At 40.5% G+C, this 72089-nt stretch overlaps 1 protein-coding gene across 1 annotated transcript; it reads left to right on the forward strand.

Moving 5' to 3' along the window:
• The first annotated feature begins 13484 nt into the window (after window positions 1–13484).
• LOC141588414 (uncharacterized) lies at window positions 13485–55981 on the forward strand. Its single transcript, XM_074409858.1, has 8 exons — window positions 13485–13521; window positions 13768–13901; window positions 53463–53635; window positions 53772–53922; window positions 53983–54303; window positions 54411–54784; window positions 54989–55388; window positions 55691–55981. The coding sequence occupies exons 1-8, from the start codon at window positions 13485–13487 to the stop codon at window positions 55979–55981; spliced, it is 1881 nt and encodes a 626-aa protein (XP_074265959.1).
• The last annotated feature ends 16108 nt before the right edge of the window (window positions 55982–72089 follow it).

Here is a 72089-nt window from a genome sequence, read left to right on the forward strand (position 1 = left end):
TTTAGTCCAATCTTCCGATCCAGGATTAAATTTAACCAGATTAAAAGGGTGACTCAGAAGCGTGCACTCAAGTAAGTCGGTAAATACAGTTATATTGCTATGGGGACAGAGTCTCACAATTAATTCATCTAACCTATTTACTATATCGTCACATTTCTAGCGTAGATCCCCTAATCCTAACATCAAACAGATTAGCTACTCATGCTATTAATATTATCAAAACTAATAACAAAGAATAAACTAACATTAAGCATGATGAAATAATAATTTAATTGCATAAAAGAAATTAGGGCAGAAAATTAAAGGAACAAAACAAGTAATTAAGATGAATAAATGAAAGATTAAGAATAAAAGAGAGTAAGGGATTACAATCGCAAGAATCCGGCGTAAAGAACAACTAAATCCCAGCGATAAAATCCGAAAGCAAAAGTTACAGTGAAAGAGAGAAAGCAACGTAATGTTTACAGTAAAAGATGAATGATAGGATAAAAACCTGAATGCCAATGACCTAGTTATTATGCGTTTAAATAGAAAAATTACTAAGTCCATAAGCTAAAACCCGTTCACGGACTAATTAAAGCCCATGAAAGACAAAACCACTCGATCGAGCAGTCTGAAACAGCTGGATCGAGTACTTCTCCAAGTAATCTACTCGATTGAGAAGAATTGTTGCACGATCGAGTAACTCCTAATTCCAGCCTTGTCGATCGAGTAAGACAAAGCACTCGATCGACCAACTTAGCCATAGAAACCACTCGATCGAGTAACAAAAGGGCTCGATCGAGTATTCTTCCTCCAAAATAGCTCAAACTCGTAAACGAATGCTCCGTAGACCGTTCCTTCACGCATCCCAATGCAAGATCTCACTCTGAACAATCCCGTCTCCTCAAAATGCATGCAAAAAGGGACGAAAATGGTACGATTCTACTACTTCCACAATCATTTCTACAAAATGGACAAAACGAACCAAAGTAGCCAATTCGGGGCATAATACTATATAAACAGTACAAAAGTACATGGAAATACGTGCTGAAATAGGCTAAAAAGACTATACAAAATGCACGTATCAAAGGCAATTATGATCATACTCCTTGTGTAGTCAGCAAAGATAATAGAGGGCAATACAGGACCAGACCTTTAAATATTTCAACATCTGGAGCTCTGCCCCCAATTTCAGTGATTGTGTTCAGCATATTTGGTCTCAAGATATTGCAGGTACTAAAATGTTTCAGGTGGTGAGAAATTTAATATTTTTGAAACCTGAACTCAAGCAACTAAACAGAAACCTTTTCTCTGATGTTGAGAACCGTGCCAATCTAGTCTATACACAGCTCATCCAGATACAACAACAATTGATTACTGATTCAGGTAATGAGATGCTGGTGAAGCAGGAATATGACCTTGCTCAAACCTCAAAGGTGCTGCAACAAGCACAAATCGATTACCTAAAATAGAAGGCTAAAGCTCATTGGGTTATCCATCGGGACTGCAATTCAACCTATTTTCATAGCCTACTCAAAGCAAGGAGGAGCAAGAATTTCATTTATCAGATCAAGGACCAATACAATCAGGTGCACTCTGATGAGGAAGGGATTCAAAATGCTTTTTTAAGCTATTATCAGATGCTACTAGGGTCCAGAAGCAAAACTGTGCAGGTTAATAAGGGGATAGTGGAAAAGGGCATTATATGCACTACTTTCCATGCTAATATTCTTCTGCAGCCAGTCACCAAAGAGAAGATCAAAGACATTATTTTTCACATTCCTAATGACAAAGCACCAGGCCCTGATGGTTACTCAAGTAAGTTCTTTAAGGATACTTGGGAGATAGTGGGAGATGATATTTTTGAAGCCATCTTGGACTTCTTTAATACTGGCCCACTCTTGAAGCAACTCAATGCCACTACAATTACTCTCATTCCTAAAGTGGAGAGGCCAACCAATGTGATGCAATACAAGCCCATAGGTTGCTTTTAAAAGTGTATCTCTAAGGTCCTTTGCAATAGACTTGCCAGAGTCCTACCTGATCTTATTTCTCCTAATCAAGGAGGTTTCATTCATGGCCGAAGCATAATGGAGAACATTCTCATTTGTCAATATATCATTAGGTTATATGGGAGAGAGGCAGTATCACCCAGATGCCTGTTCAAAATTGATCTACAAAAAACCTATGATACTATAGAATGGGATTTTTTGGACCAGATGTTGAAGGCTATGTATTTTCCTGAAAAATTCAGATCCATGCTCATGCAATGTGTGACCAGTGCTAGCTACTCTCTAAACCTAAATGGTAATATGTTTGGTTTTTTTAAGGGTCAGAGAGGACTGAGGCAACGGGATCCCCTCACCCCTCTTTTATTTACTACATGCATAGAGTACCTAACTAGATTGTTGATCCATACCACTCAACAAACTGGTTTCAAGTATCATCCCCTTTGCAAGGCCATGAAGCTCACCCATTTGATGTTTGCAGATGACCTCCTTCTCTTTTGTAAGGGTGACTTAGCCTCCATTATGGTCCTCCTTAGAACTTTCTCAACTTTCTCCATTGCCTCAGGTCTTAAGATGAGTAAAGGGAAATCCAATGCCTATTTCAAGGGGGTAAGGGCTGCTGTTAAAGCTGAAATCATTCAATCTCAGGCTTTGTTGAGGGTCAACTACCCTTTAAATACTTGGGAGTACCTATCAAGACAACTAGACTTAATTCCCAGGATTGCAAACCTTTGATAGAGAAAATTGTGGCAAAAATCAGAGGTTTGGGTGCTAGGAAGCTCTCCTATGCTGGGAGACTGGTTCTGATCAGATCAGTTCTAAAGACCTTTCATAATTATTGGGCTTCCATGTTTATCCTACCTAAGAGTGTGATTCTGAGAATTGAGGCTTTGTGCAGAAATTTTCTATGGGATGGGGGGGACTGAATACATTAGAACTCCCATAGTGGCCTGGGATAAAGTGTGCAAACCTAAAAACGAATACGGTCTGGGTCTGAAAAATGATGTTTTTTGGAATAAAGCTGCAATTGGGAAGTTAGTGTGGTGGATTTACTCTAAATCAGATCACTTATGGGTTAGATGGGTAAATCACCCTTATCTAAAAGGCAAAACTTGGCAGGATTATGAAACAAATTCTAAACCAGCTGGTACTGGAGAGGAATTTGTAAGATCAAAACTCTATTTGTGGATGCCTATCAACAAAAGCTATGGAAGAATAAAAAAAGGACTCGAGTACTCCATTTCTAAAGGATATCTTTTCCTTAAAAACGGAGGGGAAAAGGTTCAGTGGTCTGGTTTCGTCTGGACAAAAAGATCTCTACCTAAACACAGCATGATTGCCTGGTTATACCACCACAACAGCTTAAATGTTAAAGACAAACTTTACAGGCTAGGTGTAGGAGATGATAATACCTGTTGCGTATGTGGGGACGGAGTTGAGACTACAGACCACCTGTTTTTTTTATTGTCCTTACAGCAAAAAGGTCTTGGATCTGGTGGCGAATCGAATGCACATCAAAATACCTCATCAGCAAAATCTAATTTGGCGGATGAATCAAGTAGGCTCCAAGTTCAATTTGGGTCTCATTGATGCTATCATCAATGCTTGCATTTACAACATCTGGAGGCAACAGAACCTTAGCCGGTTTGAACATACGTTTGTAACGCCGAGCCGACTCGTTCTCGCCATTTGTGAAGATATTAGACACAGATTAATAGGAGGCCCCCTTACTGATGCCAAAAATGGGGATACAAGTTAGATTACAAACATCACCAACAGAATATGAGGATTTTCGAAGGTCCTTCTTTTGAGTTGGTGATGGGTAGAAGATGAAGGAATGGGATAAAAGAGTAAAGTGTCCTGATGTTGTAATGAGATAGATTTTTTATCTTCTTTTGTTTTCTTTTGCTGTTTGTTTGGGCTATTAAGCAGTTTTGGATGTCCTAGTCCATTTGGTCTGAAGAATGGGCTATGATGTTTGTTAAATCATATAGTATATATGTTTATGTTTTGATGATGTCAAGAGTGTTTTAATATTGTATGTACTCGTTGCGCGTAATCGTTTGTTAAGTATTTTAGATTAGATTTATCTATTATAAGCAACAAAGAGAATTGTGATGGGAGTATATGATAGTCAAGCCTCAATTAAAGATCAAACATATCTGAAGATTTATTCAAAATTTATATGAAGACGAAGTCCGTCTAAAGATTAACCAAGCTTGGATGATGAAGTAGCCTATACTCGAAGATCTCCTATGAAGATTAGAAAGTATAGGTGATTGTCTCGTAATGGTAACTACAAATGAATTTCTTGAATTGGTAAAGTTATAGCTTTGCAGCTATAACATTACTAGTAAAAGGGCTCAATGTTATAGCTCTCCTCTACTATAACATTGAGATGCTGAGTTTATTATACACGACATATATTATTTCAAAATTGTTTTTGAAAATTGTTTAATGTTTATTTTAAATGTTTTAGTACGAGTATTTATTTAATAAAGCCCGGTTTAGTGCGGAGTTCGGTTTTATGTTAAACGTTGGTTAGTAGTTGTTTTGGGTCAACTTATAAGTTGGACCATGCTACTAATTACGGCTTTAACATAGCCTCTCTTAAAACCTAAATTCTAACCCATATATTGAGCTAGGGTTTGCACGAGTCACAAGGCATATGAGCCGTGACATCTCGTGTGACCTAAGGTATATCTTGTAACGATTTTATTCTGTAAGGAATATCTTTACATATCTTATATATCTTACTTAATATATTTCTTTATGATAAAAGATATATTCTTGTTATGGAAAATCTTATCATATTTTAGAATTTATGGTAAAGATAATAATTGAATAAGTTATATTCTATCTTTTAGAATATTTGTTATTATCTTTTACGCTTTAAGGAAAGAAATAATAGAAGATATGATTTGTTGACATATCCCCTATTTCGGTCATTTGGGTTTCTTGAAACCGAGTGTTCCTTGCTCTTTCCTTCCTATAAATACTTTGTCTTTGCAACATTTAAATGAGAGACCTTAAGCATAAAATTGATTTTATTTTTAAAAGCAAAACCGTGCATTTCAAGCAGAAAACCGTTTTGTTATTTTTGAAAGGTCGTGTGTTTTAAACTCGTATATTCATTTGATAAGTTATCGTTATAAGATAATAGTACTCAATAGATTTCTTACTTGTTCATTAACGTGAACCTTTGCAAGAATCATTAGTGCTTTCTTATTAGTGTAAGTTAGTCACTCGAGTATTTAACGGTACTCATTGAGTTACAGTTAGAGTTAGTTGTACGAGTTGGGTTAGTAAATTTGTAATCCGTAGAAAGGTAATAAATTTATTAATCGAGAATAGTGGACGTAGGTTTCGATTTGTGAAACTGAACCACTTCAAAAACCGTGTGTCTCCTCTCTTTCATTCTTTCGTTTACTTTGTTTTAATTGCTCATTGGTTGATTAGTTAAAGTTTAATCAATAAACTTTAAATAATCAATTATATATACATAATCGAAAAAGCTTTCAAAAGTTTTAAATCCTCAATTCACCCCCCCCCCCCCTCTTGAGTATTTCGGATCAATAGACTCTTCAACATGTATCAAAGCCTCGTGTTCTTGATTGCCTAACCGCAAAGAGGCTGATCTATCTTGTTTTCATTTATCTTATCGTTTTATATTCCGCTGCCTATCACGTGATAAATGGATTCCAAATATCTCAAGTGTCCCGTCTTTGATGGGAAGAATTATGGATTTTGGAAAAACATGATGACTCACTATGTGAAAGGTCACGATTGGGAGTGCTCGAGGATTATCCAAAACGGACCGCAAAAAATCTTTGTTGCATCCACTGAAGGCATGACCTATGAAAAGAAAGAAGAGGACTATGTCGAGGCCGACTACAAGAAGGCCGAAATGAACTCCAAAGCAATAAGTCTTTTGCAAAACGGCATGATTCTATAGAGTTCGATCGGTTTTCTTCGTGTTCTACGGCCAAGGAGATATGGGATGGGCTTGAACTAGCTTATGAAGGTACTTCCATTGTTAGGACGCACCGAATAGATTTGTTAATGCAAAAATATGAGCTATTCATTACGGAGCCTAATGAATCCTTGGATAGTATGTCCGTAAGGTTTTCAAGAATTATAAACGAACTGAAAAACCTAGGTAGGAAGTTCAGTACTGAGGAAATTGCTAGAAAGGTTCTTAGGAGCCTGACTAAAAAGTGGCGTGCCAAAGTCACATCAATGGAGGAATCACGAGATCTTGAAAACCTTTCCTACCAAGAACTCATTGGTGCTCTCATGGCCCATGAAATTACTCTTAACAAAGATGACGCTGAACCAAGAAGAAGTAAGAGTATGGCCTTAAAAAGTGAAGATGTCGACTCCGACATAGAAGATGAAACTGTCTTGTTTGCAAGCCATTTCAAAAATAGAATCTTTCTAAATAAACAAGCAAAATCATCTTACAACAACAACAACAAGTCGTCCAACAAGAAAGTTACTGAATCAAAGTCATCTTTCACAAATAGAAATTGTTTCAAGTGTGGAGAATCCGATCACATGATCAAGGATTGTCCAACATGGGAGAAGATCAAGGACAATACAAAACGCGAAAAGACAAAGAGAGAATTCAAACAAGTAATGATGGCTACGTGCTGGGGAGACCTTGACACGGAGGATGACGAGGGATATGAAGACGACGAAGTAGCCAACCTTTGTCTCAGTAGTGTTAGTCTTGACCTAATCTCCGACATCGACAATGAAAGCACCAACTCTCACTCAAACTATTACTTTCCTCGGAGAATCAGACGAAGATGACGATGAAGAGGTAAGTTATCTTAAGCTTAAAAAACGTGTTAAGAAATTATCTAAAAGTGCTTTAATTGAATTCTTTGAGCAATCTCTTGATAAGTGTCAGGAACAGGACTTGGAGTTAAAAGATCTGAAGGAACAAATTCTTGATATTGTAGAAGAGAATCATACTCTGAAGGCCAAAGCTAAGAAGTGAAAATCTAAGGTAATAGCTGAGAAAGCAACAACATTAGATTATACTATGGCTGAAAAGAAGGAATTAGAGTCCAAAGTTATAGCTAATGAAGCTATAACTTCAAACCTAAAGCTTAATATCAAGCATCTTCAAGCCAAAGTTATAGCTAATGAAGCTATAACTTTAGAACTTAGAAAAGCCAAAGAACTTTTGGAAACTAAGGTCACATCTAATGAAGCAGGGATTTTAGACCAAAAGAAAGAGATAGATTCCCTAACAAAGCAATTAAAGGAATCTAAGACCGACATGATCAATGTTAAGAAACAACATTCCGACGTTGTATTCATTCTTAACAAACGATTCCAAGACTTTCGTGATAACTTTAAAAAGGATAATGATGTAGATCATACGAAATGTCAAGAAGAAATTAAAACCCTAAAGGATCTACTCTTACATGCTAGGAAGGTCCATGATAAGTGGGAAGGTAGCACAAAAGTCCTAAACTTCCTAATCCAACAGTCTGACAATAATATGAAGATGGGGTTAGGACATGAGTGCTACAGCCGTAGAGATCACGCTAAATGCAAATCAACACTTTCAGACTTTGACTTTAGAAAAAGGAAGTATGCTGATCTTCCTGAATATCTGATTTGGAATTAATGTGGTCATACGGGTCACATCCAAAACAATTATGTCAAAAAGGCTCACGATATACGGAAAAATGCCGACCATGCTAGAACTGTTGACACAACTGTCGAGGATGATGAATCCCCCATAGATGAACCTAACGAAGAAAGGAACAATAACTTTCGTTGGTTCTACGACATGGATTTTGACTACACCAATAAACCTAGCTCTTCATAAAACCCTTGTCGACCTAAACCTAGTAAACCTGTTTACAAGGGAAACAGTCATGATAGACCTAGAGAAATTCCAAGACCGAGAGAAAACCCTAAACCTAGAACTCCTCCCAAGCAAAATAACCCAAGGGTTAGAAAAACGGTTATTAGACATGTTTGGGTTCAAAAGGATTTAGTATATAGAGTAACTAATCATAAGGGACCCAACTTAGCTTGGGTACCTAAAAACTGTATCTAATCCCTTTTGCAGGAAGTACTGAAAGAAAACAATCAATGGTATCTTGGCAGTGGATGTTCAAAACACATGACCGGAGACAAGAATCTTTTTCTTTCACCCAAGCCCTTTAATGGAGGAAAAGTGACGTTCGGGGACAATAAATAGGGTAAAGTAATCGGCGTTGGCAAAATCGGAATTTCTAAGTCTCACGCGATCAGTGATGTCTATCTCGTGGACGGTCTAAAACATAACTTGCTAAGCATATCTCAACTATGCGACAAAGGTAACAAAGTTGTCTTCCATACTGATAGTTGTCGCATTATAATCGAAGGAACTAGCAATGTTATCCTTGAAGGCCACATGAAAAGGAATGTTTATATGGTAGATTTAAATGTTGTGCCTACTAACTCTTTCTCTTGCATGAAAGTTACACTTGATGATCCTTGTTTATGGCATAAACGGTTTGGTCACATTAGCTCAATAACCTTGAACAAACTCAAGAAGTGGGACTTGGTTGAAGGATTACCTAAGATCAAGTTCGATCAAGAAAAGATGTGTGACACGTGTGCTAGGTGCAAACAAGTAAGATCATCATTCAAACCTAAAAGAGTAGTAAGCACAAATCAAGCCTCGGAATTAGTACACATGGATTTATGTGGGCCTATGAAGGTAAGGAGTAGAGGAGGATCCAGGTACGTCTTTGTTCTTGTAGATGAATACTCAAGGTATGTATGGCCTATCTTTCTTCATTCAAAAGACGAAAAGTTTGATGAATTTGATTGTCTTATAAAACTTGTTCAAAATAAGTATAAGACTAATCTTGTATCTATTTGTACGGACCATGGCACCGAGTTTGACAATCAAGCTTTCATAGAATATTGTAGAGTTAATGGTGTAGGGCATAATGTTTCTGCACAAGAACTCCTCAACAAAACGGTGTCGTTGAACGTATGAATAGAACTTTGGAAGATATGGCTCGTACAATCCTTTTGTGTAGTGGTTTACCTCTTAACTTTTGGGCTGAAGCCATTAGTACTTCTTGTTATATCCATAATCGTGCTATGATTTGACCTATTCTTAAGAAACCTCCTACGAACTCCTTAGAGGTCGAAAACCTAATATCTCCAATCTTCGCTGCTTTGGGAGTAAATGTTTTGTTCACAATAACGGTAAAAACCAGTTAAGTAAATTCGACCCTAGGAGTGATGAGGCGATTTTCATAGGATACTCAGATCATAGCAAGGCTTAGAAAGTCTTCAATAAGGGAACTCTCCGTATTGAAGAAAGTATCCACGTTATTTTTGATGAAGATAACGTGTTTGAAAAGCCTTTACAGGATGTGGAAGAAGACTTGGATGAACCTGACTTTCGTCTTTCTAGAGACGATCCCCCGGAACTGGAATTGGAAGATAATGAGATTGAAGTAACAGGTGATGAACTTGATCGTTCCTCAAAAGATAAAAAGGATAAAACCAAAGTTATAGTTGATGATATTATAACATTGACTCAAAATAAGGACTCCCAAACTTATGTTATAGGTGATGTTACTATAACATTGGATCCAAATCAAGGTGTAGAATCCGAAGTTATAAACGGCTCTAATACAACACCCGGATTGGATTCAGGGGGAACTTTTTCCAATTCCGATCCAAATGAAGTTGGGTCAAGCTTAAATAACGATGAAGAAACAAGTACTTCAACAAAATGGAAATGCAAGAGCTCACACCCCATGGACACTATTCTAGGGAATATTAAGAAGGGTGTTCAAATAAGACAATCCTTGAACAACTTCTGCTCCTTCTACTCTTTTCTATCTACGATCGAGCCAATGAATATCAATGAAGCTCTTGCAGAATCAGATTAGATTCACTACTACAAAAATCATCATAGACATCTGACATTTTCATCAATAGGCATCGGATTTTTAACTGATGGACAGTTGACACATGTATATTCTCTAAGCTTATGCATCAGTCTTAAGTCTGATGTCTATTCAAGAATAGACATCGGTTTTAATTTTATCTGATGCCCATTCCATGAATACGCATCAGAGTTTTACTAAAACCCGATGTCTATTGCATAAATAGACATCAGTTTTTAGTAAGGTCTGATGCATATTGTTTTATTTTATTTTAAAAAAAAAATTATTACCGAATAAACTACATTCCTTTCATCAATGAGACAAACACAACTGACTAGTTTGCAAAATATTGTATACATACAATTGTTGTTTATATACAACCAAACCCATCATCTACACAAACTAATGAAGTACATTACATTATACTGAACATTCAGAAAAACATGGAATAGATAATTTGATGATGATCAATGTACCACGTCAAACAAAAGAGCACAACTTTGTTAGCTCAACAGCTCTTTTAAACTCACGAACTCCACCCCCTACAACAACAACAACAACAACAACAACAACAACAACAATAACAACAACAACAACAACAACAACAACATTAGCTAGGTCCCTCAAGGGCTCCCACAAATAATGAGGTATAGGGTTAGTCAGACAGAATATTATGCAGCTTTAACTATGTCGGAAGGTTGTTTACGACCCAAGACGAAGGTTGCATCAAATGACTCCTCTAGCCATGTCGCATACAAAATGGCACATATTCATAGCTACTCACAAATATTTATGGCCTTTAAATTTGTCTAACGACAACGTCTTCTTCCATCATAAAACTCTTGAATGAGATCTAATAACCAGTTCAGTTTTTCACATTTTATTTACTGTCAGAAGTTAGAACATAACGAAGATGTTGGCTAGTACATCTAACCATTTAATAATTGAAGTATGAGCCTCCACTGTGAACAAAACGCGCTACTGCAAAGTCTAAGTCTTCAACTGTTGGTCGGTCATAAAATGGACCACCAGATGCTGTAAACCTTCAATCCACAGAAAAAAAAATGTTATCAAAAACGACCGGTGAATGAAAAGGTTAAAAAGAAATTATCAAGAAAACTTATATGGACTGGAGACCAACCCTCCCTCTAATCCCGTGAAATAACTGAATAAAACACCAAGGAAATTAACCCTTCAATGTTCCATTTTCTATTGAGTGTTCCTAAAAAGACCAAGAAAGGACTAAATTGTTGCATACCATCTGACACCCTTATCCTGCTTACCTGTTAACCCACCGAAAACTGAAATTAAGGATCAAATCAAACCAATGTAATGTAACTCAATTAACTAAAAGTATCTGCCTGGTACCTGTTAACCCAATAAAAACTGAAATTAAGGAATAACTACATCAAAATATGATTTAGACATATGATAATTTTACCATTACACCTTTCATAGAAAAAATTGTGTGATTATATCAGTAGTTAAGAAAATGGTTTAAAGTTGCATAGCCATCTCAAACACTGAAATAAGAACACTACCTGTTCACCATCTTTAATACTGCCCTGGTCTTGCCAACTTCCGGCTGTCAACTCCAGGCTATTGCGAGGAGCATCCACGCCAACTGTACAACATTTACAAACAACTGCGATTACATTTATAGATATCAGATATTAAACAATTTTTTTCTTTATAGTCTGCTAGATATCTTGAGGCACTAGGGTAATTTTGTTGTAAGCTAGATATCTTGCGGATTAAATTATGTAATACATTCGTTATAACGAACACAATGCGAATCATAAACAAGGAATGCAACAATTCTATTGAGCAAAATTGCTTACCATCCTCTTGTTTCTTATGTTTCCGGTGCTCGTAATGAAAATCAAAAAGGTAAAGTAAGCCACCCATGCAGTTTTCAGATCATTTAAAATATATCAGATGATGGAAATCTTGATAATTCATCAACCCATGAAGCCTTCAAATCCGAACTTATGATTTCGCAAATTATACCAATGAAGTCAACTTATAACCTGCATATTTACAATTTTAAACATTAAATGTAATAAATAAGAGTGCTTTAGTCAAGGGAGATATAACACAGAAAAAGACCATAAAAATTCACATAAGGCAGATCAAATCTAATCTTTCACCAATTTTCTTCATAGCTCAATCAAATCCTCAATTTTAATAACCCTAAAAATCAAGTAATATTAATTTAATCCTAATACTTCAAATACAGCAGCAATTGATTATCAAACAAGAACAGTAACAGCATACAACAAACTAATATAGTCGATTTAGCATGAAAATAGATCAAAAATATACATATAAACCTTAACTAAAATGAAATTATTGAAATGGTAGATTATACCCAGTGTGTTCAGAAACTTTTCAAATGTGAGAATGGAAAAAAAAGGAAGAGATGATGAATCGCCAAGTGAAAGACTGCGTGGGTCAAATGATGAGAGATCGAGTGGTTTTCGAGGGATTGTAATGGTGGAAGCCGATAGTAGAAAAGATGGAAGGGAGGATGTAATGTGAGAGTGAGAAAAGACGGTGTGCTGAGGGAGTGAGTGCGAGTGGTTTGGTCATTTTTTACCTATTTTGGGTGAATTTAATATACATGAGATATTATAAATGTCTAATGTCTATTTAATAGGCATCCGTTTTTTTAAAAAATCCAATGCATATTGAATTGTATAGACATCGGTTTTTTTAAAATATCTGATGCATAAACTTATGCATCGGATTTTTTGAAATATTTTATGTCTATTGAGTGATGTCTATTATGATTTTTGTAGTAGTGATTGTAGCAATGCAAGAAGACCTACAACAATTCGAACGAAACAAGGTTTGACACTTAGTTCCTAGACCAAAGGATCGATCTGTCATTGGAACAAGGTGGGTGTTTAGGAACAAACTAGATGATGCCGGAGTCATTATTAGAAACAAAGCAAGATTAGTGGTCCAAGGTTATAATCAACAAGAAGGAATAGATTATAATGAGACCTTCGCACCTGTCGCTCGTCTTGAAGCTATTAGACTTTTAATAGCATTTGCAACACATAAAGGAATGAAGCTCTTCCAGATGGACGTCAAGACTTCATTTCTAAATGGGTATCTACAGGAAGAAGTCTTCGTTGAATAACCCCCCGGATTTAAGAATAGCAAATTTGAAGATCACGTCTTCAAGTTAGATAAAGCCCTATATGGATTGAAGTAAGCACCTTGGGCATGGTACGACAGATTATCCAAATTTCTACTTGACAGTGGATTCAATAGAGGATCCGTTGATAAAACCCTATTTCTAAAATCCGAGGGTTCTAACCTTTTGGTTGTTCAAATCTACGTCGATGACATTATCTTTGGATCGACCAACCGAAGCCTATGCAAGTATTTCTCTGAATTGATGACTTCCGAGTTCGAAATGACTATGATGAGAGAGCTGAAATTCTTCCTAGGTCTGCAAATACAACAAACCGATGAAGGCATTAAAATCCACTAACAAAAATATATCAAGGAATTGATTCGTAAGTTTGGAATGGAAAATTCTCATGCTATGCCTACTCCGATGGTTGCAGATAAGAAGTTGACATTAGATGAAGACGGTAAACCGATTGATGAAACAACTTACCGTGGGATGATTGGGTCATTGTTATATTTGACTGCAAGTAGACCTGACATTATGTTTAGTGTATGCATTTGTGCGAGATATCAATCATCTCCCAAAGAATCGCATATGACGGCCTTAAAACGAATTTTACGATATTTAATTGGAACGGCCAAGCTGTATTTATGGTATCCGATGGAGTGTAACTTTGATCTAGTCGGTTATTCTGATGTCGACTACGTAGGATGTTCTCTAGACAGGAAAAGTACGTCGGGTGTTGCCACATTTTTCGGATCATGTATTATTACGTGGGGTTCGAAGAAGGAAAATTCGGTTGCCCTCTTAACTGCTAAAGCCGAATATGTCGTTGCAGGACTGGTATGTACTCAATTATTATGGATTAAGCAACAATTACGTGATTATGGTGTTGACGTAGGATGTATTCCTATTTTATGTGATAATACTAGTGCCATAATTATTTCTAAAAACCCCGCACAACATTCACGTACCAAACATATTGAAATAAGACACCATTTTATTCGAGACCATGTTGAGAAAGGGAATATAAAACTTGAATTTTGTAGTACTGAAAAACAATGGGCAGACATTTTGACAAAATCGTTAGCTAGAGAACGATTTGAGACTTTACAGTTGAAAATTGGTTTAATCAGTGGTACCTAAGCTTCTGTATATGTTTAATTTCCTAATGACTGACTAGTTTAAGTTAAGATTGTATGACTATGTCCGTATATTGCGTTGCAGAATAATTTCGTTTATAGGAAAATATTTATCGTAAATTCTATTTGTTATTTAGAATTTGGTTGGTATACAAACTTAATCATTTATCAAAAATTCAAGATACACCGTATCTTTTACTTTCCAAATCATACAAAAAATTCTCCTATATTGCTCTACAAAGTCACACGCCTCATATTTCCTACATCTAATACAATTCCTAAAATTTATCTCTTATTCTACCAAATTTTATCACTTACCATATTTCAAATTTACCATAAATTGAATTGACACTTCCCATATACACCTAACCCTAAGTCCTAGACCTTATAATTACCCCCCCCCCCCCTTTGCCGTGTACACCTTACCACACCCCACTTGCCTACTTTTTCTCTTTTAAAAAAATCAACACAATCTTACCTTCATCCTCTTCACTCAACCATCAACATTACCATGAATTCTCACCATGCAAAAACCCGATCATCAACACGACATCAACAAAACCGCAACTTTAACAACCCACCATCACCACTACCATCTCGTAATCCTAATTCTCCTACCTTTCCTTCACCTCACCCATAATCGTCCACACCCCTGTTTCATGGTCGAGACGACACGATGTCCGAGGGAAAAAGACGCCGTCTTTTTAAGGGGAAGAATAAGGTAGTTGTTGATTAGGGGAATAATATTGATGAACCCGAGGTTTGTAAGGAATGGTGTTACCAGAACTCTACTCCGGGATGTTTCGAAAAGAGCAACAAGGGAAGGGTTAAACTGAGTTTGTTTGACACATGATGAAAGTGTCCTTGTTTCTCGTGTCTTGAACTATTCCATCCATGGAGGAAGGTATTATCCTAAATCTTGGTTGGTTAATGTCCCGGCTCTTAAATTTTTCATTGATTTTCTTGATTTTCAAGGGTGGAGTCACATTAGTCAATTTTCGGGTCCAATCTATCCGGTTGAAGTTGTTCAATTTTTCGCTAGTGTGACGATTAAGAAAGGGGTCTTGCATGCGACGGTTAATGGTGTTGATGTGACGGTCTCTTTTTCGGATTTTTGCTCTGCTTTTTCGGTTCCGGATGATGGAATTGATATTAATCCGAGTCTTGAGTGGTCTAATGTCGTTGGTGAAAAGGAGATGTTAATTAAGAAGTATTTTGAGGAAGTTGGGACGGACGGTGGGAAAATTGTTGTTCGTCCTCTCTCGGCCAAAATTAAATTTCTCCTTAATTTTCTTTGGAACACCATTGTGCCGAGAAGGGGAGGACGAGACAAGGTTTCTAGTTATGAGGCCATTATTATTTATTCATGGTTGGAGGGTCAAAAAGTGAATTTAGCGAGTCTTGTCTTAAACTGTATAGTCCAAACAAGTCTCACGGTTACCAAGGAGAAAGTTAGCACAACAATCAATCTTCCATATGGGATGTGGGTGTCTCGGTTGTTAGAAGTGAAATAAGTTGTGGGACGGGCTAGCTACGGTGTGAGCGCAAAAGATTGTATGTATGATCTCTTAATTAAGCTTATGGGTCTTGTGGTTGATGGACCCGAGTTAGTACTTGTGAAGGATGTTGAGAAGGTTCCTAATGAATCGGGTTTGGGGGCAATGGAGGAAAAAATGGAAATTTTTATGACTTCTTTGATGGAGAAGTTTTAGGAGAAATCCACTACCTTGGCTAAGGTTTTATCGCAAGTTGGACCATCACCGTCTATGGAGTCGGGTTTGGATGCTACTCGGGTTTATGCTTGGATGGATGAGGTGGATAAAAGGTTGATGGGTTTTGAGAGGGAGTTGAAGGCCATCCGTGGGGAAGTGTTCCCACGTGGAGATCGTCTTACCTTTCTCACAAGTCAAGGAGGTGCGTTTGTCTTGCATGGAAAGGCTATGGCAAACGATCAATCGTTAACTTTGGAGGCGAATAAAGCTTTGTCCTTGATGGTCCTCAACTTTGAACGTAGTCTTCAAAGTCTTGCTCAACTCGTGAGGACCTCGTTTGACCGTCTCGATGCCTTGGAACATCGTTCCCGTCCCGACTATGTGAACCCGTACAAAACCCGTAACATTTGACCTTGCCTCACCTTACCTTATTTAGCACTTTCTATTTTTAGCTTCTTTTCATTATTCTAGTGGTGTATTTTGCAAACTTAATTCGGCCCATTTTGGCATGTACTTGTGGATTATGGCCCAAATACCTCTTCAAACATGTGTTTATTCGGCCCATTGTCACTAAGATGTTTTCTTAAGTTTGTATGACAATTCATCCTCTAGATGCTTATGGTTATGCGTGGTTAATTTGTTCTCTATAGCGTTTTATCTCTTGTTTCGTCTTATGTTATTCTAGTCATTTTAGTTTTGTTCTTAACTTTTCGATGATGTCAAGAGGGGGAAAAGAACGTCTATGGTAAGCATCTACCTACGCTTTCTCCTTATCAAGACCAATTAGCTCTTAAAGTCCTTGCGTTTTCGATTGTATGTTAATCGTCTTGATCTTGCGTTTATCTTTATTATTAAGATGACGGTATTATATTGAGGGGGAACTTTATACATAGTCACAATTTTAGGAGACTTTCCATCATCAAAAAGGGGGAATTTGTTGAATCATATAGTATATATGTTTATGTTTTGATGATGTCAAGAGTGTTTTAATATTGTATTTACTCGTTGTGCGTAATCATTTGTTAAGTATTTTAGATTAGATTTATCTATTACAAGCAACAAAGAAAATTGTGATGGGAGTATATGATAGTCAAGCCTCAATTAAAGATCAAACAAATCTGAAGATTCATGCGAGATTTATGTGAAGACGAAGTCCGTCTAAAGATTAATCAAGCTTGGATGTACTCGAAGATCTCCTATGAAGATTAGAATAGTATAGGTGATTGTCTCGTAATGGTAACAATAAATGAATTTCTTGAATTGGTAAAGTTATAGCTTTGTAGCTATAACATTACTAGTAAAAGGGCTCAATGTTATAGCTCTCCTACTATAACATTGAGATGCTGAGTTTATTATACACGATATATATTGTTTCAAAATTGGTTTTGAAAATTGTTTTTAACGTTTATTTTAAATGTTTTAGTACGAGTATTTATTTAATAAAGCTCAGTTTAGTGCGGAGTTTGGTTTTATGTTAAACTTTGGTTAGTAGTTGTTTTGGGTCAACTTATGAGTTGGACCATGCTACTAATTAGGGTTTTAACATAGCCTCTCTTAAAACCTAAATTCTAACCCATATATTGAGCTAGGGTTTGCACGAGTCACGAGGAATATGAGCCGTGACATCTCGTGACCTATGGTATATCTTGTAAAGATTTTATTCTGTAAGGAATATCTTTACATATCTTGTATATCTTACTTAATATATTTCTTTATGATAAAAGATATTCTTGTTATGGAAAATCTTATCATATCTTAGAATTTATGGTAAAGATAATAATTAAATAAGTTATATTCTATCTATTAGAATATTTGTTATTATCTTTTAGGCTTTAAAAAAAGAAATAATAGAAGATATGATTTGTTGACATATCTCCTGTTTCGGACATTAAGGTTTCTTGAAACCGAGTGTGCCTTGCTCTTTCCTTCCTATAAATACTTTGTCTTTGCAACATTTAAATGAGAGACCTTAAGCATAAAATTGATTTTATTTTTAAAAGCAAAACCGTGCATTTCAAGCAGAAATCCGTTTTGTTATTTTTGAAAGGTCGTGTGTTTTAAACTCGTATATTCCTTTGATAAGTTATCGTTATAAGATAATAGTACTCAATAGATTTCTTACTTGTTCATTAACGTGAACCTTTGCAAGAATCATTATTGCTTTCTTATTAGCGTTAGTTAGTCGTTCGAGTATTTAACGGTATTCATTGAGTTACAGCTAGAGTTAGTTGTACGAGTTGGGTTAGTAAATTTGTAATCCGTAGAAAGATACTAAATTTATTAATCGAGAATAGTGGACGTAGGTTTCAATTTGTGAAATTGAACGACTTCAAAAACCGTGTGTCTCCTCTCTTTCATTCTTTTGTTTACTTTGTTTTAATTGCTCATTGGTTGATTAGTTAAAGTTTAATCAATAAACTTTAAATAATCAATTATATATACATAATCGAAAAAGCTTTCAAAAGTTTTAAATCCTGAATTCACCCCCCCTCCCCCTCTCGAGTATTTCGGATCAATAGACTCTTCAATATTGTAATGGTTCTGTTTCTATTGTTATAATATTCTTACATTTTAACAAAAAACAAAAAAACTTATTATAAGACAATTGGTCGGACTAAATCTTTTCGGTAACTTGTCGTTAGGAGCACCTAGACCAAAACACAATTTATAGCTTCACAAACAACTATACAATTAGTAAAGAGGCATGTAAAGGTCGGATCCCAAGGGACGGGAATTGAGATGAGATTTCTATTGCAACTAGTGGTGTCTTAGGGGTGTCACAATTGGGGTTGATGTAGAAGGTCACTAAACTAAATAGCAATGAAAGTAAATAAGCAAGATGAATTAAAAAGGGTTGTAAACAATTGATAAAAAGCACTAGGGTGTCATGGAGTCATAGGGGATTCATGGGAATTGATCATACAAACATGTTCTCAAATTATAAGCAAGCAATTATTGTTGTGATAGATTGAGTTGGGTTATATCTTACAATCCTAGGAAAGTTTGGGTCCCGGAGCCGAATCGATTAGATTGTACAACACCTACAAGTCAACTTAGTGTTTCCTACTCAACAACATGCATGGTCTAATGAGACTCGAGTTGGTTTATGTCTTACAAATCTCATTGAAAAGGTAGGTGATGGGTAAAAAATGCAAGGATTCATAGGCTCGCATTTCATCAAACATAACATGTGCATGAGTTGAGATCATAACAAGCAAGCAAATAAACCATGAAAGCATATTAATTTAAGCATGAATCATTCCCCATGTTGGTTTCCCCTAATTACCCATTAACCCTAGCTAAGTGACTACTCACTCATTATCATGTTGAACATGCTAGCAAGGTTGTCAATCATACCAACAAAGTGAAACATGATGAATAAATGAAAGTAATTAACAATAATTAAAAAGGGATTAAGAGAATTATACCTACTAATGATTCCAATAATAAAGCAAAGAATAAGATAAGTACTTGATGCTTGATTGAGAGGTTGTCAATCTCCCAATAATAACCCAAATAATCTTCAATTACCCAAAATAAAGGATGAACAAAAGAGAGATTAAGGAAATAAAACTTGTATTAAAACTTGATTAATTGTTGATTACAAAACTAAAGAGAGATTTGATTGATATTAACTACTCTAAGAATTGATAAGAAGAACATGCTCTTCTAATTAGACTAATGGGGTATTTATAGTGGGGATTAGGTGGATGCATTGGGGTTAACTAAGGGCTTAAATGACGATTAGGCCCTACTTAAGGAAACGCCGGTATTTTTGGAAGGATGGGCATCTTTCTTTGAAGCTTGAAAAACGAAGTTGTGCTGTCTTGGAATCCGTGCGTCTTAGGCACGGGACGGCCAGATTCTTGGGTCTCTGCCCGGGCGTCTTTGGGAGAAGACGGGCGTCTTCTGGGGTTGTTGCCCGGACGTCTTGGGTTGAAGACACACGGATTGTGGAGGTGGAGGACGGGCGTCTTCTAGGCAATCCGCACGGATTGCTGGACAGCTTCATTTCTTCTTCTTTTCTTCCTTTTCCTTCATAAAATCCTTGGAGATTTCCTCGGGGATGCAAGGATCTTTTCTCATCATTGCCCATCTACTATAGTATGTACAAAGGCCTTCTAATCTTGTCTCTCCTTGATGCTTGGTCATTGAATTCAATCAATTTAGTCTCGTTTTGCCATGAAAATGCAAGGTGACACGTCTGTCGCGTACCTGTCAAAAATAAAACCTAACGGTCTCAACTAAAAATGTAGTAGAGGCAGTCGAGTATCGAATCCTCAGGGAGGTAATGCAACTACAGCTGTCTATTCTAATCCTACGGTAACAATGGGGGTTGATTGAATTTTTGGTTTCTAAACTACGGAGTAAAAGGAAGAGAAATAAAGAGGGAAGCAGATAAGCAGGAAAATGATTTAAACTATCAATAAGAGGGAGACATGTCGGGAACTCGGTTCACTACGGTAGTTCAACAACTTAGCGAAGAAATGACTCGGACGAACTAATGCGAGACGGATATTAGAAGGTCCTTTCGGTCCACTTCCCACCCTAAAATACCACTAACTTAACTTTCGTCCTCATTAGGGTAGTCTACTGTTTATAGCAGGCCTATTTAGTCCAATCTTTCGATCCAGGATTAATTGTAGCCAGATTAATGGGTGACATAGAAGCGTGCACTCAACTAGGTCGAGAATTACAGTTATATTGCTATAGTGACAGGGTCTCTTAGTCAATTCGTCTAATTCATCTACTACGTCGTCATTATTCTACCGCAGATCCCCTAATCCCAACATGAAGGGAGATTAGCTACTCATGTTCGTAATAAGACTAACAACAAACAATTTCCCAGCAGATATCATGACGAAATAACAATAAAATGCAAAAATAGAAATTAGGGCAGAAAGAATAATAACAAAAACAAGAATTACAAAGCAATAGAAGGTTAATTATTATTAGGAGAAGAGAAGAATTACAATCCAAGCAATTTCCGGCGTAAAGAGCACGAAATCCGATGAAGCAATCCGAAAACGAAAGTAACAGTAGAGGGTTTTAGCAACGTAACTAGTTCTCCAGTGAAGGAAGGTAAAAAGATAGACAAAAAGATTAAGTAAAAGATGATGCCTAATTAACCTAGTAAACATAGGTTAAATAGGAAACAAACAATGTTTTGCGAAAATTAAACACACGGACTGAAACAAAGCCCATGCCCGTGAAAGACCCCTCGATCGAGTGGATTAAACCACTCGATCGACCAAGATCTCAGCAGAACTCCTCGATCGACCAGCATGGTTCTCGATCGAGGACTTGGTCAAATGCAGCTAACTCGATCGAGGAAGGGACCTCTCGATCGAGCCTCAGGGAGCCTAGGAACCCTTCGATCGTCCTCCAAACAGCTCGATAGACCACTTGGATCTTCAATTCAGCTTACGTCTTCACTCAAGTACCTCGTAATGCGTGCAACGACACTTCTCAGTGCAACATCTCACTCTGGGATAATCCCGTCTCCTCTAAATGCATGCAAAAGGACAGAAAAGAGCATGGTTCCGCTACTTTTGCGATCATTCCTACAAAAAGGACCAAATACACCAAAGTAGCCAATTCGGGGCAAAATACTATAAAAATAGCATAGAAATGCATAGAAATACGTGCTGAAATAGGCCAAAAAGACTATACATTAGGCACGTATCAAATCTCCCCAAACCAAACCTTTACTCGCCCTCGAGTAAACTCAAAACTAAACTAATGGAACGGAAATGATAACTCAGAGCTAGCTTAACTTGTCTACTTGAACCAATTTAATACAACGAAAATCAACGGTTAAAGCTAAGCAAATAATACGCAAACGAATTATAAGTCGTTCGTAAATAAAGTCGACCTATCGACCTTGCAAGACCAACAAAACTGGACTCTCTCGTGGTCACTCTTCTCTCATGAAGCAAAGGGCAAATGTAATATGTAAAAGAGAGAAGAAAAGGCAGTCACTCACCTAACTGCGACCTACACAGCATGCATGCAACAAAGATGAAAGACAATTCAAGTACTAATGCACAAATTCCAACCAACAATGTCCGTCACAGCCGAGGGTATGCAAACAATATGGGAATAGTGAGGTTCAGGTGAGAAAAGGCAAAACAAGTTATGGAAATGTGGAGGTAAAAGCGTCAAGCTAGTTCCTAACAGGACCATAATAAACCATCCGGATCTCAAACTGACTGAAAGACTAAGTACTAGTGCCCTTCACTTGGCACAAAGCTCACTAGACTCAAACACAATCTCCTCAAAAAATATTGGAATAAGAGTGGAGGAGTCAGACGGTCACAAAGTTCCCTTTTTTAAACGCATCGTCTGAAACAACTAACTGAAACAACCAACCCTCTTATCGATTGTACATCTTCGAACATCTTCTCAACTCTGGCAAGAGGGGACAACACTTTAGACAATTTCTCTTTTTTTTTTTTTTTTCTCTCACGTGAATATCATCATTTTTTTTCATTTTCTATTTTTTTCTTTTCTTTCTTTCACGTTTTCTTTCTTTTTTTTTTCTTTCAATACTCTTTTTTTTTCTTTCTTTCCTCCTTCCTTAATACAAACACCAACTCCAAACGGGAATTACAGACCAAACTGCAATGGAAAACATACCACAAAAGGACAGACTAACTAGCTTGACTAGGCAGGCTTAGTTTGGAATGTAGCTAATGGGTCAAAAAGGCAAGTTTTGGTCAATGTGGAGCTAAATAGGTGAAAGATGTAAAGAAAGGGAAATTGCAAGACCCTCCCTGCATGTGACACCAACCACGAACCCGAATATGTGCATTTGACGAGAAATTGAATGTCATAAATGTGCAAATGAGACAAACATGCTATGCAAGGAGTACTACTCTCAAAATTCCTAATGAACTGGTCATGAATGTCACCATTATGGCTCTAAAACTCGAAATTTTTAAGTAGTTTGCCGTTTATAGGTCAAGTCTAAACAATCACTATTATTTGAACAGAAATTAAATAGACTATGCGTATGACAAAGCTAAAAACCATCAATTGAAGTGCAAGGCTCAAGTAATATGACAAGCTATAGTGCAATTTCATCACGGGAATCTACCGTTCCGACTCAACCTAAATGCAAAAATAAACGTGAAATTTTTTGAATTTTTAACATTTTCTAATTTTGTTTGTATTTTTGATTTTTATGAAAATAAACAACAAATGCAAACTGAAAAATTAAACGTGAATGCAAAACAAATGCAGATGCAGACTCAAAAGGATGCAATACCCTCCCCAAACCAAAACGGACAACGCCCTCGTTGTCCTCCAGCATACACCAGCAGAAAAATGGGGGATGGGAGTATACAACCAACAAAAGAAAAATAAAGGAGACGAAATAAAGAGAGTAAGAAAACATACAAAGCACGAACTTCCCCAAACCAAATGTAAAACCGGGAAGTGAGTAGACCAAGAGCTACTCGTCGTCGGCACTTGTCTCTCGGGTACTCCGACTCAACAAAACAGTCTCCCCAAACCAGCAACAAACAAGGGGGAGACTCAGTCGTCATCTCCAGCCTGATCCTCCGGACTAGGTACGAACGGAGGGTCTCTCTCCTCCTCTCTGGAAGCTCGCTGTGCCGCCTGCTCTGCCCGTAACCGCACCTCTCGTGCTACCGCTGTCTCCTCCGGCTCCTCCTCTGAGTCAGAAGAAAGTGGAGGGTACCCGTCCGCTGGGTATCGGTAGAAGGAAGGATGAGGCCACCCCTCTGGAATCGGTCGCCGGGCTCGGATGTGGAACTCGTAGAGCGGGAATACAGCCAAAGCCATATCCCGCCTCATCTCAGTAATGTACCGTTTCCGGTGAGCCTCTGAAGTGAAACGTACCGTGGGCAGCTTCGGTATAGGTGTGAGAGCACCCTCTCCTGTAGCTGTAGCCCCTGATGGGCTGGCGGTGATGGCTAGCTGGCTAGCCTGCTGGTGTGGTCTCGGTGGCACCATACCAGGCTGCGGAAAACGGGGTCTGAACCCGCAGTCCAGTAAAGAGAAAGGCCCGGCAGGAGTGATGGCCTGTGAAGCCTGAACCGAGCTCCCGGCTGAGCTGGCCGCGGAGTAAACCGTCCCTGCAGCTGAGACAAGTAGAACTGGGGCTGCAGTGGTGACCAAGGCAGAGCTAGTGGCAACAGCAGGGGCCACTGACTCGCTCACTGACGAGCTGGAGGACGTACTAGTAGAAGACAGAGAACTCGCGTCCATCCTGCAAAGTGTCAAAAGGGCATGAATAAGAGAGTATGCTGCTAACCGTGGTTAAAACAAACGCTAACCAACATGTGACAGCAAAAAGAACGGCCCTAATAGTCGAAAAAATTCGACTTCCAGCAATCAAAACCAAACAATTCCTCAAAAGATTCGAAAAGCAGCAAGCGAGTGGTGAATGAATGATAAAGCAGTGACTGCAAAAGGGCTAAAACAGCATGAAACCAGAAATGGGGGCATGTATGACTCTGGGCAGTCGAAAAGAACCACTCACAGCGCGAGATTCCTAATAATTCACAGCATAATGGCGATAGGGGACGGAAAAACAGTTAACAGCGGTTAACAACAGTAGCAAGTAGGTGATAACCGCAAATAATAAAGCATGGCAGCAAGACAACCGTCTAACAGTCGAAATTTGTCGACTGAGAAGCCCTAATCGCGGAATCTCGCGCAAAAATCGAATAAAGCATGTAGAACAGCGAGGAATTGCTAAAATATCATCATCAAGCTAGTCAAGGGCAATTAAACACAATTTAATCGAATAAATTCAACTAGACATGGAATTTTCGAGCCCTAATTCAAAATCACCTCAAAAATGCGAATTAAATCAAGAGAAATTGCAAAGAGTGTGATAGAAATACTTACTTGATGATGATTAACCTACAATGTGCAATTAAACTTCAAAAACAAGCAAGCAAGACGGATTTTCGATTGAAAAACCGCAAACCCTAATCCCTTTTAAAAACCGCAAAAACGAGCACGAAAGAGGGGAAAAATAAGGGGCTATTGAAGAATAATTAGCTAGTTATAGAATGTAGGTGATTGATTTGATAATTTTGGGCAAGAAATGGGGATTTGGGGGAAATGGATGTCGCAATTAGGGAGGTGTTAGGAGAAATTAGGGACAAAATTAGAAAATGAAACGGAAATAAGGAGTTAAGTAAAGAAAACTCCCGTCCACTGTTCATTTCACTCGATCGAGTGATTTTAAGTCACTCGATCGAGGTCTTTTGGATGTCCCTTTGCTCGATCGAGTAGTCGGTCTATCGATCGACCATTTCCTCTGTGGCCTTCCTCGATCGAGTAGCAAGCACGCTCGATCGAACCAACTTCCACTCGATCGAGTACAAAAAGTACTCGATCGAGGACTTCTTCGTGAATTTTCGTCCTTTCTTCCTTGAATTGCGTGCATCTTCCCCAAACCTGCAAAAAGCATATCCAAACACATCCCAAAAATACCAAATATGCAAAGAACACGCCTATAGTCTTATTCTACGCTAAAAAGAATGTCTAACTAATTGTCCTAATAAAAACGTAATAAAGTCAATTCAAAGGAAATTCAAACAATATGTCTATTACACTTTGTTACACGGGGCATTTCCCCGTTTAATTCCCATTAGCTTTCAGTAGCCCCTTCGTGGGCTTCTGACTGGAGGACGTCACTTCAGCGATACTGACCGTCCTCTTTGACTTCCATGAGCTTGAATTACTGTTTGTGACAGTAGGAGGGATGTAGTTCCCATCTATGTAGGTGCGAACTGCCTTCGTTATCGCCCCTCTGTCAGCTTCCTTAGCCTTCTTGGCTCCAGTTTGATTGACAATGGTTCCACCCCCGTCCTTTGACTCGCTCCTTTCTTGCCTTCATCCGTACTGCGAAAGGACAACGATGAATTTTCCTCCTTGTTGCTCTCAATCTGAGGCGGAGGGTTAGCAATAATAGCAATATTCTCCAAACTTTCATCTGGAGTGTCAATAATAGGGTCAACAGAAGAGAGGGCATTGCAAGGCTGAGCTTGCATGGGAGCCCTCCGGAATTTGGACTGATGAAAGGTCAGCTCCTCATCCCCTACCTGAAATGTCAAAGTCTTCCCACTGACATCTATCACTGCACGGGCAGTAGACAAAAATGGCCTCCCTAAAATGATAGGGGTGTGCACATCTTCGGGGATATCTAGGACGACAAAATCGACGGGAATAAAGAACTTCCCGATCCGAACAGGTACGTCTTCCGCTACACCTAGTGGCCGTGATAAACTACGGTCGGCCATCTGGACAGTCATGTTGGTGCAACTCAGTTTTGTCACACCAAGTCTCTTAGCTAGAGACAAAGGTAAAACACTTACACTAGCGCCTAAATCGCATAGTGCATTATCAATCAATTGCATTCCTATGTGACAAGGGATCGAAAAACTACCCGGGTCTGATTGCTTAATAGGTAGCTTATTTTGAGATAGGGGTGACCCCACCTCTGTCAAAGCTACGGTCTCATTATCATTTATACTCCTCTTACGACCTAAAATTTCCTTCATAAATCGTAAATAAGAAGGTACCTTAGTAAGCAATTCAGTGAACGGCACAGAAACCTCCAAACTCTTCAAAAGCTCAACAAATTTGCTGAACTGTTGATTAATCTTGGTATTCTGCAGCCGCCTCGGGAAGGGAACAGTAATTGGAATCTCGAGTCCCTTATTTCTCGCCTCCAAAGTGTCTTCCGGAGCAAGTTTAGTATCCTTCGGACGCTTCTTTCCTCTCGAACGGCCTTTCTGGTAATTCATCGCTTAAACGAGCACTAGCAGGCTCTCGAATAAGCTTCCCGTCAGCAATATCACTCGATCGAGCAATGTGTGTACTCGATCGAACATTTTCTTCAGCAACCTCAGTCGATCGAGCAACATTCCCACTCGATCGACCATCCTCAGCTTCCAGTTCACTCGATCGAGCAGAAGGACTACTCGATCGACCAGATTCCTCACCTTTTCCACTCGATCGATCACCTGATTTCAGTCGATCGAGTAACTGCTTTGTCGTGAGACCCTTCTTTTTGACAGAACACTGTTCATCCTCAGTTGCAGCTATTTCCAAGTCTGATTTCTTCATTTCTGGTCCCTCATAAGAAAGACCGCTTCTCAACTCTATCAGATGCACCGTCTCATTTAGGTTCTTGTCATTTTGAGTCGGTAAATGACCTAAGCCTCGAAGATTGATTTTCACCCGGTTGAGCAACTTGAGTCTCAAGTGCCTTGAATGCCGTGTCCTTCTGTTGTAATTGCTTTGCAATGGACTGCATCATGGACTTTAACTCGCCTATCTCGCTCACCCCACTAGATGACGAAGCACCTTGGTTAGGAGGGTTAAAAGACGGAGGCTTCTGATAGCCTTGTCGCTTCTGGTGTGGTGGAATATAGGGCTGCTGCTGATTTGGAGTGGAAGTGGGATTGAGTACGTTGTGCTGGTTACTCCACCTCAAATTGGGGTGGATATTTGGCTCGTAATGAGTGTTGTTTTGCCTGTAGTGTTGAAAGGCAGCACATTGCTCATAAGGACTAGGACAATAATCGCGACATGTCCATCTACCCCACATCTCGTATGCACGAAAGGACCGTCTGTCATGGCATTAACCTGGTACATCCCTGGCTTTAGAGCTCCCCCTAGTTCGTACTTGTCGAACCTAGCAGTAAGGGCCTCTAACGCAGCCACTGAAGAGGACTCAGCAACTCTCCTTTGGTTTCCCCTTGAATTCCCGTATTCAGCCCTATGAGTGGCTAAATCATCTATGATTTTCCATCCTTTCGTCGGCCCCAAGTTGTCGGAAAATCGACCGTTGGGCTCGCAAAGATCTAATATAGCCCTCCGATCATCATATAAACCATTGTAAAAATGGTTGCACGTACTCCATTTTTCGAAACCGTGATGCGGTATGGTCCGCACCAATTTCTTAAATCGCAACCATGCCTCGTGGAAGTTCTCGTCGGGACCCCGTTTGAAATCGGTTATCCGAGCTCTAATGGCAATGGTTCTCGAAGCAGAGAAATACTTCTTATAAAACGCCAATGCTAGCGAATTCCAATCTGTTGCCGTGAGCGACTTTGTCTAAATCCACATACCACTCCCTCGCAAAGATCGCGGAGTGAGAAGATGAACATAGTTTCTTTAATTTGGTCGGGTGTCACGCCAGTGGGAGGTGGTATGGAGCAGCGATAATCAATGAAAGTCTCCATATGTTGAGCCGCATCTTCCTTCGCAGCTCCCCGAACCGATTTTCTCGACCATGCTAATGTAAGAAGGCTTAGGCTCGAACTTCCTAGCATCTCCAGGCGATTCGAACCCTTTATAAAGATTGTCAGCGGTGGGCTCGGAGTGACTAGCAATGGTAGCTTCCTCGGCCATTTCGGGAAATTCCGGGAAAGTGATAGACTCAAGTGATGAATTGGAAACTGGAGAAGATGGTGGATTGTCTTGAAAAGCTCGTTCTCGTAAAAGTTACCACGAGAACCGGGCTCTTCCTCGGCTGTTGCTCTTGAAATAGTCTCCTTTTTACGTGCAGAGATCTCTCAATCTCGGGATCAAAAGGTAGTAGTGGACCACCTTGCGACCTGCGCATAAGAAGAAACTGCGGACAAGATATAAGAATAGTCTAAGGAACGATGTTCCTTAAACTAAAAGAAGAATTAAAATAAAACAAATAGTAAATTGAACAATTGGCTCCCAAGAACGGCGCCAAAATTTGACACGTCCTGTCGCGTACACTGTCAAAAATAAAACCTAACGGTCTCAACTAAAAATGTAGTAGAGGCAGTCGAGTATCGAATCCTCAGGGAGGTAATGCAACTACAGCTGTCTATTCTAATCCTACGGTAACAATGGGGGTTGATTGAATTTTTGGTTTCTAAACTACGGAGTAAAAGGAAGAGAAATAAAGAGGGAAGCAGATAAGCAGGAAAATGATTTAAACTATCAATAAGAGGGAGACATGTCGGGAACTCGGTTCACTACGGTAGTTCAACAACTTAGCGAAGAAATGACTCGGACGAACTAATGCGAGACGGATATTAGAAGGTCCTTTCGGTCCACTTCCCACCCTAAAATACCACTAACTTAACTTTCGTCCTCATTAGGGTAGTCTACTGTTTATAGCAGGCCTATTTAGTCCAATCTTTCGATCCAGGATTAATTGTAGCCAGATTAATGGGTGACATAGAAGCGTGCACTCAACTAGGTCGAGAATTACAGTTATATTGCTATAGTGACAGGGTCTCTTAGTCAATTCGTCTAATTCATCTACTACGTCGTCATTATTCTACCGCAGATCCCCTAATCCCAACATGAAGGGAGATTAGCTACTCATGTTCGTAATAAGACTAACAACAAACAATTTCCCAATGAGATATCATGACGAAATAACAATAAAATGCAAAAATAGAAATTAGGCGAAAGAATAATAACAAAAACAAGAATTACAAAGCAATAGAAGGTTAATTATTATTAGGAGAAGAGAAGAATTACAATCCAAGCAATTTCCGGCGTAAAGAGCACGAAATCCGATGAAGCAATCCGAAAACGAAAGTAACAGTAGAGGGTTTTAGCAACGTAACTAGTTCTCCAGTGAAGGAAGGTAAAAAGATAGACAAAAAGATTAAGTAAAAGATGATGCCTAATTAACCTAGTAAACATAGGTTAAATAGGAAACAAACAATGTTTTGCGAAAATTAAACACACGGACTGAAACAAAGCCCATGCCCGTGAAAGACCCCTCGATCGAGTGGATTAAACCACTCGATCGACCAAGATCTCAGCAGAACTCCTCGATCGACCAGCATGGTTCTCGATCGAGGACTTGGTCAAATGCAGCTAACTCGATCGAGGAAGGGACCTCTCGATCGAGCCTCAGGGAGCCTAGGAACCCTTCGATCGTCCTCCAAACAGCTCGATAGACCACTTGGATCTTCAATTCAGCTTACGTCTTCACTCAAGTACCTCGTAATGCGTGCAACGACACTTCTCAGTGCAACATCTCACTCTGGGATAATCCCGTCTCCTCTAAATGCATGCAAAAGGACAGAAAAGAGCATGGTTCCGCTACTTTTGCGATCATTCCTACAAAAAGGACCAAATACACCAAAGTAGCCAATTCGGGGCAAAATATTATAAAAATAGCATAGAAATGCATAGAAATACGTGCTGAAATAGGCCAAAAAGACTATACATTAGGCACGTATCACAAGGTTTGCACTCCTTTCCTACCAAGGGCACAAAACCTCAAAGAATATGCAAAACAAAGAACTAAAGACAATAAATGACCCAAATATGCACTAAAAAGCATGGGAACAAGGCTAATTCGGGGACTAAATATGCTCTAATTATGGTCACATCAAATATCCCCAAACCGAACCTTTGCTCGTCCCGAGTAAAGAGGTGACAAAGACTAGGACCATTATTTAAACTAACCTAATAACATAGCCGATATGAGATAATTAGCGGGTCTCACTCCGCCCTTCAACTCACAACAAGACAACCATGAGGTAGGATGCCTTCTTGCAAGGCAAGGTGGGTCTTGCCAAAATGGCGACACATTCAAACATTAAAGCACACAAAATCAAATAATGGATGCATCTACAAAAGAATAGCCACTTTCCTCATCTAAGTGGCGGAAATTATCTACAAGGGAAGTAATTCAAGGGTACACACTCCTTCATAGATGCAATTTTTTCAAACTACTAAGCCTAGAAGGATACCAATAAATCACCTCAAAATTGCGTCAAGCTAGGGTACCTTTGTCCTCAATCGTTAAATGCTTTTGTCAAGAGTAGACTCCCTATGGTGTTAGAAACAGTGGAGGATCGCGGAATTCCCCCTCTTGCCTAGACAAGAAGAAGGGTCGTCCCCTCTCTACCATGCACAAAAATGGATACGATGGATAAAGGGATCGATAGACATTTGAGTTTCACTTTGGGAGTTTGCTTTGTTGTTGTTTTTCCCCCCAATTTCTTGTGGCATATAACATTTGAGAACACTTTCTTGCCATTTCTTTTTGATTTTTGGCATTTCAACACTTGACAACTTTCAACTTTTTTTTGCATTTCTTTTGAACATTTTCAAAGTCACCCCATATGTAGTGAGGGTGGCTTATATTTGAAGCTTTAGGAGTTCTATTTTTGCTCCTCTTTTCATTTGATGCATTTTTTTTGCAAACTTTCTTTCACTTTTCATTTCTTTGAACTCAAATTGATTTCTTTTTGTGCCCATTCCCTTTGATGACAAAAATGTGGTAGAACATGGATGATGGATGGATGGATGGTTTCAAGGGTCACCTTGGAATAAACGGTAGCCAAGGAGTTATCACACCACAAGGTACTCTTGACTAGGCCTTAATCCATGGGTCAAAGGATACTATCATGACACATCTTAGGGTGTTTTACAAGTATTCTAACAAGCAAAGTCTTAAGAAGAAAAAGCATCTACTAGGGCCTATATACACTTGTCAAGCTTCCCAAGTAGACGGTTTCGCAAAATTTTTCTAACATGCAACTACATGCCATGATGCACTAACATATAAACATCCTAATGCAAATGATTCTACCAACTAATATGTCATATACACTAAATGCAAGTCCTAAGTTCACATTGTTATACCGCATCAATCAAAATAAAGCCACATAGTCATTAACATAGAGAGGAAAAAGGAGATTGGAAAGATCATACCATGCGGTCTTCAATATCCTCATGTCTCGGATGTGGCGTAGTCGATCAATGTGAACAAGGGTAAAACAAACACAATATATACAACAATATATACATGACTACACTACAAAGGAAATGAACTTGTTTTTGGTTTTTCAATTTTTCAAATTTTTATGGTTTTTTCGAAATTTTTCAATTTTTTTGGATTTTTGAGTAAAAGTTAAGTTAGAATTCCCCATCCCCTCACTAATATGGGCATTGTCCTCAATGGCCAAATTGATGGGAAATCATGCAAGCATGATGCATGAATTCTATACTAAATGCAAGCTACACTAATCTACACTACATGATGCATGGGTTTTTGTTTATGACGGAGAGGATAATTTAGATTACCTCCCGTTGTGTATGCATGTACTTCCCCAAACCGAGTTAGACATTATTTCTAATGTCCTAAGATTGGGTGTAGTTCATGCACACACGATGCAATGCATGAAACTAAATTTGTCATTTTGGATTTTCAAAAATGGGAACAATAAAGTAAGAACACCTCAATGGGGCCGAGGTGTTAATCCTCTATGTTGCTAGGACTATTCCAACCATGATCAAGATTAAATAATATACAAGTTAACAAAACACAAACTTCTTTTCAAGAAAATTGAAACTTAAAGAGAGGAGATGAGGAAACTTCACTTAAGCTTGTGATGGGTGCCTCTCGCCCGCTCCACCTAGCTATGAAGTAATCCTCTAGAGATCGGCATCATCTCCTTCTAGATCACTATCCCATATCTCCTTTGATGCATCACTCATATTCGGGTCCATGAACTCGTCCTCTTCACTTTCAAGCTCCACCGTGTCCCCTCCGCAAGAATTGTTGCTCCCCTCCTCTTGTCTCCCGTTTGCCCCTTCATTTGCCCTCTCCGAATTGGGGAAGAGTAAGTCCATTTGTGCCCATGAGGGATATGCTCCCTCCTCACTAATCTTTCCCTTTTGAACCATATCGTGGTATTGAGGATAGAGTGCATAGTAATTGTCCACGTTGGTTTCGTATTGGCGGAAGCACAAATCTTGTAGAATTCCCGTGACAAAGTCGTCACGGGGAAGGATGAAGGGGTTGGGATGGTTGTACGGTTGATAAGGAAATGGGTAGGGAGGCACTTTGATCTTCTCATGTTGAGATTGTTGCTCTTGTTGTTGTTGTTGGGGATTTGGAGGTGGTGGTGCTTGTCTTGGTTAGGTTGGGTTTGGAGGGATGAGGTAGGATGGTATTGGAGACAAAGGTCCTCTTCTCGGGGAAATTCGTGGTAGGCCGGTCATCGGTAGATAAATCAGATCACTTCCTTTTGTTAACCACTTGATCCGCTTATCAAACCCCTCAAGGGTTATCCAGTGATGATGAATAAGAAGAAGATCTTCATTTATCCTCGTGTTTCCCGAAAGAGGAGCATACTCATTATTCTCATTGAATCTCGGATTGAAATGCTTCGCAAGCCTAGTAATGAGCCTTCCATTTACAATGTGTTTCATCCCGTCATCATCACCATTCCTAAACTTTGCCCATTTCTCGAGTAGCACAAGGGGTGCATTGAAGTGGTACACATTTCTTCCTTGAATATTGAGGTAGGATTCCATAAACATAAGGTCTAGTTGGTTCACGATCGCTGGATCTCGGCGAGCAAAGAGGGTGCCCGAGAGGAATCGATAAGTGACTCTCAAGATCGGATTTTGAATATGAAAAGCGAGACATTCCTTGTTGTGTATGAAATCCCGGCCGGTCATGGCCCTCCACAAAGGTTCAACACTGTATTTCTTTGGCTTCGATGTCCGGGTAGGCGAAACATCGAGTCCAAGCACATTTGCGAATTCTACAAGGGTCATCATCCTTGGAACATTCTCCAACCTAAATTCTATGCATATTGTTTTGGTCAAGGTTGTAATCTTCAAAAAGCTAAAAAACTCAAGCACAAGGGATCGATAAGTTTGCTCATACATGTGGAAAAGAGTAGAGAGACCAAACACTTCAAAGAGAGCTTCCACTTGGTGATAAATCCCAAGTTTCCTCAAAGTATTATGACATAAAAACTTAGTGGGGAGAATATTCTTACTTAGAAGCCGGTGGAAGACTAGTCTTTGCACATCATTGATAAACTCAACATTTGAGAAGTCATCAAGTCTTGTAAGATCCACTATTTCTTCATGTTCCCTTCTTAATGTGTTGACATGGGAGGTGGAAGAACTTCCTCTCACCCTTGGTCTCCTCCCATTCCTAAAAGAAGATCTCCATGCCATTCTTTGATTTATTGAGCTGGGATTTTTGATTTAAAGAATAAAGATGCTCCTTGTAGATTGAATGTTGCCTTTGAAACCCTAGCCATTTGGGGCTTTTTGATTTTGTGGGGTAAAAGAGTGATTGGGATATGCTTTGGAGTCATAAGGAGGTGGATTTTTATAATACAAGTGGAAGGAAGGGTGATGTGTCACAAATTGTGTGGTGGGGTGTAATTAAATTAAGAAAAGTCGGGCCGAATTACCGCAGGAAGACGGGCGGATTCGAGGTAAGACGCTCGGATTCCAGCTTATCGGGACGGGCGACTTCAAGTGAAGACGGCCGGATTCTGTCACAGTCATCTTTCAAAAATTGACGCCACAGGGACGGGCGACTTCAAGTGAAGACGGCCGGATTCTGTCACAGTCATCTTTCAAAAATTGACGCCACAAAGACGGGTGTCCCGAGCCTAAGACGCTCGGATTCTTCAATTGCGGGACGGGCTTCTTCTGCTGAAGACGGGCGGATTCCTTTCCAGGGAATTTTCTTGAAATGCACAGGTAGAAAGACGCCCGTCTTTCTGCAAAGAAAGGCGGATTCTTCAGGACGGGCGTCTTCCCTTCTGAGACGCTCGGATTCTTCTACAGTCCCAAAATTTTCAATTTCTCAGTTTAGAAGGACGGACGGATTCTTCCCAGGACGGCCGGTTTCCAGGGTACACGCACGTGTTCAAGCTGTGAATTCTTCCTTTGACTTCCTTTCCTATCAAAAATGCTTCCCCACACTTGAAGATTTGTTCCTTCCTTCATTCAAAATTTGTTAGTGACCCTCCCTCACTTACTCTCATGAAAAGAGTTTATGTTTATTATTAAAGAAATGCAATAAAATTATAAATACAAGTTAGAGGGTTAGTATATTTACAAGTGGTGGTTTAGGTAAGACTCCACCAAACTCTCCCTTTAATGGTTCTTTCAAGGATGAGGAGGCCCGAGGTAGGTGACCTCGACCTCTCCAATAAACGCTCCCTCATAGTATGGCTTCAATCTTTGACCATTGACTTTGAACTTGCCTCCATCTTCCGCCTTGAGTTCAAAATCTCCATATTTTCCAACTTCGGTTATCACATAGGGACCCATCCATCTAGAGTTCAACTTTCCCGAAAAGACTCTGTAGCGGGAATTGAATAGAAGGACTTTGTCCCCTTTGTGAAAGGCCTTTTGTCTAATCCTTTCGTCATGGAGCAATTTCGTTCTTTCTTTGTAAATCTTGGCGTTCTCATAGGATTGTAGTCGGAATTCCTCCAACTCTTGAATTTGAATCATCCTCTTTTGACCACTCAATTTGAGATCGAGATTAAGTGCTCGGATTGCCCAAAAAGCTTTGTACTCCAATTCGATTGACAAATGACATGCTTTTCCATAGACAAGTTTGTAAGGGGAGGCTCCTATGGGAGTCTTCTTGGCCGTCCTATAAGCCCAAAGAGCATCATCAAGCTTTGTGCTCCAATCTTTTCGGGTCTTGTTCACAACTTTCTCAAGGATTTGTTTGATCTCTCTATTTGAAACTTCAACTTGACCGCTTGTTTGAGGATGATATCCCAAGCCGGTTCTATGTTGAACACCATATTTGGTCAAAAGAGATGCAAGTTTCTTCTCATGGAAATGCGTTCCTCCATCACTTATGATTGCTCTAGGAACTCCAAATCTTGGGAAGATTATTTTCTTGAAGAGCTTGGTGACCGTTTTTGCATCATCATTTGGAGTGGCAATGGCCTCCACCCACTTTGAGACGTAGTCTACGGCCACAAGGATGTACTTGTTCCCATTGGATGTCACAAAGGACCCTTGGTAGTCGATCCCCCAAACATCGAAGATCTCCACCTCTAGAATGCCCCTTTGTGGCATTTCGTTCCTCCAAGAGATATTCCCCGTTCTTTGATAAGCATCGCAATGAATGATGAATTCTCTTGTGTCTTGAAACATTGTAGGCCAATAGAAGCCCGATTGAAGAATTTTTGCAATGGTCCTCCTCGCTCCATGGTGCCCACCGTAGGGTGACAAGTGACACCCTTCCAAGATTCCTTGGACTTCCCATTGAGGGATGCATCTCCGGTAGAGCCCATCACTACACTCCTTGTAGAGGTTTGGGTCATCCCAAAAGTACCTCGATCTTCACTTCAAATAGGAATCTCTTTCTTTAGTTGTGGTTCAAATTTAGAGGGAGTACTTTTCCAACAATATAGTTAGCATAATCGGCAAACCATGGGGTGATGTGCCTTTAAAGTTGTGTTTGAATGGCCATCAAAATATCGTCGGGAAATGAGTCATTGATCGGGGTTTCTCCATGTTCATCATGAAACCGGATCCTTGACAAGTGATCTGCCACTACATTCTCGGCTCCTTTCTTGTCTCTTATTTCCAAGTCAAATTCTTGAAGAAGTAAAATCCATCTCAACAACCTTGGTTTTGCCTCCTTCTTTATCAAGAGATGTCGGAGAGAACGGTGATCCGAAAAGACAATCACCTTGGATCCAAGCAAGTAGGAACGGAATTTGTCCAAAGCATAGACAATGGCAAGAAGCTCCTTCTCGGTGGTATCATAATTCACTTGGGATGGATCGAGAGTCTTGCTTATATTGTAGATGGCATGAAGAGCTCTTCCTACCCGTTGGCCAAGAACCGCTCCAACGGCGTAGTTACTAGCATCACACATAATCTTGAACGGTAGTTCCCAATTTGGAGGTTGAATGATCGGTGCCGAGATTAGTGCTTCCTTGATTCTATTAAAGGCTTCAACACACTCATCAGTAAAATGGAATTGGGCATCTTTAAGCAAGAGTTGAGTGAGGAGTTTCGTTATTTTTGAAAAATCCTTTATGAAACGTCGATAGAAACCCGCGTGACCGAGAAAACTTCTCACCCCTCTAACATTTACGGGAGGTGGGAGTTTCTCTATCACCTCAACTTTAGCTTTATCGACCTCGATGCCCTTTTCCGAGATTAAATGACCCAAAACAATTCCTTCATTGACCATGAAGTGACACTTTTCCCAATTTAAAACAATACTAACATCTTCACATTTTTGCAACATAAGAGAGAGATTATGCAAACATGAGTCAAAGTCCTTTCCATAAACACTAAAATCATCCATAAAAACTTCCATTATGGTCTCTAGATAATCGGAGAAGACACTCATCATGCATCTTTGGAAAGTGGTGGGGGCATTACATAAACCAAAAGGCATCCTCCTATATGCAAAAGTACCATAAGGGCATGTGAAGGTGGTCTTATGTTGGTCATCCGGGTGTATAGGGATTTGGAAGAATCCCGAGTACCCGTCAAGGTAACAAAAGAATTTGTTGGAGGCTAACCTCTCAAGCATTTGGTCAATCAATGGTAGGGGGAAATGATCCTTTCTTGTTGTGGAGTTTAATTTTCGATAGTCAATACACATACGCCAACCGGTGACCATCCTTGTGGGTATTAGCTCATTCTTTTCATTTGTCACTACCGTGTTACCTCCTTTCTTAGGTACCACTTGGACGGGGCTAACCCACAAAGAATCCGATATGGGATATATGATTCCCGCATCAAGTAATTTCATAACCTCTCCTTTGACAACTTCTTGCATGTGGGGGTTCAATCTTCTTTGAGGTTGAATGGTAGGTCTATGGTCTTCCTCTAGATGAATTCTATGCATGCAAAAGTTGGGACTTATCCCTTTAAGGTCATCTAGACTATAACCTATAGCCTTCTCATGTTGTTTCAACACATCAAGCAATTTTCCCAATTGGTTCTCATCAAGTCTATCATTAACAATCACGGGTTTGGTCTTTGATTCATCAAGGTAAGCATATTTCAAATTTGGGGAAGGGGTTTTAAAGTAGGAGTTTGTACCTCACTTTCCTCCTTTAGAGTTTCATTGAGAATTTGCTCCATCTCCATTAGACATTCCATTCTCATAGCATATTCAACTTGTTCTTCATTCTCGTCAACCTCATCACATTCGAATTCCATAATGGATTCCTCTTGCTCTTGAGCTTGTAAGATGTCTTCTAGGATGTATTGCTCATCTTCTATAGGTTGACATGCTTCCACAAGGATGTTATGCACCAATACGGATTGTGCATGAGTGAGTTCTTTGTTAGCTATAGCGGCCTCAAAAAGATCTACCTCCAATTCCCAATACATATTTTTAGCCTCACTTGCTTCCAAGGCTTCCAATGCTTGCATGGGATCTTTGAAGAAAGGTATGCTTAAGTGGTCCTCTACAAAACAATCTATAAGGTCCATCTTGCAAAATATCAAATAACTTGAAAATAATTAGAACAAACCTTGAGGAGTTTTACTTCCCCAAGGCAAAGAAATACACAACTAATAACAATGTAAGAAAATCTAAATCAAGTTAACACCGTCCCCGGCAACGGCGCCATTATTGGTCGGACTAAATCTTTTCGATAACTTGTCGTTAGGAGCACCTAGACCAAAACACAATTTATAGCTTCACAAACAACTCTACAATTAGTAAAGAGGCAAGTAAAGGTCGGATCCCAAGGGACGGGAATTGAGATGAGATTTCTATTGCAACTAGTGGTGTCTTAGGGGTGTCACAATGTGGGTTGATGTAGAAGGTCACTAAACTAAATAGCAATGAAAGTAAATAAGCAAGATGAATTAAAAAGGGTTGTAAACAATTGATAAAAAGCACTAGGGTGTCATGGGGTCATAGGGGATTCATGGGAATTGATCATACAAACATGTTCTCAAATTATAAGCAAGCAATTATTGTTGTGATGGATTGGGTTGGGTTATATCTTACAATCCTAGGAAAGTTTGGGTCCCGGAGCCGAATCGATTAGATTGTACAACACCTACAAGTCGACTTAGTCTTTCCTACTCAACAACATGCATGGTCTAATGAGACTCGATTTGGTTTATGTCTTACAAATCTCATTGAAAAGGAAGGAGATGGGTAAAAAATGCAAGGATTCATAGGCTCGCATTTCATCAAACATAACATGTGCATGAGTTGAGATCATAACAAGCAAGCAAATAAACCATGAAAGCATATTAATTTAAACATGAATCATTCCCAATGTTGGTTTCCCCTAATTACCCATTAACCCTAGCTAAGTGACTACTCACTCATTATCATGTTGAACATGCTAGCAAGGTTGTCAATCATACCAACAAAGTGAAACATGATGAATAAATGAAAGTAATTAACAATAATTAAAAAGGGATTAAGAGAATTATACCTACTAATGATTTCAATAATAAAGCAAAGAATAAGAGAAGTACTTGATGCTTGATTGAGAGGTTGTCAATCTCCCAATAATAACCCAAATAATCTTCAATTACCCAAAATAAAGGATGAACAAAAGAGAGATTAAGGAAATAAAACTTGTATTAAAACTTGATTAATTGTTGATTACAAAACTAAAGAGAGATTTGATTGATATTAACTACTCTAAGAATTGATAAGAAGAACATGCTCTTCTAATTAGACTAATGGGGTATTTATAGTGGGGATTAGGTGTAGGAATTAGGGTTAACTAAGGGCTTAAATGACGATTAGGTCCCTACTTAAGGAAACGCCGGTATTTTTGGAAAGATGGGCATCTTTCTTTGAAGCTTGAAATACGAAGTTGTGCTGCCTTGGAATCTGTGCGTCTTAGGCACGGGACGGCCGGATTCTTGGGTCTCTGCCCGGGCGTCTTTGGGAGAAGATGGGCGTCTTCTGGGGTTGCTGCCCGGACGTCTTGGGAAGAAGACGCACGGATTGTGGAGGTGGAGGACGGGCGTCTTCTAGGCAATCCGCACGGATTGCTGGACAGCTTAATTTCTTCTTCTTTTCTTCCTTTTCCTTCATAAAATCCTTGGGGATTTCCTCGGGGATGCAAGAATCTTTTCTCATCATTGCCCATCTACTATAGTATGTACAACGGCCTTCTAATCTTGTGTCTTCTTGATGCTTGGTCATTGAATTCAATCAATTTAGACTCGTTTTGCCATGAAAATGCAAGGTTTGCACTCCTTTCCTACCAAGGGCACAAAACCTCAAAGAATATGCAAAACAAAGAACTAAAGACAATAAATGACCCAAATATGCACTAAAAAGCATGGGAACAAGGCTTATTCGGGGACTAAATATGCTCTAATTATGGTCACATCAACAACAATTAAAGCAATAACTCATCCTCCAAATGAAGTTAATTAAATGCTATAAATTTGGTATGTAGATCTTACCCTTGACGCAAGGATCACTAAGATGCAAAGAATGATGAAATCCGACCACTTAAGCTCCGGGATTTGTCAATAACACGGATGAAGTGAACAACGTACAATCTCCTTTTTAATTTTATTAGGTTTGTAAAAGTGTTTAGGGAAGAAGACGATATGAATTATATACTAATCCGTGTTATTAACAAAACCCGTCAAAATAATACCCGTTAACCGACCTACTCGATCGAGTAACTAACGTACTCGATCGAGTGCCACTTACTCGATCGAGTACCCAGGCTACTCGATCGAGTACCCTACAGGCAGAATACTGTTTCTAAAACCAAAACACCCTTACTCGACAGAGTAAGGCCCTCTCGATAGAGTACCTAGAGACTCATAAAACCGTAGTATTACAGTCTTCCCTCCTTAAAAAGAACTTCGTCCCCGAAGTTCAAACCACAACAAAATAAAACATACTACCACACTCCCGACACAACAAACAACACAAAACTCGACACAAAACTCCGACACATACTACCAACCAAACTCAACCCGACACAAACCATTACTAACTATACTAAAAACAACATAAAAAGATGCAAAAACTCTTCGCGATCATCTCCTACCCCCCTAAAAGAAACAAGGTTACGTCCCCGTAACTATATATACCTGATAAAAAAGGAACGGGTAGCTCTCTCTCATGGACTCCTTTGCCTCCCATGTAGCTTCCTCAACCTCATGATTAGACCAAAGAATCTTAAGCAAGACTGTCTCACCATTTCTAGTCTTCCTAACCTTCCGGTCAAGGATCTGCTTAGGCACCTCAAGGTAAGATAAGGACTCATCTAGCTCTATGTTCTCTGCCTCTAACACATGTGACGGATCACTCACATACTTCCGCAGCTGAGATACATGAAATACATTATGCACCCTATCCAAAGAAGACGGTAAAGCCAAACGATAAGCAACCTCTCCAACCCGGTCTAAGATCTCATATGGTCCTATGAACTTCAGACTAAGCTTTCCCTTCTTCCCAAATCTCATGACCCCACGCATAGGAGACACTTTTAGAAGAACCTTATTCCTAACCTGAAACTCTATATCCCGGCGATGTAGATCTACATAACTCTTTTGCCTATCCTGAGCCGCTCTCATCCTTTCCCTGATCATCTTAATCTGCTCAACCATCTCATGTACCATCTCTAGTCCTAAAACCACTGCCTCATCACTGTCGTCCCAACAAATCGGACTCCTACATCTCCGCCCATATAAAGCCGCAAATGGCGCCATGCCAATACTAGTGTGATAGCTGTTGTTGTAGGAAAACTCAATCAAATCTAACCTCTGTTCCCAGCTACTACCAAAATCCATCACACAAGCTTGTAACATATCCTAAAGAGTCTTGATTGTTCTCTCTGTCTCACCATCTGTTGCAGGATGAAATGTTGTACTCATCTTCAATGTCGTTCCCAAAGACTCCTGCAACTCTTTCCAAAATCTTGAGATAAACCTCGCATCTCTATCAGATACTATGTCTTTAGGCACCCCATGTAACCTTAGCACATTCTTCCGATAAGCCATAGCTAATTGTGCCTTAGTCCATGTATCTTTCATTGGCATAAAGTGAGCTAACTTGGTCAGTCGATCCACTATAACCCATATCAGGTTGTTACCCTGCTGACTCTTTGGCAAACCCACGATAAAATCCATAGAAATAGATTCCCACTTCCACTCAGGTACCTCTAAAGACTGAATCTTACCTTGTGGTCGTCGCTGTTACCCTTTAACTCTCTGACATGTTAAACAACGGGCCACAAACTCAGCTGTTTTTTTCTTCATCCCAGGCCACCAGAATGTCTTCTTTAAATCCTTGTACAACTTGTCACCACCTGGATGTACCAAATATGGTGTACAATGTGCCTCTGTCATGATTGTCTTTTTCAGCTCCTCATCATTAGGGACACACCACCTCCCATCAAACCTCAAACTACCGTCTGTATGAATAGAGAATCTAGACACTGTCCCTTTCTCTACTCCAGCTCTCCACTCCACCATCTTGGGATCTAACACCTGTTTACCTCGAATATCATCATATAGATCAGGCTGCACTGTCAAATCTCCCATGGCATCCCTTTTCTGCATCATGTGTGTCCCAAACTTTCCAACCTCATCTCTCAACCTCATCAAGGATATAGCTGTGCACAAAGAATGTACACTCTTCCTACACAAAGCATCTGCAACTACATTGGCTTTCCCTTCATGGTAGATAATATCCATGTCATAATCGCCAATCAACTCCATCCACCTCCTCTATCTCATGTTCAACTCCTTTTGAGTGAAGATGTACTTGAGACTCTTGTGATCAGAAAATACCTTAAAGGTCGCCCTATAATGGTAATGTCTCCAAATCTTGAGAGCAAACACAACTGCTCCCAACTCCAGATCGTGTGTAGGATAATTCTCCTCATAAGGCTTCAATTGCCTAGAAGCATAGGCAATCACTTTACCGTTATGCATCAACACACATCCCAACCCGTTCTTTGAGGCATCTGTATAAACCTCAAAGTTCTCACTCCCTTCAGGCAATGCTAAGATTGGAGCTGTGGTCAAACGCTCCTTTAATGTTTGGAATGCCGTCTCACAACTCTCATCCCAACGAAACATGTTCTCTTTCCTCATCAAAGCTGTCATAGGCCTAGCAATCTTGGAGAAATCTTTCACGAACTGTCTGTAATATCCAGCTAAACCCAAGAAACTCTTGATCTCTGCTACATTCTTTGGTGCTTCCCACTTGGTAACTACCTCAATCTTTGCCGGATCCACAACTACCCCATCCTTATAAATCACATGCCCCAGAAAAGCAACTTTCTCCAACCAGAACTCACACTTGGACAACTTTGCATACAACTCATGCTCCCTCAAGGTCTGCAACACAATCCTCAGATGCTCCTCATGTTCTTCCTTAGTCTTGGAATAGACTAAGATGTCATCAATGAAAACTACCACAAACTTGTCCAAAAACTGACTGAAGATTCTGTTCATCAAATCCATAAACACACCCGGCGCATTAGATAACCCAAAAGGCATCACCACATACTCATAATGGCCATACCTCGACGTGAAAGCTGTCTTTGGTATGTCCTCCTCTCTAATCTTCACCTAATGGTACCCCGACCTCAAATCAATCTTGGAAAAGACTGATGCACCACTCAACTGATCAAACAGGTCATCTATCCTACGCAAAGGATACTTGTTCTTCACCGTCACTCGGTTCAGCTCCCTGTAATCTATGCACAACCTCAGACTCCCATATTTCTTTTTCACAAAAAGAACTGGTGCTCCCCACGGTGATACACTAGGTCTAATGTATCCCCTCTCAATCAGATCATCTAGCTACTTCCTGAGCTCCTCCAACTCCTTTGGACCCATCCGGTACGGTGCCTTAGATTGGCCCCCCCGGTTTCACCAACACCGAAATCTATCTCCTCTTCGGTGGCAACCCTGAATCTCCTCCTCGGAAAGACATCTCAAAAACTCCCCACAACTCGGTATCGATAAACCGTCGGACTCTCCATCCTGTTATCTCTCACATGGCACAAGATCATCGGGCACCTCTTCCTCGTATAGGACTTCAAGGTCACAAACAAATCAACTTAACTTTGGGTTTGACAACAAACCCACGATAAGACAAACTAATGCCCTTAGGACCTCTCAGAGACACTTTCTTTTGATGACAGTCTATCTTAGTTTTGTACTTTCCTAACCAATCTATCCCGACTATCATCTCAAAACCATCTAAAGGAAACTCTAGCAAGTCTACAGGTAGATCAACTTGCCCAACTATCATAGATACATCCCTATACAACCTCCCACATGATACAGACTCACCCGAAGGTATAAAGACTTTCTTACTTACAGACTCATATTCCCTCAGACCCAACTGTTTAACATGACTCGAAGATACAAACGACTGTGATGCCCTCAAATCAAACAAAATAATGGTATGAACACCATTAACAAGAAAAGTACCAGCGATAACATGTGCGTCGTCCTCAGCTTCTTTCTTCTCCATCATAAATAGCTTTCCACTGGTCTTCTGCCCACCTCCCTGGACAGTACTGGCTGAGGTAGTCGGCTAAGCACCCGACCCTTGATTGTTGTTGGCGTTCGTAGCTGGCTTCTGATAAGAATTACCGCCATTGCTGTTACCTCCACCGTTATTGCTCTTACCTCCCCGGTTTTTCCATGATCCAGCTGGTCTGTTGCTCGCATAACTCTATGCCAGGCCCTGAGAATAGCTCCCCTGAGCCAGTCTCTGAAAACCTCCCGGCAACACACTGGTACACTCATGTCTCTTGTGGCCTACACCGCCACAGCCGAAACAGGTCATTCCCCAGCTACCACTACCACTCCTACGGCCACGCCCAAAGGAAGCCCCAGCACTAAACCCCAAACTAGATGAAAATGCTCTAGCCTGAGTGTGGTTGCCCTTCTTATAATTGAATTGGCCACCACCCTTACTCTCAGCCTTCCTTTTCTCAGCACCCCTCTCTCGGGTCATCTCTACTAGCCTCTCAGCTCTCCCAGCCCTCTCATAAGCTTCCATAACATCTGTAAGGATTGCCACGGGTAGCTTCTCCATTATCTTGGGGGTCAACCCCTTCTCAAACCTCAAAGCTAGGTTCTCATCACTCAATCCCATATCCTCAGCATACCTAGACTTCTCATTGAACTGTCAGTAGTACTCGGCTACCGACATGTCAGATGTCATCTTAACCCATCGAACACCTCTCTCAGCTTACTCCTCACATGCTCAGGTACAAACTCTCTCCTCATGGCCCTCCGAAACTCTTCCCAAGGTATAGCAAGCAGCCCCTGCTTCGCATACATGTCCCTAGCATTCACCTTTACCTTGTCCCACCACTCACCTGCCGCTTCTCTCAAGTAGAACGTAGCTTGTTCTACCCTCATCTCATCCGGACAATGCACCAAATCTAGGATGTTCTCCATCTCTCTGTGCCAATTATCGAGAAGCATTGGCTCTCCGGTTCCCTTATACTCATTCAGGTTGAACCTCGCTATGTAGAGACTGATCTTTGAGTGATCAACCTCCATATCTTTCCCCACTCTCATTAAAGCTTCCGTAAGAGCATCTTAGTGCTCCAACATCTTAACTATGTCATCTGTGGTCATGCTCTCAGCTCTAGCGTACAGGGCGTTTCTCTTAGGCGGCATCTTGAAACTATATAAGAAAAGGTAGATATAAACGCGCATACCATATCCCAAAACACGTATATAAACTGCACATACCCCACTCGACCGAGTACCAGAACCCACTCGATCGAGTTGAGGGTACTCGACAACTCGATCGAGTGCCCAACCTACTCGATCGAGTGCCTCGACTCCAGAACCTAATCAGACCTCCTGATCACACACATACTCGACCGAACTGACATGCCACTCGATCGAGTGACCCCTACTAGATCGAGTGCCCCTATGTACTCGATCGAGTACCCAAAAATACGGTTCTGACTAGAAAAACATCAAACTAACCACTCGATCGAGTCAGACCCACTCGATCGAGCACCTCACCTACTCGATCGAGTGCCCCCCACTCGATCGAGTCATGCAGACTCGTATACAACTACCCGTATATTATCTCACTTTCCCCAACATACTATGCAATCTTTAAAATTTTAACCAAAATAAACATGACTACGCATGCAAATCTACGCAACTCTTATATAATCACCAAAACGATATATTCATGTTATCAAAATGCCACATTATAAACATCCAACATATTTTTCATTCAATTCAACATGTAAACACATCTACTCCAACTTTTATTCATACTTTAAATTCTCCACATCCAACATCCAACAATTCACCACACATGCCGTTATGCACACATACAAACCAAAAGACAACACACACGACCCTGACACATACCCCCCATGTAACCGGTTCAAAATTGTAGGGCGAGTTCGCGACTTTAGGACGTCTCCCAAGCCTTTTCATTAGCTCCTACAACTTTTACCCCGGGTTCATTTTAATTGACTCCATATGTTCATTAGATTCATTGGTTACAGGTTTCAGGATCGTCTCTCTGATACCACTTTGTGACACCCCCATACTCCAAGTGCCTTACCAGGACCACTCAGGTATAGAAATGTCACCATCTCGGTTTCCCGAGGCAATGATAATCAAATCACAATGACGAAACATCATTTAAATAATATAAAGTTTACAGTGATTACCATCCAAATCCAAACTGATAAAAGTATAGTACATGTTCTCGAAAAACCAAATGTCTAAAAACTAAACAACAATGTCTGACAACAGCGGAAGACTCTTCTAACTGCGAGTGATGACTCATCCCAGCTAGCCCATAAGCTCCATATCAAACCTGCTCAACAACTGCTCACCATCCCCGAATGGATCACCACAGTTTTACAAAACAAAGACGGGGTCAGTACTAATCACACAATTATATAATCACAAAAAGACAGAACCCGAACTCCATCACCAACTCCTCAAACTGACTACACACTAAACTGTGTAGCCCTGCCAATGTACCCATCGGAAAATGTTACTCCTTGCCGCCAGTGGGGGACCACAGTCGTTCCCACTTAAGCCCCGCTCATCTCCGTCGAGCGATAAACCCAAATCCATTAATGTGCACATCCCTTCTATGTCGGGTTCCACAGAAGGTGAATAATGGGCATGAAGCCACTCCCGCAAGTGACTCCACTCAGCCAGGGACGCACCCCGAAGAACACAGTCAGATACAATCACAGCAATCAACAACACCCAAATCCAACAACCATCACAATATAAACATGATACTTTACAACAATCACAATCAACACAAACCACATTATGTGACTAATACTGAGTAGGGAAACCCTACCTAGAATGCAACAAAAGCAGACGATCTCAACAGCTGTATCAAAACCTCTCCTCTAGGAGTCCTCCTCCTATCACATGATCACATAATTACTACTAGCAAAACTAACCAAAAAAACCACCAATCCCCAAATTAGGGTTTAAACAAAGTTAATTAAATTCTATAAATTTGGTATGTAGATCTTACCCTTGACGCAAGGATCACTAAGATGCAAAGAATGATGAAATCCGACCTCTTAAGCTCCGGGATTTGTCAATAACACGGATGAAGCGAACAACATAGTTTCAATATCCTTTTTAAGTTTATTAGGTTTGTAAAATTGTTTAGGGAAGAAGACGATATGAATTATATACTAATCCGTGTTATTAACAAAACCCGTCAAAATAATACCCGTTAACCGACCTACTCGATCGAGTAACTAACGTACTTGATCGTGCCACTTACTCGATCGAGTACCCAAGCTACTCGATCGAGTACCCTACAGGCAGAATACTGTTTCTAAATCCAAAACACCCTTACTCGACAGAGTAAGGCCCACTAGATAAAGTACCTAGAGACTCATAAAACCGTAGTATTACAAACTAACCCTCCGAATCAGATGTTGCCACTCGTCCAGGCCAGCATCTGTCACCGCCACGCCAAAGTCGCGTATCTCGGAGCTCGTCGTCATCCTCGCCGCATCGGTGTACTCGAGGGTCTCGGGGTAATCTGGGGGCTCGATGCCCGCCACCTCAACCTCCTGTAAAAGTCTAATGGTTTCCATTAATCGATGATCATTCATCATGTTTTCAAGATAATCAAAAGAAGATTAAAACACTTACCACGACTCGCCAGTACGTCAACCTCCCGTAGAGGAACGCCGAGTAGTCCTCGCCAGGTAGAAGGATGGCGTCGCCACCGACATATGCCAAGTCAGCCTCCCTCTCAGCATCGGAAGGCTCCCTGAACATCGTTCAAGGAGGATCGATGGGAACCGTCAAGGTATCTCGAGAGCACTGACGAGTCAAACGCTCGCCCAGGTACCACATGGGACCCATCGACGTCCACAAAAGCAACCGGCTCGAACTCCTAGGTCGAAGGACCTCAGCCACAAAAAGAGGAGCGCTAGCGTAGTCCACCAACGGCCTGGGCACCCACTATGAAAAGCAAACAGAGGTCATTCTTCTGATGGGTTCTAAAAGAAAGCAATGAAGAAGAAAACAAAGAAAGGTGAGTCGAAGATACTCACGCCATCCAACTGCAGAGCAATCACGTCCCATCGACAGGCGCCGTGAAAGAACGCTGACTCTTCGTGCAACACATCACCCATTCCCTCACAACGGGATAAGCTCTATCCACTGGCTCTGCCCTCTTGGGCACGAGACTCAGAAAGTAGGAGTACACCCACGCCTGTAAGATAAGATAATCAATAGAGATCTTTCGTGATTCGATAAGAAAAGGAAATGATCTTTCATGATATGAAATGGAGGTTCATAGCTCCAGCAACAGTCCAGGACCAACTGTGGCAGGAGAAGTCCCCTTCTCCATCAGCTCTGGATGAACCATGGCCCTCATATAGCGAATGAGGATTGCAAAGCCAGCAGTGACCCAGTCCCAACGGCCTAGGTCACTCAGGTCAGAAAGGAAGGGAAGAAGCTTCATCGACAGCCTCTCTCCCTTGTCTCCGAGGTAGATCGAAGACAAGAACCACCAGAGCCACAAACGGACTCTCTGCTCTGCAGTACAGGGAGGAGGAGGAGTCATCTCCCTCCCATCGATCACCACCGACGTCGGTGTCTTCCCAGCAAAATAATCCCGAATGTAGGTACTAGGCACCAACCCGGGTATCGTAGCAGCCTTAGGCATCAGGTTCCAGCTGATCAAGCTCCTAGCCTCGGCCGAGTCTACCCTCATGGATGTCTCTGGCCACTCCACCACCTCAGTCCCGTACGGCAAGCCAGAACTCATGCCGTAGTCCTCCAACGTGACCCCAACCTCACCAAAAGGCATGTGATAGGTGGAGGTCGTGTCCCAAAATCGATCCAGGAAAGCTCGAACCCGCCTAAGGTTAGCCCGAATCTTCCTCCTCATGATGTCCCTCCAGGCCTATACCAAGGCACCAAACGCTCCCCGCTCGAGGATGGCCCGCTCCTCTGCTGACAGCCTCTCGTAGAACCCCATCATCGTCGTGTAACCCGAGAACGATCTGATGTTCCCGGCCTCCTATTTTGATTTGAATCAAGAGCTATTTTTAGCTTGAATGAAAGAGAAAAAGGAATAGCAAATGAGAAATGAAAGAAGATAAATGAAAGAGTGATGAGTTCAAACTACCAAGTTCTTCACCGTCCGGTAGGACAGGTGACCCTCCGTAGCCCAGATGAGGTGCCTGCTGTCCCAGCTCTCAGTCCACTCTGGTGCCCCCCTCAGGTGGCGACCACCTCGTCCGACGTTGGCTCACCTCAGGGCCTCCTCCTCCTCAACGACCTCCTCCTCGATGACCTCGTCCTCAGCAGCTTCCACCGCAGCAGTAAAAGCCTACTCTAACGCTTCCTCGAATGAACGAGAAGGGTCAAGAGCGGTATCCACGTCCATGGGATCTCTCCCTGACGTAGAAGCCTCGTCACCTAAAAGATTAAAGTGAGTTCAGGCCGCGTCAAGTGACGATAAGCCTTAGTTAGGGGATTTTCAAGCTTTCAAAGCTCCGAAATTGCTCTTTTCTCCCATCTTTGCCTGTTTTCCCACAAACCCGTCTGCTCATGTGGTAATATGGGTAAAGTCAAGCCTAAGTTAAAACCTAGTCATGGGTTCGAGTCGAAGTTTCGACAGCCTGAACAAGCCGTCACAAATCAAAATTCCGAAATGGTAAACCTACCCAACATACAAGGATTTCAAATACCAAGTTTCATCACAAATGGGCAATCCTAAGGCTATTTTTGACACAATATACGGTTCAGCTGTGAGACCGTCACAATTTCACTCAAATGCTCAAAACTCAACGAAAATTCGAAACAAATACATGGTTATGATCCTTATACTACCAATTAGCCATTTACCAAGTCAATTTTGCAAGGTAAAATCGTTTGGGGGAAAAGCCCTAAATTTTCGACATTTTTAGGGTTGGAAACCCTAATTTGTCGATCCAATTTGACCAAATACGGAAGATTAATGCAAAAATAATACACATACCTCGATTAGTCATGGAAAATGCAAGCTTTTGATCAAATTTTGGCGAGAAATGATTGGAATTTGAGAGAGTATTTGAGGATTTGTGTTTCGAAATTATGAAAATAAACCCGTGTTTTATCGAGTTTTTACTCAGAAAAGCCACGCCCAGGAAAAGAAGCAGCAGGTGCTGCGCCTCTTCCAAGAGACGCAGCTCTTGCTGCGCCTCTTCCTCAGTTTCCCTCCAAATTAATTTTCGAAGATTCGTTATAAGTTCGTTATTTGTGGGTCCATCTTTGGTGCGCCCCTTCCTTAATACCATATATCGTATATTTGGTCCATTTAACGTTTATTCTTCGCCCGGGCACGCATTTCCAAGCCAACTGCGAACTGTCGTGGTATTTTACCAAGACCTTTCTTGTCACAACGAGCGATTATTCTCTGACAGGTGTTTCGACACACCTCTATTCTGTTCCCCCAACGAGAGTCTTGGACAGCCAATCGTCCCTCTCAACACGTGGAGATCAGTTCCCGATTACATTCCCCCAACGAGAGTGCAAAACAGACAATCGTCCCTCTCAACACGTGGAGATCAACATCGACCCCAAGCTTTTTCCAAAGTTTGTTTGAAAGCCGACCCAAGCAGATTTCTCCCAGCAGTTTCTACCGACGTCCTACTGCCTCTTCCAATATCGCGTTTTGTTTCCCCTTGGAGCACAACAGAGTAAGGAGTTTCAAGGAATCTCAGGTATGGTCTCTTCTTATGGCTGGCGAGCTTCCTTACGTAGTCTAATGGATTTTAAACGACCTACCCCGATAGTCGACAGACTCTCAAATATTCCCGACTATAGGTCCTTGGTTCAGATTCCTTGAACCGCCTCGCGTCGCCATAGTCATCAGGTTGTAATCTCCGATTGAACTTATGGCTATACTTTGACTTTTGCCTTGTCCAAGCCTCGGTCAAAGTGGGGGCTCTGTAGATAACTCATTTCTACACCTCCCGCAAACCATCCGGTGATGATTGGGCCGCATGTTTGGTACGCGGAACGATTTATGACAATCCGTAAGTTTATTGTCAAGTGATAGCTCAAACACTTGTATCTACCTCATAGTTGTCATCTACGCGCCGATACGGTCGTTTTGACAGTAATTAGAGTACATTTGGAGTCCGGGTCAAAAATCGTTTTCATTTTCTAATAACCGTTTAAAATGCCGAGTCAGAATGTTCTGGAATGTTCGGGATATTTCTATTCCATATTTCCAATTTTTTAAATATTTGGTAAAATATATCCCGAAATTATCATATAAAATATTAAGGAAATAAGATCAATCCGCTATTCCATAATAGAAACGCGGAAATCTTTCTTCCAAGAGACGCAGTGCTTGCTGCGCCTCTTCCTCAGTCCTTTTCTGCATATTTTCGTATCTTTTCGAGATTCACTTCCAAAGTTTCTCCGAAACCCTAATTTCCGTCGTGTGATTAGTATAAATAGAGACCTTCGGTCTCACATATTTCTCACGCGAGTGTCCGCCCTTCTCTTCTCCCTTTGCATTCTAGACCACGTTCTTACTTTTTGGAGTCTATGTGCTTGAACTTTCGACCGCGTAAGCTCGGATCTTTCTGAGTACCAGCCTCGTTTTGCATGACCGACCAATTTGACCAACTCCACATCAATCAACCTTAATCAATCATATTCGTTTTCCTCCTAGAGGGCACTTTCGTCGTACATTCGAGTCGAGCAATCACTAAACGTTAACTTAGTCAATCTCGTTTCGTCAAACATGTAAGTTTGAGGGTGTCAATCCTTCTTTTATTTATTTTTCTTTATTTTTGTAATCATTATTATAAGATTTACGTCGAAAACACACTTAAAAGCGATTTACAAAACCTTATTTTAAACCCTTTTTACAGATTATCAGGAGACAAACGTCGACAAAGGATGCAGCACCTGCTGCGCCTCTTCCTGAGGCTGCCGCAGTTCCTGCTTCCTTTCTTCTTCCTTCGTCTTTTGTTCGTCTCATTGTTTTTGCTTTGTTATCAATTGTTCATATTTCTTTTAACATAATAATTTGAGTATGATAATTTTAACATGTTAATTATTATTAATTAATTCATCTTTCAAAATCCCGACTTAAATCCCTTAAAATTCATATTTGCGGGTTTTCGTCATTAAAATCAATTCGGGTTTTTAGAGGTTCGATTTATCCATATTGAGTCTCTGGAATTCATCAATGATATATTTTCATCTTTTGTTTATCGTCACTATCATTAGTTCGTCATTATTAATCTAATTAATTTGATTAGTTTGTTTAATTTGTGTTATTAATTCTCATAATTAACCTTTTAATGTTGTAAATTATTCGTTCTAATTAGTTTTATCCATGTTCTACTGTTTTTATGACTCAATCACATGTTAATAATCTGTTAATCACTTCTATCCGAGTCAAGTATCATTAATCAAGCTTTAAATCACCAATGAATATTAACGAGATGCAATTCCGGCTTCACAGCCAGAACTAAACTTAGGAACAGACGCATCGACTACTGCGCCTCTTCCAAAGGACGCAGCTCTGCTGCACCTGTTCCGGGTTGAGTTCTGTCTCTGAACTTCCGTTTTTGATTTGACCTAGTTTATTAATTACGTATTAATTAACTATTACTCGTATTATCACCCTTAATCTGTTCGTTAATTTATTTATTCTTTCCTTTCTCAAACCATCCGTTTTAAGTGTATTTTCGACGTAAATCAATCAACCCGTTGTAATTATTGTAATTTTATTCATTGTATTTTTATGATATTTTATTATTATATTGCTTGTATGCTCTTACATGTAATCAATCTAAATTCCTACTTTGACCCAATTGCATGTTAAATTACGTGTTTACCGACTTAGTCTAAATTCACATGCCAGGATAAATCTAATGGATGTTGCATTGCATGCATATAATCGACAACAAATCGAGTATAGATAATTTCCCTAATCATTAGTAGAGGCCGCTATCGAGGCGGACGGGATTAGGTGTTCGATCAAAAGAGCTTCCTAATACGTACCTTCACCCCTTACTCCATATCTCTGTGAACATCCGTGTTCATTGACATCCACGAGAGTCATTCTAGACATAGAATGCTAAGGTTAACGAGTTCTTGGTGTTCATGTCACTACTTTGTGTCTTGACATGACATGAGGTATTCGAACGGTTTCCAATTTTCCACAATAAATTGGTGGCGACTCCACAAATGCAGAAAAGCATGCTCGCTTTTCGCCCCCGTGGGCCCGCGTCCATACCTTCAAATTGCTCACTGACTGTCAAATTCAGTTACAGAGTGATACTGCCAATGCTAGCTTGATGGATCAGGAAAGACAATTGAGGGAGTCTTATATGTTAATGGCAGAAGCTAGAGATGATTTTCTGAAGCAGAAGGCCAAATGTGATTGGGAAAAGGATAGTGATACTAATTGTGATATGTTTCATCATGCTATAAGGAAAAGGCACTTGCATAATTAGGTTTTGCAAATAGAAAATAGTAGGGGGATGCAATGTAATGACCCTGAGGATATCTTGCAAGCCTTTGTGGAATACTATAAGGAGTTACTTGGTTCAAATGCTCAAATAAGAGACTTTCAGAAACATTGTCACCCAAGGGGAGCTGCTAGAGAAACATGATTGGGATAGTATGTGCAGGATTCCTACTGAGGAGGATGTTAGGAATGCTTTGTTTTCTATTCCTGATGACAAAAGTCCTGGCCCGGATGGGTATACTAGTTGTTTTTTCAAGGCAAGCTGGTCTATTATTAAGAATGATGTGTATGCTGATATCAAGGACTTCTTTTAGCAGGGCAAGCTGCTTAAACAATTAAATTGTACTACCCTTGTCCTTATTCCCAAAGTTGAGAATCCAAATTCAGTCAAGGAGTTCAGGCCAATTGCCTGTTGCAACACAATATATAAGATCATCTCAAAGCTCTTATGTGATAGAATGAGTTGTGTCCTTGGTAAGATTATCAGTCCAAATCAGTGTGCATTCATTAAGGGGAGGAGCATCCTTGGAAATATTCTGATCATTCAGGATTTGGTTAGGTTGTATACTAGAAATAGTGTTTCTCCTAGGTGTTTAATGAAAGTTGATCTTAGAAAAGCATACGACTCCATTGAATGGGTCTTTGTTGAACAAATGATGACAACACTTAATTTTCCTCCAAAGTTGATCAGCTTAATTATGCAATGTGTCACTACTAACTCATATCCATTGCCTTAAATGGTCAGTTACATGGGCTCTTTAATGGTAAAAGGGGACTCGGGCAGAGGGATCCTATGTCTCCTCTTTTATTCACTTTATGTAGGGAATATTTGAGTAGGCTTCTGAAACTAGTCAGTCAGATGCATGGATTCCAGTTTCATCCTTTGTGCAAAAGTTTGAAGCTCACTCATCTTATGTTTGCAGACGACTTATTGATTTTTTGTAAAGGGGATGTCAGAACAATTTTTATTGTGATGGAAGCCTTCAAGAGATTTTCCAATGTTTCAGGTCTGAATATTAACTCTGATAAGTCTGATTTTTATTCTAACGGGATGAGTCCTGCTCTTGTGCAAAAAGTGCTTCATGGCACTGGTTTTAAGAGTGGAGATTTACCTTTTAGGTACTTGGGAGTTAAAATATCGCATAAGAGATTATCTAAGACTAATTGCAATATCCTTGTGGATAGAATGGTCCACAGAATTCGGGGATGAAATAGTAGGAAAATCTCTTACTCAGGTAGATTGGTTCTAATCAAGTCACTACTGGCTATTATCCGCAACCATTGGGCACAAATTTTTGTGCTGCCTGTTGGGGTTATGGATAGGATTCAGGCTCTTTATATGAACTTTATTTGGGAAGGTGAGGATAAATACTCAAAGGCTCCCTTAGTGGCTTGGAATGTCCTTTGTCCAGGTAAGGAATATGTAGGATTGGGGATTATTGATAGCAAGTTGTGGAATGTTGAAGCTATTGGTAAACTGGTGTGGTGGTTGGCTAGCAAGCAAGACCAGTTATGGATAAAATGGGTCAATAACATCTATATTAAAGAAGCTAACTGGTTGCAATATGAACCTACCAATTACAGCTCGTTGGCTTGGAGGAAAATTTGTGAAGTGAAAAATACTCTTAAGGCAGGGTATGTTAATGGCAAATGGAGAGGTACTGATGTGCCTTACACTATAGCTGATGGCTATCAATGGCTAATGCAGGGCCCTGCTGTGAAGGTTAATTGGTATAAAGTGGTGTGGAATAGGTATAATATGCCCGAGTGGAACTTTATCATAGTGGACGTAGGTTTCGATTTGTGAAACTGGGCCACTTTAAAAAATCGTGTGTCTCCTCTCTTTCATTCTTTCGTTTATTTTGTTCTTACTTGTTCATTAGTTAATTAGTTAAAGTTTAATCAATAAACTTTAAATAATCAATTATATTCATACCATTGAAAAAGCTTTCAAAAGTTTTAAATCCTCAATTCACCCCCCCCCCTTCTTGAGTATTTCGGATCGATAGAATCTTCAGTGTACAGCCTATGTTGAAGCTTACTGAGGATGATGTCAAGGAGGAAATGGCGTATTGGAAATTGGCGATTTATGGGTATGTCATGGGCGCGAATCCGCCATGGAAAGTCCTGGATGGGTTCCTGCGTAGGATTTGGTCTGCATACAAAATCAAAAAGATCTCTTTCCTCCCTAATGGGCTATTTGTGGTAAGATTTGCTAAAGCTGAGCATCATAAATTGGTTTTAGCCAATGGTAGGTTTCTGTTTGATGGAAAGCCTATTGTTATTAAGCCGTGGGATCCATCTGACAGAATCTAAAAGGTGTTTGTTAAGAAGGTGCCTATATGGGTCAAACTTGTTGGATTAGACCTTAAATTCTGGGGTGCAAAATGTCTGGAGAAACTGGCTAGCCTTGTGGGACGTTTTGTAAGGATAGATGACTCTACCTTGGACAAAACTCTACCGGGCTTTGCTAGGATTATGGTAGAAGTTGAAATAGACCAGTCTTTTCCAAATAGTATTAACTTTTGAGGATGAACTGGGGAATGAGGTTAGAGTGGCTATAGAATATGATTGGCTTCCTATCACTTGTCACCAGTGCAGAGGGATTGGGCATGCCACCAATGCTTGTAGGAGAAAGGTGATATGGGAGGGAGGGAAGGCCTCTGACAAAACAACCTCAGAGACAAGTCTGGAAGCCTAAGGAAACTGGTGGGATGGACAATAATACTGTGGATCCAAAGGAGTTCCCCCCATTAGTTCCTAGAGAGATGCATTAGCATATTGTGCATGTTCCTAGTTCTAGTGGGCTGGTCACACCTGTGGTTACCCCTGGACCAATATACACACCAGCAAGGGTAATTACAAGGATGACTAGGCATGAATCAAGGGCTAATGAAGGGCAGGATACTGTGTTTTCTTTGAATTATCATGCTGAAATGACGAAAGCTACTGGTGCTGCTGAATTGGTTGATAAATGAGGTTGTGGAGGGCAGAGCTATTTCCCTAATGATTAAAGTTGGAGTGTGGAATATTAGGGGCCATAACAGTGATACTAAACAAAAAGATGTGAAATGGTTTCTACATTAAAATAAGGTAGATATGGTTGGGCTCCTTGAGACCAGGGTAAAACTTGCCTCTAAATAGAATTGCTAATAAAGTTTGTGGTAATTGGAAGTATGTCACCAATACTGCCTGTCATCCAGGTGGCAGGGTTTGGATCCTTTGGAACTCTGGTAGCCTTGAGGTGGATGTATTGGAAATGGATCCTCAATACATTCATGTTAAGGTCAAAGTGAGATTAACTGGGTATGAATTTATAGCTACTTATGTTTATGCTTTCAATAAAATTGAAGATAGGGCTTCGTTATTGGATAATTTAGTTAAGCTCTGTGTGTATGGACCTTGGATTGTCCTGGGGGATTTTAATAATGTTATGTATGCAAATGAGAGGTTGGGAAATACAATAAAATATGATGAGATGCTCCCTTTCCAAAATACTGTGGCTATGTATGATTTACATGATCTGAAAACTACTGGAGCTTTTTCTACTCGGAATAACAAACAGCCAAGTGAGACAAGAATATTTAGTAGATAAGATAGAGTCCTTGTCAATGGGGATTGGTTGAGTTTATGGTCTGATTGGTTTGCTCATTATTAACCTGAGGGTTCTTTTGATCATTGTCCCTGCATTATTTCGTGTGGAGGAATTGTAAGTGGGAATAAGAAACCTTTCAAGTTTTTCAATATGTGGACCAAAGTGGATGAGTTTAAAATTTTGGTGCAGCATGGATGGGATAAAACTGTGGTTAGCACTGCCAGGTTCCAGGTGGTCAGAAAGCTTAAGTTGCTTAAATCTGATCTCAAGGGTTTGAACAAAGAGCTTTTCTCTGACATTGAGAGAAATGCTGATATGGCCTTCTGTAGATACCTCATTTCTGCACCTCCCGCAAACCACCCGGTGATGATTGGGCCGCATATTTGGTACGCAGAACGATTTATGACAGTTTGTAAGTTTATTGTCAAGTGATAGCTCAAACACTTGTGTCTACCTCATAGTCGTCATCTACGCGCTGATACGGTCGTTTTGACAGTAATTAGAGTACATTTAGAGTCCGGGTCAAAAACCGTCTTCATTTTCTAATAACCGTTTAAAATGCCGGGTCAGAATGTTCTGGAATGTTCCGGATATTTCTATTCCATATTTCAAATTTTTTAAATCTTTGGTAAAATATATCCCGAAATTATCATATAAAATATTAAGGAAATAAGATCAATCCGCTATTCCATAATAGTAACGCGGAAATCTTTCTTCCGCAGGAGGAAACCACTGAGGAAAACACGCAGCAGGTGCTGCGCCTCTTCCAAGAGACGCAGTGCTTGCTGCGCCTCTTCCTCAGTCCTTTTCTGCGTATTTTTCATATCTTTTCGAGATTCACTTCCAAAGTTTCTCCGAAACTCTAATTTCCGTCGTGTGATTAGAATAAATAAAGACCTTCGGTCTCACATATTTCTCACGCGAGTGTCCGCCCTTCTATTCGCCCTTTGCATTCTAGACCACGTTCTTACTTTTTGGTGTCTACGTGCTTGAACTTTCGACGACGCAAGCTCGGATCTTTCTGAGTACCAGCCTCGTTTTGCATGACCGACCAATTTGACAAACTCCACATCAATCAACCTTAATCAATCTTATTCGTTTTCCTCCTAGAGGGCACTTTCGTCGTACATTAGAGTCGAGCAATCACTAAACGTTAACTTATTCAATCTTGTTTCGTCAAACATGTAAGTCTAAGGGTCTCAATCCTTCTTTTATTTATTGTTCTTCATTTTTGTAATCATTATTGTAAGATTTACGTCGAAAACACACTTAAAACCGATTTACAAAACCTTATTTTAAACCCTTTTACGGATTATCAGAAGACAAACGTCGAGAAAGGACGCAGCAACTGTTGCGCCTCTTCGAAGGGACGCAGCACCTGCTGCGCCTCTTCCTGAGGCTGCCGCAGTTCCTGCTTCCTTTCTTCTTTCTTCGTCTTTTGTTCGTCTCATTGTTTTTGCTTTGTTATCAATTGTTCATATTTCTTTTAACATAATAATTTGAGTATGATAATTTTAACATGTTAGTTATTATTAATTAATACATCTTTCAAAATGCTGACTTAAATCCCTTATAATTCATATTTGCGGGTTTTCGTCATTAAAATCAATTCGGGTTTTTAGAGGTTCGATTTATCCATATTGAGTCTCTGGAATTCATCATTGATATATTTTCATCTTTTGTTTATCGTCACTATTATTAGTTCGTCATTATTAATCTAATTATTTTGATTATTTTGTTTAATTTATGTTATTAATTCTCATAATTAACCTTTTAATCTTGTAAGTAATTCGTTCTAATTAGTTTTATCCATGTTCTACTATTTTTATGACTCAATCACATGTAAATAATATGTTAATCACTTCTATTCGAGTCAAGTATCATTAATCAAGCTTTAAATCACCAATGAATATTAACGAGATGCAATTTCGGCTTCACAGCCAGAACTGAACTCAGGAACAGACGCAGCGACTGCTGCGCCTGTTCCGGGTTGAGTTCTGTCTCTGAAATCCCGTTTTTGTTTTGACCTAGTTTATTAATTACGTATTAATTAACTATTACTCGTATTATCACCCTTAATCTGTTCGTCAATTTATTTATTCTTTCTTTTCTCAAACCATCCGTTTTAAGTGTATTTTCGACGTAAATCAATTAACCCGTTGTAATTATTGTAATTTTCTTCATTGTATTTTTATTATATTTTATTATTATATTGCTTGTATGCTCTCACATGTAATCAATCTAAATTCCTACTTTGACCTAATTGCATGTTAAATTACGTGTTTACCGACATAGTCTAAATTCCCATGCTAGGATAAATCTAATGGATGTTGCATTGCATGCATATAATCGACAACATATCGAGTATAGATAATGTCCCTAATCATTAGTAGAGGCCGCTATCGAGGCGGGCGGGATTAGGTGTTCGATCAAAAGAGCTTCCTAATACGTACCCTCACCCCTTACTCCAGATCTCTGTGAATATCCGTGTTCATTGGCATCCACGAGAGTCATTCTAGACATAGAATGCTAAGTGTAACGAGTTCTTGGTGTTCATGTCACTATTTTGTGTCTTGACATGACACGAGGTATTCGAACGGTTTCCAATTTTCCAAAATAAATTGGTGGCGACTCCACAAATGCAGAAAAGCTTGCTCGCTTTTCACCCTCGTGGGCCCGCGTCCACAGTTTGGCGACTCCGCTGGGGATAATACACTTACGTGTAGCCAAGGGTGAAACTTGAACAAGGTTAGGGAATAGTTTGTACAAGACAGTTGTTGTTTTTCATAACTCGGTCTTCCTAGACCGCTTATTCGGTCTTCCTAAGGCCCAACCCAACCCATTCGACCAATTGTCCCGTCTCGACGGTCCAAATTCTTATTTTGGCCTAAGGATGGATAGCAATTGACGTCATCCATACCATGGTACTTAATCTTGTTTGTATCAAGGACCTTCACTACTCGAGGAAATGGACTAGGAATCGGACTTACTTTTGTTTGGTACGAGCCTCTCCACAGACCCCGGGTTTGATTGTTCGGTATGGCAACCCACCCTTTAAACCAAAACTATTGTAAATTCACTCACCATCCCGTTATAATGCCTGTATAAATGCTTGTACCATATGTGATCACCATTTCTAAACAAAACCAGGACGGTTTTTGTAAAATCAAAATCTCTTTCAAAATGTAAAAATTTCGGAAATAAGGTCCAATATTAGCGCAAAACCAGTCAAAACTCTGTCCAATTGTCGAGTCAAAATTCGGGCCTCAAAGCCCATTTCAAAACCTCACTTCGAGTCCACTCCTATAACTATACTACAGTTGACTAGGACCAACATTTTCAAGCTTTGTCATTTCTTCAAAACTTATTTAACACAAGTGGCACACTCCCACTCCACGATTCGAAACATTTTTTTAGTAGGTGTGCTAGAATGGTCGATCATGTTTTGATTCGCCGTCGATCTCTCGTTCAGTTTCCAAGATGCCTGATACAAGCGACGTGAGCAACAACCAACCCTAGAATGGTAATGATCAAATCCTAGCTGCGCTAACTCGTCTCCAAGTTACCCAAGACCAAGTGTATGATCGCCTCGACACAATCGAAGGCCGAATAGTTGCTGTGGAAACTAGGTTTCCTCCTCGAGAAAGTGAAGTGTCTGATGAATTTGTGAATAACTTCGGGAATGAAAATCCTTTTATGGGAGCACATGAGGTTAACCCTCCCGTAGGTATGACTGCAGCTGAGAAACGACTCCAATACTTGGAGGAACAATTGATGTATCTCAAAGGGGACGATATCTATAGGGAGAATAATCGCAAATATGAGGGCGTGAGTTCCAAATTGACAACCAACTTCAACATGACGGATATCCCTAAATTCAAGGGGCATGAAAACCCTTTGAACCATATCCGTGCTTTCAAGGATTACATGTCTATGAAAGGCATTAAACCCGAGATGTTCTTAAGGATCTTTCCTTCATCTATTGACACCATCCCGAGACAATGGTTCTATTCTCTAGAGCAAAAAAAGATTGCCACTTGGGCTGATGCCACAATTGAGTTTGCTAAGCAATATGCAGATAATGCCGAAATCCAAGTCAATATGGGCACTTTAGAGGTTCTTACCCAAAATGACAAAGAAGGTTAAACCGACTTCCTAAGTAGGTGGAGGAAGACTAGTACCCAACTTGTCGAACGTCTAGATGAAGCTACCCTCGTGGAGAAATTCGTGGACAATTTAAAGCCCATCTATGCAAGTCATTTGAGGTACCAAAACATTATGAGCTTCAAAGACTTAAGTTTACTTGGAACAAGGATCGAAGATGACATCCGTAAAGGGCTCTTGTCCAAAACGGTAGGTCGTGGATATCAAGGCTCAACAAGTAGTTCTTACGACTCAACTAGCAAGACTGATGAAATTCACCTTCTCGACCCATCTAAGAAGAGTACCCCACCAAGAAAGTTCACAAATATTGGGGATACATACTCCAATGCTCTAAAGAGGTTGATGAAACAAGGTAAGCTTCAGCCCATAGGCCCTAAGCCTGAACCAGAAAAGAAATCCAAGTTCTGGGACGAGAATTCGTACTGCGAATATCATAGAGGTAAGGGACATGATACAGAAAAATGCTACAAGCTAAAACATGTACTTCAAGACATGATTGAAGACGGTCGCCTACCAATACCACCTGGAGGCAAGCCTAACAATACTCAGAATTCTCTTGGAGTTCTAATGATCACAAGTGAAGAATCTACCTTAGATTGCTCACATCTTATCTCCCCAAAAGAAGAGGTAATCAACTGGATATGGACAGATAGCGAGGAAGATGTCTACCTCCAGGATCTTCCCTTAATCAAAAAGCGCCGAAAGCATCATAGATGAGATCATTGCCACGCTGGGCACAGAAACCAATTCAAATCAACAGAATGGATGGAGAAAGTCGATCAAGTGGACAAACAACCAAGGAAGACTCTTCAAGCTCACCACTAGAGAAGGAGAGATGTTTAAAGGAGAACCAGAAGACAACGAATTCGAGTCAGAGTTAGAGTCGGAATCAGAGTCGGAGTCTAGAGAAGTCCCTAGAGAGTCTCCTCCTGTCATCACTCCCACTCCCCTTGTTTCTCCTAGCTTAGCATCAAGTAGTAACAGTAGTTGTGGACGCGGGCCCACGGGGGCACTTGGGAAACAAGCGTTTGCATTTGTGGAGTCGCCACCAATTTATTGTGGAAAAATGGAAACCGTTCGAATACCTCGTGTCATGTCAAGACACAAAGTAGTGACATGAACACCAAGAATTCGTTTCCCTTAGCATTCTATGTCTAGAATGACTCTCGTGGATGCCAATGAACATGGATGTTCACAGAGATCTGGAGTAAGGGGTGAGGGTACGTATTAGGAAGCTCTTTTGATCGAACATCTAATCCCGTCCGCCTCGATAGCGGCCTCTACTAATGATTAGGGAAATTGTCTATACTCGATATATTTTCGATTATATGCATGCAATGCAACATCCATTAGATTAATCCTAGCATGTGAGAATTATCTAAGTTGGTTAACAATTAATTTAACATACAATTGGGTCGAAGTAGCAATTAGGTTGATTACATGTAAAAAACATACAAGCAATAATAAAAGGAATACAATAAAAATACAGTAAAGAAAATTACAATAATTACATTGAATTAATTGATTTATGTCGAAAATACATCTAATACGGATAATTTGAGAAAGAATAAATAAATAAATAAACGAACAAGAATTAGGGTGATAATACGATTAATAGTTAATTAGATACATAATTAATAAACTAGGTCAAAGCAACACGGGAGTTCAGGGACAGAAATCAGCCAGGAACAGGCGCAGCAGAGCTGCGTCCCTTGGAAGAGGCGCAGCAGTTGATGCGTCCGTTCCTTGGCTCAGTTCTTGTTGTGAAGCCGGAATTGCAAATCGTTAATGTTCGTTGGTGATTTTACGGAACGATTATGTTATTCGACTCGGATGAAAATGATTAGCAGGTTATTTACATGTGATTAAGATCATAAAAATAATAAAACATGGATGAAAACAAATTAGAACGAATTATTTACAAGATTAATAAGATTATTTACAAATTAACAAACTAATCAAATTAATTAGACTAAACAAGTTATTAATGATGAACTAATGACGGTGACGATAAATAACAGATGAAAAAATATATCAAAGATGAATTCCAGAGACTCAATATTGATGGATCAAATCTCTAAAACCCGAATTGACTTTAATGACGAAAAACCGCAAATATGAATTACTTGGGATTTAAGTCGAGATTTAATGACGAATTAACAATGAATTATTAACGATATGTCAGATTATCATGCTTAAGTTATTATGTCAAAGAACAACGAACGATTGAAAACAAAAGAAAAACAAACAAATTAACAAAAGACGAAGGAAGAAAAAAGGAAGCAGGAACTGCGGCAGCCTCACGAAGAGGGTTTTAAACACGGTTTTAGAAATAGGTTTTAAGAGTACTTTCGACATAAATCTTACAATATGATTACAATAATAAAGAACAATAAATAAAATAGGAATTATACACCCTCAGACTTACATGTTTGACGAAACGAGATGAACTAAGTTAACGTTTAGTGATGCTCGACTCGAATGTACGACGAAAGTGCCCTCATAAGAGGAAAACGAATAAGATTGATTAAGTTAATTATTGTGGAGTTGGTCAAATTGGTCGGTCATGCAAAACGAGGCTGGTACTCAGAAAGATCCGAGCTTACGTGGTCGAATGTTCAAGCACGTAGACGCCAAGAAGTAAGAACGTGGTCTAGAATGCAAAGGGAGAAGAGAAGGGCGGACACTCGCGTGAGAAATATGTGAGACCGAAGGTCTCTATTTATACTAATCACACGGAGGAAGTTAGGGTTTTCGGAGAAACTTTGGAACTGAATCTCGAAAAGATATGAAAAGATACGAAAAATACGCAGAAAAGAATTTGGGAAGAGGCGCAGCAGGCACTGCGTCTCTTGAAAGAGGCACAGCACCTGCTGCGTCCTTTCCCAAGTGGTTTCCTCCGGCGGAAGAAAGATTTCCGTATTTTGGTTATGGAATAACGGATTAATCTTGTTTTCCTTAATATTTTGTGTGAATATTACGGGAAATTATTTGCCAAAGATTAAAATATTGCAAAAATATGGAATAGAAATATCCGGAACATTCCAAAACATTCTGACTCGGTTTTAGAAAATGAAGACGGATTTTGAACCGGACTCCAAATGTACTCTAATTACTGCCAAAACGACCGTATCGGCACGTAGATGACGTTTAAGAGGTAGACACAAGTGTTTGAGCGATCACTTGACGATAAACTTATGAACTGTCACAAATCGTTCCGCGTACCAAACATGCGGTCCAATCATCACCGGGTGGTTTGCACGAGGTGCATAAATGAGGTATCTACAGAGCCCCCACTTTGACTGAGGCTTGGACAAGGCAAAAGTCAAAGTATAGCCATCAGGTCAATCGAAGATTACAACCTGACGACTATAGCGACGCGAGGCGGCTCAAGGGGTCTGAGCCAAGGACCTGTCGTCGGGAACATTTTAGAGTCTGTCGACTATCGGGGAGGGTCGTTTAAAGTCCATTAGACTACGTAAGGAAGTCGCCAGCCATATGAAGAGACCATACCTGAAATTCTTCAAAACTCCAGGGGAAACAAAACGCGATATTGGGAGAAGACAGCAGGACATAGTCTGGAACTGTTGGGAGAAATCTGCTTGTGGTCGGCTTCAAACAAACTTCGAAAGAGCTTGGGGTCGATGTTGATCTCCATGTCTCGAGAGGGAATGACTGTCGGTCGTTAACTCTAGCTGGGGGAACATAATCGGGAACTGATCTCCATGTCTCGAGAGGGAATGTCTATTCGTGTACTCTCGCTGGGGGAACATAATAAAGGCGTGTCGAAACACCTGCCAAAGATGAAACGCTCGTTGTGACAAGATAGGTCTTGGCAAAAATAGGGCAACAGTTTGCTGCTGGCCTGGAAATGTAATACTCCGTATTTATAAGTCTTTGGGTACTCTATCGAGTAGGCCTTACTCTGTCGAGTAAGGGTGAGTTGCGTTTTAAAATAGTTTCTGACCTGTTGGGTACTCGATCGAGTAACTATGATACTCGATCGAGTAAGGGGGTACTCGATCGAGTACCTTAGCTACTCGATCGAGTAGCCGGTTTACGGAGAGTTATTTCTCGGGTTTTGTTAATTATGCGATTAAGGTATATAATCTTTTCCGTCATTGTTCTAAACACTTTTTCAAAACCTAATTTACTGTTAAGAGAGAAAGCAAAGTACGTTCATCACCTTAATCGCATTGTTAGCAAATCCCGGAGTTTGGAAGGTCGGATTTCATCGTTCTTTATACCGTTGTGATCCTTGCATCAAGGGTAAGACCTATATACCATTTTTATAATGTTTCTTTAAAGTTGGTTAAACCCTAATTTGGGAATTGGGGGTTTTCTAGTATGTTATGCTCGGTAGTGATTATATGTTTGTATGTTAGGAGGAGGATTCGTAGAGGAGGCTTTTTTATATCAGCTGTGAGATCGTTTGATTGTTGTGATTTCCAGGTAGGGTTTCCCTACTCAGTATTAGTTACATAATGTGTGGTGATTGTGCTGTAATTAGTACTTGTTGTTTGGTTTCGTAAAGGTTGTTGATTGATTGTTGTTGATGGATGTGATTGTTTGTCTCTGGTTCTCGAGATGCGTTCTCGGCTGAGTGGAGTCACTTGCGGGAGTGGCTTCACGCCCTAGTTTTGCTCTCCGTGGAACCCGTCACGGGAGGGGATGTGCACATTAATGGGACAGGGTTATCGCTCAGTATGATGAGCGGGGCTTAGGTGGAACGCAGCCGGTCCCCCATCGCGCGTGGCTGGTCCAAAGGATGGTCGGTGACGGAGATGGAGTGGAGTGGATGATTGTGTATGATTGTGTGAGTGTATTGTTTTCTGCCCGTTGGTTATATGATTTATGTAAATAGTCTCGACCCGATTATTGTTTTAAAACTCGCGGTGATCCATTCGGGATGGTGAGCGGATATTGAGCGGTATGAGATGAGTACTGGGATAGCCGGGGATTGCCACGATCCGATGATAGAAGTCTTCCATTTGTAGCTTAGAGTTTTTATGACATTTCAGTTGGATCAGTAAACAGTCAGTTTGAGAACATGTATTGTACTTTTGGTTTTGATTTGAGATTGTAACCTTTCACTAAGTATTTCTATTTAAACGTTGTTTCCCTATTGTTTATTTTATTATCATTGCCTCGGGTAACCGAGATGGTAACATCCTTATACCTGGGTGGTCCTGGTAAGGCACTTGGAGTATGGGGGTGTTACAAAATGGTATCAGAGCGACGATCCTGAAACCTGTAGCCAATGAACCCAATGAATATAGGGAGTCAATTAAAATGAACCCGGGGTAAAGGTTGTAGGAGCTAATGCAAAGGCTTGGGAGACGTCCTAAAGTCGCGAAATCTCCCTACAATTTTGAACCGGTCACATGGGGGGTGTATGTCGAGTCGTATATGTGTTTGTCAACCTGTGTGTGTGGATGTGATGAAGTATGTCGTAATTGTTGGATGTTTGGAGTAGAGGATTGATATATGAATGAAAGATTGATGAGATATACGGAATTGTTATTGGAATAGAAAAGCATGATGGATGTTTACTATGTGGCATTTGATCATATGATATAACTGTTTCATTGATTTTATGAAAAGCTTGGTAGAATTGCATGCTTAGCTATATCACATGTTGAGTTTATAATGTTGTTTAGTATGTTGTGAGATGTGAGATAACATGCGGGTAGTTTATGCGAATCAGCATGACTCGATCGAGTAGGTGTGATACTCGGTCGAGTGGGTTTAACTCGATTGAGTGGGTATTTGACGATTTTGAATCCAGAATCGTGTTTTTGGGCACTCGATCGAGTACCTCGGGCACTCGATCGAGTAGGGGGTCACTCGATCGAGTAGCCGGGCTACTCGGTCGAGTATGTTATAGGTCAGAAGGTCTGTTTGGGTTCTGGAGTCGAGGCACTCGATCGAGTATGCTGGGCACTCGATCGAGTAGCCTCTTACTCGATCGAGTAGGTTTGGGTACTCGATCGAGTATGTCCTGGGAAGTCTGTTTTCGTGTTTTGAGGTTTAGTACGTGTGTTTATGTCTACCCTTTCTTATATATAGTTTCAAGATTCCACCCAAGAGAAATGCTTACTATGCGAGAGCTGAGACCATGAACATAGATGATGTTGTTAAGATGTTGGAGCACCAAGATGCCCTGACAGAGGCCTTAAAGAAAGTGAATAAGGATAAGGAGGTTGATCACTCTAAGATCAGTCTCTATATAGCAAGGTTTAACCCAAAAGAGTACACGGGAACCGGGGAACCAAACCTTCTTGACAACTGGCATCGTGAGATGGAGAATATCCTGGACCTGGTTCATTGTCCTGATGAGATGAGGGTGGAGCAAGCTGCGTTCTACCTGAGGGACGCAGCTGGCAAGTGGTGGGATACGGTAAAGGTGGGTGCTAGGGAGATGTATGTGAACCAGGGCTTACCTGCTATACCTTGGGAAGAGTTTAGGAGAGCTATGAGGAAGGAGTTTGTACCGGAATATGTGAGGAGTAAGCTGAGAGAGGAGATCGATGGGTTTAAGATGACATCTGATATGTCAGTTGCTGAGTATTACAAGCAGTTTAATGAGAAGTCTAGGTATGCTGAGGATATGGGTCTGAGCGAGGAGAACCTAGCGCTGAGGTTTGAAAGAGGGTTGACACCCAAGATTATGGAGAAGTTACCCGTGGGAGTCCTTACCGATGTTAAGGAAGCTTATGAGAGAGCTGGGAGAGCTGAGAGGCTGGTTGAGATGGCTCAGGAGAGAGTGAGTGGGAAAAGAAAGGCTGAGAGTGAGGGTGGTGGCCAGTCTAGTCACAAGAAAGGCAACCACAATCAAGCTAGAGGGTTTTCTTCTGGGTCCGGGTTTAGTGCTGGGGCTTCCTTCAGGCGTGGCCGTGAGAGTAGCAAAGAGTAGTTGGGGTGTGACTTGCTTTGGGCTGTGGCGGTGTAGGCCACAAGAGACATGAGTGCACGAGTATGCCGGGAGCTTTTCAGGGATCGGCTCGGGGGAGCTATTCTCAGGGACCTGCTCAGAGTTATGCGAGCAATAAACCGTCTGGATCATGGTCTAACCGGGGAAGTCAGAGCTACCAGGGTGGAGGTAACCGCAATGGCGGTAATTCTTATCAGAAACCAGCTACGAACAACAACAACAATCGGGGTCGGGTGCTAAGCCGACCACATCACCAAGATCTTGTCGGGGACGTGGACGAAGACCAAAGGGAAAGTCGTTCATGATGGACAAGAAAGCAAATGAGGAGGATGCCCATGTTATCACTGGTACTTTTCTTGTTAACGGTATTCATACCTTTGTTTTGTTTGATTCAGGGGCTTCTCAGTCGTTTGTATCTTCGAGTCATATTAAACGGTTGGGTCTGAGGGTATATGAGTCTGTAAGTGAGAAAGTTTTTATACCTTTGGGTGAGTCTGTATCATGTGGGAGGTTGTTTAGAGATGTATCTATGATAGTTGGGCAAGTTGATCTACCTGTAGACTTGCTAGAGTTTCCTTTTGACGGTTTTGAGATGATAGTCGGGATGGATTGGTTAGGAAAGTATAAAGCTAAAGTAGACTGTCATCAAAAGAAAGTGTCTTTGAGAGGGCCTAAGGGTGTTAGTGTGTCTTATCGTGGGTTTCTAGTCAAACCCAAAGTTAAGTTGATTGCAAATTGTCACCTTGAAGTCTTACCCGAGGAAGGGATGTCCTTTGATCTTGTGCCATGTGAGAGATGACCGGATAGAGAGTCCGACAGTTGATCGAGATACCGGTGGTGGGAGAGTTTGCAGATGTTTTTCCAGAGGAGATTCCGGGGTTGCCACCGAAGAGGGAGATAGATTTCACCGTTGAGTTGAAACCGGGGACGGGGCCAATCTCTAAGGCACCGTACCGGATGAGTCCAAAAGAGATGGAGGAGCTCAGGAAACAGTTAGATGATCTGATAGAGAAGGGATACATTAGACCTAGTGTATCGCCGTGGGGAGCACCAGTTCTTTTTGTGAAGAAGAAAGATGGGAGTTTGAGGTTGTGCATAGACTACAGAGAACTGAACCGAGTGACACTGAAGAACAAGTATCCTTTGCCAAGGATAGATGACCTGTTTGATCAGTTGAGTGGTGCATCAGTCTTTTCCAAGATTGATTTGAGGTCGGGGTACCATCAGGTGAAGATTAGAGAGGTGGACATACCAAAGACAGCTTTCACGTCGAGGTATGGCCATTATGAGTATGTAGTGATGCCGTTTGGGTTATCTAATGCACCGGCTGTGTTTATGGATTTGATGAACAGAATCTTCAGATAGTTTTTGGACAAGTTTGTGGTGGTGTTTATCGATGGCATCTTAGTCTACTCTAAGACTAAGGAGGAGCATGAGGAGCATCTGAGGATCGTGTTGCAGACTTTGAGGGACCATGAGTTGTATGCTAAGCTGTCCAAGTGTGAGTTCTGGTTAGAGAAAGTTGCTTTTCTGGGGCATGTGATCTCTAAGGAGGGAGTAGATGTGGATCCGGCGAAGATTGAGGCAGTGACAAAGTGGGAAGCACCAAAGAATGTTGCTGAGATTAGGAGTTTCTTGGGTTTAGCTGGATACTACAGACGGTTCGTGAATGATTTCTCCAAGATATCTAGACCTATGACAGCTTTGATGAGGAAAGAGAACAGGTTCCGTTGGGATGAGAGTTGTGAGAAGGCGTTCCAAACATTAAAGGAGCGTTTGATATCTTAGAATTGCCTGAAGGGATTGAGAACTTTGAGGTTTATACAGATACCTGAATGGATTAGGATGTGTGTTAATGGAGAACGGTAAGGTGATTGCCTATGCTTCTAGGCAATTTAAGCCGTACGAGGAGAATTATCCTACACACGATCTAGAGTTGGGTGCAGTGGTGTTTGCTCTCAAGATTTGGAGACATTAACTGTATGGGGCGACCTTTAAGGTATTTTCAGATCATAAGAGTCTCAAGTACATATTCACTCAAAAGGAGTTGAACATGAGATAGAGGAGGTGGATGGAGCTGATTGGCGACTATGACATGGATATTATCTACCATGAAGGGAAAGCCAATGTTGTTGCAGATGCTTTGAGTAGGAAGAGTGTACATTCCTTGTGTACAGCTCTATCTTTGATGAGGTTGAGAGATGAGGTGGGGAAGTTTGGGATACATATGATGCAGAGGGGGATGTTTGTGGGAGATTTGTGATTCGGCTGATCTTTATGATGATATTCGAGGTAAACAGGCTTCAGATCCTAAGATGGTTGAGTGGAGAGCTGGAGTAGAGAAAGGGACAGTGTCCCGATTTTCTATTCATACAGATGGTAGTTTGAGGTTCGATGGTAGGTGGTGTGTCCCTGATGATGAGGAGCTGAAAAAGACATTCATGACAGAGGCACATTGTACACCGTATTCAGTACATCCATGTGGTGACAAGCTATACAAGTATTTAAAGAACACGTTTTGGTGGCCTGGGATGAAGAAAGAAATAGCAGAGTTTGTGGCCCGTTGTTTGACATGCCAGAGAGTTTAAGGGGAACAGCGACGACCACAAGGTAAGATTCAGTCTTTAGAGGTACTTGAGTGGAAGTGGGAATCCATTTCTATGGATTCTATCGTGGGTTTACCAAAGAGTCAACAGGGTAATAACATGATATGGGTGATAGTAGATCGACTGACCAAGTCAGCTCACTTTGTTCCAATGAAAGATACATGGACTAAGGCACAATTGGCTATGGCTTATTGAAAGAATGTGCTAAAGTTACATGGAGTCCCTAAGGACATAGTTTCTGACAGAGATGCGAGGTTTATATCACGATTTTGGAAAGAGTTGCAGGAATCTTTGGGAACAACTTTGAAGATGAGTACAGCTTTTCATCCTGCGACAGACGGTCAGACTGAGAGAACAACCAAAACTCTTGAAGACATGTTACGAGCTTGTGTGATGGACTTTGGTGGTAGCTGGGAACAGAGGTTGGATTTGATAGAGTTTTCTTACAACAACAGCTATCACACTAGTATTGGCATGGCACCGTTTGAGGCTTTATATGGGAGGAGATGCAGGAGTCCGATTTGTCATGCGACAAAGGCTTGTCTTGAGGCAAAGGGTTCTAGGACCAGAGATGGTACATGAGATGGTTAAACAGATTAAGATGATCAGGGAACGGATGAGAGCAGCTCAAGATATAGAGTTTCAGGTTGAGGATAAGGTTCTTCTGAAAGTGTCTCCTATGCGTGGGGTTATGAGATTTGGGAAGAAAGGCAAGCTGAGTCAGAAGTTCATCGGGCCCTATGATATCTTAGAGCGAGTTGGGAAAGTTGCTTATCGTCTGGCTTTACCTGCTGCGTTAGAGAGAGTGCATAATGTGTTTCATGTATCGCAGCTGCAAAAGTATGTGAGTGACCCGTCACATGTGTTAGAAGCAGAGAACTTAGAGCTAGATGAGTCTTTATCATATCTTGAGGTACCTAAGCAGATTCTTGACCAGAAGGTTAGGAAAACTAGGAGTGGTGAGACAGTTTTGCTTAAGATCCTTTGGTCTAACCACGAGACTGAGGAAGCTACATGGGAGGCAGAGGATGCCATGAGAGAGCGCTACCCTTTCCTTTTTGATCAGGTATGTTTGGTTACGAGGACGTAACCTTGTTTATTTTAGGGGGGTAGGAGATGATCGCA

This window comes from Silene latifolia, chromosome 6, assembly GCF_048544455.1.
Source record: "Silene latifolia isolate original U9 population chromosome 6, ASM4854445v1, whole genome shotgun sequence".
Lineage (NCBI taxonomy): Eukaryota > Viridiplantae > Streptophyta > Magnoliopsida > Caryophyllales > Caryophyllaceae > Silene > Silene latifolia.

What these genes read in the sequence shown, in the direction of transcription:
- LOC141588414 (XM_074409858.1), top strand. Translation starts at nt 13,485, where the DNA reads ATGGTTGCAGATAAGAAGTTGACATTAGATGAAGACG. An exon ending in GTTGACATTAGATGAAGACG is followed by an intron (nt 13,522 to 13,767) that starts GTAAACCGATTG and finishes TCGACTACGTAG; the next exon opens with GATGTTCTCTAGACAGGAAA. An exon ending in CATACGACTCCATTGAATGG is followed by an intron (nt 54,304 to 54,410) that starts GTCTTTGTTGAA and finishes TTAAATGGTCAG; the next exon opens with TTACATGGGCTCTTTAATGG.